Below are 72,089 nucleotides of genomic sequence, written 5' to 3' on the forward strand. Positions count from 1 at the left end.
GGAAATGATCAATTTGGTGGCTTTCAGTTGAAGCTTCCTCCATTTCTCCGGATCCTGAAGTCTTTCACAGATCTCTGCTAAAGAAGTTTGTCTGTTAGATTGCCACCTCCTTTGGTTTCTATCGATGATAGTTTAGAGTACGAGGTACAGAGTATCATAGATTCTCAGGCCTGTTCACTTGTCACCAGCAGATGGCAGACATCCTTACAATGACTGTAAATCTGCAGGTGTAAGGAGGCAGTGGGGATGAGCTATGACTATGAGCAATGAGGACATATAGGGCCGGTTTCAATTCATTTAGAAAAAGACTGAAAAGAGTTAATCAATGCAATCCGACTATGACAGAGGAAAGTTTGTGTTATTTCTTGTAATCTATGGCTCAGTTTGTTTGTTTTTCCCATAATTAATATAATATCAGACAAAGTTATGCAGATGTCAGTAGCGGCAGCCTGGGGTAATTATTGACTACTGAATCATGTAGCCTCGGTAATCACAACACGCAGTTTATTTTCTCTGTGATTTTTATTTTATGAATATCTTTTGTTGGAAAACATTAATTTATTTCTCGTATCGGGGAAACTAGTTACATACAGTAGCTGCTAATGCAGAATCCAGAAGTAAAGAGAAGAAATGTGCTTTATAGGTCCAGAATTTCACCGCAATCTCATGTAAATGTCGGTGTTTCGTAAAAAAAAAATCTGCATGGGTTAAATAGTTATATATTGAGTTATACGACACACGTTACGTGCATGTGACTATTTTCATGCATGTGTTGCTGTGATATTTTGCCCAGAATCTGCGAAGGAGGCTCCAACTCAGGTGTGAACAGAGTCTTATCCAAACAACAGCAGGCGCTGCACAGATCGTTCTAATTTTTTGCTACAATATATCAGTCTGAAATCCAGGCGGTTCAGTTAACCAAGCATTTCCTAGATTGAATATGTCGTTCACCAACAGCAAACAGAAATCTTAAAAACGTTGAGAAATTTGTAAAAAATAGAATAATGGGAAGGCGAATAAGACGTTTAAAATTGTCCTCAACATTTTGTCTTAGGTACTGATAAAGATCCCAATGCATGCACCAGGAGTATGTAGACTGACCCTAGTATCCTTCGGACATATCAAGCCTAGACATTCATGCCTTATCCAAGCATTCACTTGGGTTCAAACGAGACCATGGCCTCAGGTGGCCCCTTATCTCCTGGGAAATGGAAAGAATCATCCATTGAAATTCAACCTTTTGGTTCTGTTTTCCCACGACATATCATGCTGGGAGACCCCAATATGTCTTAGAAATTGGCGGGGATAGCCAAATTAAATGTAATATGAATGGGAGTCTCTGGGCCTCATTCACATTAGAAAGCCATGCGCCATAAGAGCATAGTATGCCACAGTCCGAAATTTGCCAGCCCTGTCCTGATTTTTTTAATACAGTTCCAGCACAATTGGGACTATCCTATGCCATGACCGTCATGGTTTGCGTAAACCCCACCCACATGTGGATTTGGCTCCTTTCCGAGAGGGTCAGGGAGTTTCTGTGAGGAATTTACACAGCCCTATATTACCAACACCAATATTGGCATTAGTGGACAAAGCCTGAATGGTGGCACACATTGTAACCTTTTGTTATATGGTGCCTATGTTCTTAATCTCAGCTAAAGGCACAGCTTTTAAAGATGACATTTCCTATTTTATGTTTAACAGGACACACAATGTAATAGTGGCTGCAGATAAGAGTAAGGCTGTGTGCACACATTCAGGGTTTTTCGCGTTTTTTTAGCGGTTTTCCCCTGCAAAAATGCTTAAAAAACGCATACAAGTTTTTTTTAGATCATCTCTCCGTTGTGGAGATATTTGCAATCAAAGTAATTGACAGCTGGTGAGTTAATTTTCATAAAATCCAAGTGGACATTATCAGATAGGTTTCACTGAGGGGGGGTGTACTTCTCAATAAATGATGCTGAGCAATCATGAGCAGACAATAGCACAGGAGAAAAAGAACACGCCCACTATAACTCAGTCTAATAGGTTTGTAATATGACACAGCTAACCTCAGCTGTAGTGCCCCTTCCCCCACATGGACTGCCAGTAGGTGAAAGCTCAAAGGTGTTAGTAATGACTCTTAGGTCTGCTGTGCTTACAGGACCTTGTAATGGCTCTGCAGTGAGATCAGGCTGTTCTTCATTATGTACCTCACATAAGAGTAGCCTGTTCTAAGCTATGGTGGAGGGTGTTCTTTCCCCAGAGTGTTGTTGCCTGCTTATGATTGGTCAACATCATAGAGGGTGAAAAAGAACATGCCAGCAGTGAAAACGCTCAGATAACACCCCCCTTGGAATTAGTGAAAATGACCTCCAGTAGATGCCAAATACTGTGATTGCTAAAATCACTGCATAAAAGACAGGAGAAAGTAATAAAAAGAGGTATTATTCTGCTCTGCAGTCACTAGATAGACTGTATAGTTCAACATTAAAAATTTGGTGACGGTTCTCTTTAAAGGGGATGTCCAGTCTAAAATGTAAATTCTGCAGTCATTCTGTTACTTTTGAATCCTTCCTGCTCACGTGCTGTGCTCTGTGAGGATTCACAGTTCTTTGCCCTGGCAATGGCGGGCAGGTATTTGATGTGCATACTCCTGGGCAGAACCCGTTTAGTGAGTGCATCCTCACTCAATACACTTGTATTGTTGAGGCTGGGCCCACTAGATGACCACACCCACTAGAGGAGGTGCTGCCTTATTCCACAGACTTGTATGGAGTGAAGCTGCGCCCACTAGATGGATTCTGCCCGGGAGTATGCATAATGCATACCTGACCGCCATTCCTGAGGCAGAGAACAGCGAATCCTTGCAGTGAACAGTGTGTGCTCTGGGAGGATTAGCAAGTCTGCAGTCACACAAAGTCACTGCAGACTTGTCATCGTAGACCAGACAACCACTTTAGGGGAGAATACCCATGTAATTCAGCATACGATTGAACTAATACTTTTTCTTACTTATTAAGTCTACATTCCCAAGATGAGTATTTGATGAGTTTTTGATGTTGCAGATTTTTTGCACTATATCTGCACCTATTAAGTAAATTATGTGACTTACGTTTTTTTCATTGCGTATTTGAGCACTTTTTTTTAACATGCGTCTTTAATGTGTTTCTGACGCTTCAGTTTTTGTCTCTTTTTTGTACATCACATTTTAAATAAATATGCTTTGTTTATTTATACTTCTTGATATTTTGCTTTCACATAACTTCATTGACAAAATAATATGCAGATTTCATGTGATGTTAGTGCCTTTCCACAGCGGTAAGGCTACCTTCAGACTAGCATTACCGGGTGCAGCGCACGGCTGCTGCTAAGCTCCGCCCCAGCCACGCCCCCTCTGTTCAGCTCCTCCTCTGATTGAATGACGCTGCATTCGATCAGCGTACCCTATATTTAGCGTTGGGTATGCTGGTTGTGCACTGGTACACTTTTGCCGGCGCTGCGCCGAGCGCACAAAAATGCAACACAGTGATTAATGCTGTGAAATACTTGGATGTTCTGAGAAATGGAAACATTAAAGATGTTCAGTTTCAAGTTCAAATGAACTGTGTCTCAATTCTTGCAAAATCGTCTGCAGACAACCTTCAGTGGCGCAGAAGAGAACCTGACGATGTTGGACCTGAAGGCACAGGTATGCTGACTAAGGGACACTATATTTATGTGAGGGAAGGCCAGGGTGTGATGGAACAGAAGTCCTCAGCCATGACTACCACCCTGGCAGAACCTTACACTGGTACTGTAAAAAGCAACTGAAAATTAGCATAAAAAAGCAGCAAAAAAAACACAGCAAAAATGCCCAGTGTGAACATACACTTAAAGGGAATGGATTGTCGTATATGTGAGCCATTAACTGCACAGTCCAGGACTAAAATGCATGTTATAGGCTCATGATCAATAAACTGCACTGAATAGATGTGTTAAATGTGTATTAAGTGGAAAAATGTGAAAAGTTTTGTATCTCATGCAACAGATTTTCTTTTGTGATCTTGCTTCACACATAAGACTAAGCAATTGAAGTAAATAATCTACAGTGACGTCTGTGGTTGTTTGTCTTCTTTAATGTCATCTTCCTGTCTTTCCTCTTTTCTTGCTTTCTTCGCTCTGTCAAGAAACAAAATATAAGCAAAGAAAAATTGAATTAATCTGTTGTCACACAAGCTTGTCTAAATTATTTTTTTGGGATTAGTAAAGTTATCAGAGAAAGTAATAAATGTCTGTCAGTAGAGTGTAGGTACAGATGAACGCTGCGCTTAATATTCAAGTTTATTTACTTTGGAATAATGATGTGGAAATCACATATAATGGATAGAGATAGGTCGACAGACAGATGATAGACACACAGAAAGATGATAGGTGTCCGTGTGTGGAGAATGCTCAGGATCGGAGCTCCCTTGGCGTGCTGTAGATGCTGGCCATATTATATTGCCTGCTTCTGTGTCTAACAGCAGTGATCAATGCTGAGTTTTGATCAATGCTGAGTTTTGATCACTGCTGTTAACTATTTACATGCTGCTGTCAATCACTGACCAGTGTTTAAATGATGAGTTTTGATCCCTGCTGTTAACTATTTACATGCTGCTGTCAATCACTGACCATTGTTTAAATGACATTATTGCTGGTACTCATAAACACTGGCTCCCATCAGCCCTTAGAAACGTGATTGCTAGGCACCGATTATTTATCATGGCTGCCAAGGATGGCGGCGGAGACACGGATTAATTTTTAAAGAGGACCTATCACATGGAATTTGGACTCTAAAGCCAAGACTGTAATGTCGCTTAAAATCTGATTAACATGATACCTTTTTTTACAAAAACACATTATGCTGTTCTGAACAGACTTGGTTTCTTAAAACCTATGGAAAAGAGCTACTGTATTTTGTACTAGTAGTAATCATTCCCAAGTTTTTGTCGTAATCATTCCCAAGCCTTACCAGCTTTAAAAAAAAATCCAAACAGATACTGTTAAAATGGGAGAGGGAATCATGAGCACAACCTAACAGATTATATTTTTCAGTATTTACCCTTTCTTCCTCTTCACAGCTGTGTATGGCACGTAGAATAGGAAGATTAGCAGGAGCACGCCACATACTGAAGATAGCACAATCACTGCTATAGATATGGCGTCATCTGCAAAAGGACAAAGCACAAAACCGTTACAGAACAACAGCTCTGTTGTATCAGGGGCCATGTGTCACGGACAGTCGTTATACTGAAAGTAAAGCAAAGAGATAGTGAGAGAAAGAAATAAGTTGTCAAATGCAAACTACACACACAACAATGTAATGGCTAAAAGTACAAGTTAATAAAAGTAAAAACCATGTAAGTGAAATAATGGGACTTATTCTAAATTCACAAATATTGACAAGTAGGCCAAATTATTGTACTTAAAGATTACCTGACAGCTGGTACATGCTGCATGATCCACCGGCAGCATGTTTCAGACCCTGGCTGTATGCCTTTAACCATGAGTCTTTGACAGGTCTCTCCTTGCTATGCGTATAGTATAGGGAGAGCCTTGTCACTCCAGAACAGGAGATGAGGAAAAGCCACCCAGAAACCACCTGTCCGACTAGCCCCAGAGGCTTTCAAAGTGTGTTCTCCTCTGAAATGCCACAGCGATCCCTGGCTGAAGTCATGCAACCACGGTCTGATACATCCTGTCCATGGATCAGGCAGTATGTATCAGCTGTCAAGTTCCCTTTATAACAGTGGTCCACTACTTGTACAACCCCTTTTTGAGTGAAGTAGTTTCTCTTTAAAATAAAAATAACATACAGTTGTGGCCAAAAGTATTGACACCCCTGCAATTCTGTCAGATAATACTCAGTTTCTTCCTGAAAATGATTGCAAACACAAATTCTTTGGTATTATTATCTTCATTTAATTTGTCTTAAATGAAAAAACACAAAAAGAATTGTCCTAAAGCCAAATTGGATATAATTCCACACCAAACATAAAAAAGAGGGTGGACAAAAGTATTGGCACTGTCACGCTCGCGCCTTGGCTGAATGGCGCGAGCCAGGGGGTTGTGGCCCCACTGTGCCACAAACCAGACTACCCTGGAAGGGGCGTAACTACGGCAGCTTCCTTGGTCTTCACTGGAGCCTCTGATGGTGAGGTCAGGCTTGTGCGGCAGGTAGCTGCCGGGTGCCACTCCAGGGTGGTGTCTGGCTGTGGCTGCTGATCCCACTCGGGAACAGGACACCTGGACAGGTGCGAGTGACAGGCAGACTGAGACACAGGGCAAGAAGGTACGACAGATACAGGGCAAGCAGGCACGGCTTGAGACACAGGACAGGCGGGCACGGCTTGAGACACAGGACAGGCGGGCACGGCTTGAGACACAGGACAGGCGGGCACGGCTTGAGACACAGGACAGGCGGGCACGGCTTGAGAAGGAACAGGTAGGGGCCTGTTCACACAGCAGGTGCAGGTATGGATGCAGGCAGGCAGGAGTGGAATATGAAGGAACAGGTTTGGACCTGTTCACACAGGAGGTGCAGGTATGGATGCAGGCAGGCAAGAGTGAAATAAGAAGGAACAGGTTTGGACCTGTTCACACAGGAGGTGCAGGTGAAGGCAGGAGTGGAGAGAGAAGCTGCAGAAAGAGGTTCTGCAGCGGCAGCAGGAGTAGAGCAAAGCTGAACCACAAGGTCTGTGGAGAGAAGCTGCATCAAGAGGTTCCGCAGCGGCAGCAGGAATGGAGCAAAGCAGAACCACAAGGTCTGTGGAGAGAAGCTGCAGCAAGGGGTTCTGCAGCGGCAGCAGGACTGGAGCAAAGCAGAACCACAAGGTCTGTGGAGAGAAGCTGCAGCAAGAGGTTCTGCAGTGGCAGCAGGAATGGAGCAAAGCTGAACCACAAGGTCTGTGGAGAGAAGCTGCAGCAAGAGGTTCTGCAGCGGCAGCAGGAGCTGTGCAGACAGAGCGGCTAGAGTGCAGATGCACAGATAAAGCTGCGAGAGTGCAGATACACAGACAGGGAGGACACAAGGAAAGACACAGCTAGGAAGGGAGCCACGGACAAGGAGAAAGGGAGACTGATAGACAAAGGTAAGACTGAGTTCAGACAGAGAGACAGGGACAAAGACACAAGGACCAGGATATTCAGCCTCCTGGGAGGCGGGCAGAGAACAGACAAGGCACTGGGAACAAGACTCAAGGACCAGGATATTCTGCCTCCTGGCAGGCAGACAGAGAAATGCTAGGCAAGGTACCGAGACACAGGAATACAGACTAAGAGTCTTCAGAGAAGGCAAGACATAGAACAGGGCCTGGCTGGCTCAGCAGCAAGGAGCTAACTGAGTTTAGACATTGCACAGGCAATGTTTCAGTGGGAGTGGCGAAACTAAATAGTCAAGGGCTCCAGGTGATTGGTCAGGGACAGATTACACAGGTGCACCCTGACTGCATAAGAACCAGAGAGTTCAGGCACTGCCCCCCTATACACACAGTCTGGAAACATGGAGAGCAGAGGCACAGAGCTGGCAACAGACAGAATTCACACCATGGCTTGAAGCAGAAAGTAAGTTGGTGTGCGGGGGATGGGAGGCCATGCAGTGATGCCAGCAGGGTTGTTACAGTACCCCCCCTTTACGGCCTTTATGGCCCCTCTTCCTCAAGCCTGCCAGAATGACCAGAAGAAGGAGTACGGGACCACACACAGTCCAGGTTGACACGACATCCTTCAGGTAGGGTGGAGTATGTGTGCCATCAGGAATCCCAGATTGCCCGGTTTCTTGGTGCCTAAGGCTAGTTTCACACTTGCTTTTTTTTGCAGCGCGTTTTTCCCGCAAAAAAACGCATTGAAAAAACGCATACATAAGCATACAACTGCTGCGTTTTTTTCAAGCATTTTTATGAGCATGCATGAAAAAAACGCAGCGTTTTTATGCGTTTGTATGCGTTTTTAGTGCGTTTTTACCGCGTTTGCGTTTTTTTCCAACATTTTTAGGTGGCCCCTCACACTACCCAAACCATGACTTTACTAACCCTAACCCTGACCCTAACCCTAACCCTGACCCTAACCCTTAACCAAATCATACTTAACCCTAACCCAAACCCTAAACCCTAACTAACCCTAACCCTAACCCTGACCCTAACCCTAACCCTAACCCTAACCCTGACCCTAACCCTAACCCTGACCCTAACCCTAACCCTAACCCTGACCCTAACCCTTAACAAAACCATACTTAACCCTAACCCTGACCCTAACCCTAACCCTGACCCTAACCCTTAACCAAACCATACTTAACCCTAATCCTGACCCTAACCCTGACCCTAACCCTAACCCTAACCCTGACCCTAACCCTTAACAAAACCATACTTAACCCTAATCCTGACCCTAACCCTGACCCTAATCCTTAACAAAACCATACTTAACCCTAACCCTGACCCTAACCCTAACCATGACCCTAACCCTAACCCTAACCCTGACCCTAACCCTAACCCTAACCCTGACCCTAACCCTTAACAAAACCATACTTAACCCTAATCCTGACCCTAACCCTGACCCTAATCCTTAACAAAATCATACTTAACCCTAACCCTGACCCTAACCCTAACCCTGACCCTAACCCTAACCCTAACCCTGACCCTAACCCTAACCCTAACCCTAACCCTGACCCTAACCCTTAACAAAACCATACTTAACCCTAATCCTGACCCTAACCCTGACCCTAACCCTTAACAAAACCATACTTAACCCTAACCCTGACCCTAACCCTAACCCTGACCCCAACCCTAACCCTAACCCTGACCCTAACTCTAACCCAAACCCCTAAATTCCATGGTTAAAAAAAAAAAACGCATATGCGAAAAAACCCATACATGAGCATGCCAGTGCGCACATATGCGCATCCATAGGCTATAATGGCCATTTTTAGCGCAAAACGTGCGCATATGTGCGCATGCGCTTTTTTGCAGGGCCAAAAAATGCAACATGCTGCGTCTGGAAAATACCAACGCACACCCCAAAAAAACGCAGCGCATGAAAATCGCATACATGCGCTAACCAGCGCGCAGGTATGCGCACCCATGTTAAATATAGGGGAAAAAACGCATGCGCAGGTATGCGTTTTTTTCCAGCGCTAAAAAATGCAAATGTGAAACCAGCCTTAGGGAGTCAGTTTCCAACACAGAGGGTACAAAGACTTCTTCCTCCTGATTGGCAGAGAGCAGGGACCTGGAAGCTTCAGACTTGACCCCTACATCAGCCGGCCAGCTAGAAACAGAAGACACCATCACCGAGTCCGACTTCCGCCCGATGTGCCAGAAAAATTGGACCTCCTCCTCCCGGTTGGTGAGAAATGGAGATAGGTAGGTCACTGCTCCAACATCTTCACCCACCTGCCAAATGGAAGCTGGAGGCATACATACAGGGAGCCACTTCAGCCTGTTACCCTGAAAAAACTGGACCACATCTTCCTGGTTAGAGGATGGGTGAAGCTCTGTCTTGGGACATTCACCCCTGGGCCACAGGGGAGCTGAAGGCATACACTCAGGATCCATCTTCAGCCCTTTATCCTGGGGAAGACAATCAAGAGGCAGGGGTGCTCTTGGGAGCAGGACACTGGTATAGTCGCTGGGGACGTGTGAGGAGACTGAGACCGCCTCCCCCTCTTCAGAGGCATCTTCACACCTTGACTCGGCGACTAGCAAACCAGACGAAGAAGACGACCTTGCTGACTGAATGCGACACAAGGGAACCAGACACCTCTTGTCACTTGGTTGTTTCAAGTGTGGTGCCTTGCTGGGTCTCCAAACATAAATGGGCATCAGGATCTCTGGTTCAGAATGACCCATGGGCATACCAGTCAACCAATGGAAGACGAACTTCTTCATATACAAAGCTCCGACCTGGAGCTGTAGTTGTCCTTGCAGGACTAGACTGTTCTCAAAGAGGGCTCGGCCACCTTTAGACGATGCCCACGCCGGGTTCTGGAGCTGAAGAATGGAGATCACACACCGACTCTGTATGGCCGGTAGCTCGAACACCCCAAAGCTCCCAGAAGGCAACGAAACAGTCATAGGCTTTAATGGAGAGGGAGGACTCTCACCAGGGACAGCCTCTCCTACTGGTCCAGGGTTCTGGAGTACAGACTTCACAGGGCAGAGGCCAGACTCTGGCTGCAACTTGACCCGCTTCTTCTTTTTAGACCTCTTGGATCGTGCACGGGAGATCGCATCGGCAGACTTGGGAACAGATGATGGCTGGACGGTCATAGGTGGTTGAGATGTTTCACCCACAGGTTCCTCTTGTCTGGTCTGTCTCTGGAAGCTTGGAGGGGAAGACTTTTCAGGAGCAGCAGGACGAGGCACATCAAAGACTTTACGGAAGGCCACCAGGAAGGCCCCTAGGTTCATGACGATAGGATCCCTTGCTTCCCAGAGGGGAGTAATCCATATCAGAGCATCTCCTGCTAGGTAGGACATGATGTATCCCACCTTGAACCGGTCAGAGGGGAACCAGGCTGCATTCTGCAGGATCTGGTGCAGGCACCTTTTCAGGAACCCTTGGCACTCAGTAGGATTCCCATAGAACCTGGGCGGGTCTGCTGGGTCATGCTCTTCATAGGCCAGGAGCTGATTGTAGAGGGCATTGGAGATGATGATTGGTTCAGAGGTCTCCACAATCGGAACCACGCAGGACGGAACAAATTCCTCTGGTTGCTCATACTGGCGGAACACAGGATCATGATGCTCTGCGAGCGGAAGGACATGGGACTCAGCGGGGACCATGGCCTGTGCAAACTGTCACGCTTGCGCCTTGGCTGAATGGCGCGAGCCAGGGGGTTGTGGCCCCACTGTGCCACAAACCAGACTACCCTGGAAGGGGCGTAACTACGGCAGCTACCTTGGTCTTCACTGGAGCCTCTGATGGTGAGGTCAGGCTTGTGCGGCAGGTAGCTGCTGGGTGCCACTCCAGGGTGGTGTCTGGCTGTGGCTGCTGATCCCACTTGGGAACAGGACACCTGGATAGGTGCGAGTGACAGGCAGACTGAGACACAGGGCAAGAAGGTATGACAGATACAGGGCAAGCAGGCACGGCTTAAGACACAGGACAGGCGGGCACGGCTTGAGACACAGGACAGGCGGGCACGGCTTGAGACACAGGACAGGCGGGCACGGCTTGAGACACAGGACAGGCGGGCACGGCTTGAGACACAGGACAGGCGGGCACGGCCTGTTCACACAGCAGGTGCAGGTATGGATGCAGGCAGGCAGGAGTGGAATATGAAGGAACAGGTCTGGACCTGTTCACACAGGAGGTGCAGGTATGGATGCAGGCAGGCAAGAGTGAAATAAGAAGGAACAGGTTTGGACCTGTTCACACAGGAGGTGCAGGTGAAGGCAGGAGTGGAGAGAAGCTGCAGAAAGAGGTTCTGCAGCGGCAGCAGGAGTGGAGCAAAGCTGAACCACAAGGTCTGTGGAGAGAAGCTGCATCAAGAGGTTCCGCAGCGGCAGCAGGAATGGAGCAAAGCAGAACCACAAGGTCTGTGGAGAGAAGCTGCAGCAAGGGGTTCAGCAGCAGCAGGAATGGAGCAAAGCAGAACCACAAGGTCTGTGGAGAGAAGCTGCAGCAAGAGGTTCTGCAGCGGCAGCAGGACTGGAGCAAAGCAGAACCACAAGGTCTGTGGAGAGCAGCTGCAACAAGGGGTTCTGCAGCAGCAGCAGGAGTGGAGCAAAGCTGAACCACAAAGTCTGTGGAGAGAAGCTGCATCAAGAGGTTCCGCAGCGGCAGCAGGAATGGAGCAAAGCAGAACCACAAGGTCTGTGGAGAGAAGCTGCAGCAAGGGGTTCAGCAGCAGCAGGAATGGAGCAAAGCAGAACCACAAGGTCTGTGGAGAGAAGCTGCAGCAAGAGGTTCTGCAGCGGCAGCAGGACTGGAGCAAAGCAGAACCACAAGGTCTGTGGAGAGCAGCTGCAGCAAGGGGTTCTGCAGCAGCAGCAGGAATGGAGCAAAGCTGAACCACAAGGTCTGTGGAGAGAAGCTGCAGCAAGAGGTTCTGCAGTGGCAGCAGGAATGGAGCAAAGCTGAACCACAAGGTCTGTGGAGAGAAGCTGCAGCAAGAGGTTCTGCAGTGGCAGCAGGAGCCGTGCAGACAGAGCGGCTAGAGTGCAGATGCACAGATAAAGCTGCGAGAGTGCAGATACACAGACAGGGAGGACACAAGGAAAGACACAGCTAGGAAGGGAGCCACGGACAAGGAGAAAGGGAGACTGATAGACAAAGGTAAGACTGAGTTCAGACAGAGAGACAGGGACAAAGACACAAGGACCAGGATATTCAGCCTCCTGGGAGGCGGGCAGAGAACAGACAAGGCACTGGGAACAAGACTCAAGGACCAGGATATTCTGCCTCCTGGCAAGCGGACAGAGAAATGCTAGGCAAGGTACCGAGGCACAGGAATACAGACTAAGAGTCTTCAGAGAAGGCAAGACATAGGACAGGGCCTGGCTGGCTCAGCAGCAAGGAGCTAACTGAGTTTAGACATTGCACAGGCAATGTTTCAGTGGGAGTGGCGAAACTAAATAGTCAAGGGCTCCAGGTGATTGGTCAGGGACAGATTACACAGGTGCACCCTGACTGCATAAGAACCAGAGAGTTCAGGCACCGCCCCCCTATACACACAGTCTGGAAACATGGAGAGCAGAGGCACAGAGCTGGCAACAGACAGAATTCACAGCATGGCTTGAAGCAGAAAGTAAGTTGGTGTGCGGGGGATGGGAGGCCATGCAGTGATGCCAGCAGGGTTGTTACAGGCACTGTTCGAAAAATCATGTGATGCTTCTCTACTTTGTGTAATTAACAGCACCTGTAACTTACCTGTGGCACCTAACAGGTGTTGGCAATAACTAAATCACACTTGCAGCCAGTTGACATGGATTAAAGTTGACTCAACCTCTGTCTTGTGTCCTTGTGTGTACCACATTGAGCATGGAGAAAAGAAAGACCAAAGAACTGTCTGAGGACTTGAGAAACCAAATTGTGAGGAAGCATGAGCAATCTCAAGGCTACAAGTCCATCTCCAAAGACCTGAATGTTCCTGTGTCTACCGTGCACAGTGTCATCAAGAAGTTTAAAGCCCATGGCACTGTGGCTAACCTCCCTAGATGTGGACGGAAAAGAAAAATTGACAAGAGATTTCAACACAAGATTGTGCGAATGTTGGATAAAGAACCTCGACTAACATCCAAACAAGTTCAAGCTGCCCTGCAGTCTGAGGGTACAACAGTGTCAACCCATACTATCCGTCAGCGTCTGAATGAAAAGGGACTGCATGGATGGAGACCCAGGAAGACCCCACTTCTTACCCCGAGACATAAAAAAGCCAGGCTGGAGTTTTTTGGGCAAAGCTTTTTGGGCAAAGGCATCAACATAGAGTTTACAGGAGAAAAAGAGAGGCATTCAAAGAAAAGAACACGGTCCCTACAGTCAAACATGGCAGAGGTTCCCTGATGTTTTGGGCTTGCTTTGCTGCCTCTGGCACTGGACTGCTTGACCGTGTGCATGGCATTATGAAGTCAGAAGACTACCAACAAATTTTGCAGCATAATGTAGGGCCAAGTGTGAGAAAGCTGGGTCTCCCACAGAGGTCATGGGTCTTCCAGCAGGACAATGACCCAAAAAGCACTAGAAAATGGTCTGAGAAAAAGCACTGGAGACTTCTAAGGTGGCCAGCAATGAGTCCAGACCTGAATCCCATAGAACACCTGTGGAGAGATCTAAAAATGGCAGTTTGGAGAAGGCACCCTTCAAATATCAGGGACCTGGAGCAGTTTGCCAAAGAAGAATGGTCTAAAATTCCAGAAGAGTATTGTAAGAAACTCATTGATGGTTACCGGAAGCGGTTGGTCGCAGTTATTTTGGCTAAAGGTTGTGCAACCAAGTATTAGGCTGAGGGTGCCAATACTTTTGTCTTGCCCATTTTTGGAGTTTTGTGTGAAATGATCAATGTTTTGCTTTTTGCTTCATTCTCTTTTGTGTTTTTTCATTTAAGACAAATTAAATGAAGATAATAATACCAAAGAATTTGTGTTTGCAATCATTTTCAGGAAGAAACTGAGTATTATCTGACAGAATTGCAGGGGTGTCAATACTTTTGGCCACAACTGTACTTATCTCCAGCACCAACTCTGCTCTAAAGATGTTGTCGCTGCGGATAGCTTTACATTGAGCCCTGTAATCAATCGGTGTGTCCTCTTAGGCTACTGTGGTTTCACTTCTTCCTCAGCCCTATAGCCACCGCCTATTGGTTACAAGGCTCATGTGGCTTAAAAGGGTTGTCCCATTAGCGAAGTACATTTTAGTTGACAAATCTTGGTATTAAAAAGTTCTGGAATTAGATGTGTTAAAAAAATGTTCCTGTGCTGAGAAAATCTTACAGCATTACAGCATGGGATCGCAAATCATTCTTTCTGTGAGGCAAAACATTTCACTGCCTGCTTTAAATAAATATTTTACCTTACAGAGAGAATAAGCTGCAAGCCCATGATGTCTTGTCTGTAAACTCTTTTCCTTCCTCCCCTGCCCAGGAGATGTAGTATGATCATCTAATGTTCCTGCATGGTCAGACACGACTATTACACAGTACACAGCAGGGGAACATGTATAAGATTATCTCAGCACAGGAACATTTTTTTTTTAAATACATCCAACTGTGGAACGTATTATTAATCAAAAATCTATTGATTAAATGTTGATCAAAATGAACTTTGTTCATGGGGTTAGTATCCTCAATAGTCAGAACCTCCCACTCCCGTCTCCAAGACTTTACACGTGCCGCGCCAATTCTTTGGAATGCACTTCCCAGGTCAATACGATTAGTCCCCAGTCCCCACAATTTTAAGCGTGTCCTGAAAACGCATTTATTCAGACTGGCCTATCGCCTCAACACATTAACCTAACCTATCCCTGTGTGGCAGAGCCAAAAATTTTACCATAACCAGGTTCCCAGCATCATGTTCCCACATGCTTTATGCATCCATTAGCCCTCTGTGTCTGTACTGTTACACACTTAACATTATGGCTGGTCCATACAATCAGGGCAACTGTTACCACCCACCTTTCGTGTCTACCTCTTTCCTCATAGACTGTAAGCTTGCGAGCAGGGCCCTCACTCCTCTTGGTATTTGTTATAATCTACTGTATGTGATTATTGTTATGCTGTAATGTCTATTGTCTGTACAAATCCCCTCTGAAATGTAAAGTGCTGCGGAATATGTCGGCGCTATAAAAATAAAATTTATTATTATTATTATATGGGGAAACTGCTTTAATAATGTTATGCAAGCCCTTGGAGACCAAGTGCAAGAATGGCGCAGGTACAGGAGGCATCAGTTATTTTTATTTTACTAAGAGTACTTTTGTTCCTGGGGCTCACGTTAGGTTGTTATGCCATGTGATCCCTGTGCCCAATCATCACTGACGTAATTGTCCCTGCCTTTGGACAAATCAAACATCAAGGGGAAGTCCGAGATCAGCCACAGCCCTAACTTCCTGTTGATGTTCAATACGTCTGAAGGTGGGGACAGTGACTTCGGTGATAGTTGGGTGCACGGCTCACATGCCATTGCAACCTTACCGAGCATCGGGAATAACAAACATAATAGTTCAAAATAAACCAATCCCTTTAGTCAAATGGGGGTAGCACTCCACAAAAGCTGAAACATACTAGCCTCAAAAATAACTTTTTTTTAGTATTCACTAAGAGAGTGCCTCTAGCCCAAAGGGGTCACAGCTCCAAATCACTGTATAGATGCTAAATGCTTAGGGTTGCAATAAATGCACATTCTTAAAAAAGATATCCCATGTATTGACGATGTCAGAAAGATTAGACAAAATAAATGCTTGGTATACATTTGAACTAATATACTGTTGGTATTTTTACATAAGGTTATACAAAATAAATTTTGCCTTTTTCATTATCGTACTGTATATACTGTATGTCTATCTCTCATGACAGAATCTATATCTAGACACTTCCTATCATATTCTGATATTATGATTAGTGCTTATTTTTGGCATTTAATTATTCATCTGGGATATCTTTTTCAAGAATGTGCATTTATTCGAACCGTAACCATTTAGCATCTATACAGTGATTTGGAGCTGTGTCCTCTTTGGGCTACAGGCACCTTTTTAGTGAATACTTTGTACTATATTTAAATAAATTAATAAAGTAAAGAATTTTATCAATATCATTTTGTGTAAAAAGCACTTCTTTGCCCTCCATATGTTATTTTAGAGGCTAGTATGTTTAGAACCCTGGGAATTCAGGTGCCGACACCGCTGGATCGGCATCGGTACTGCAGATGAGTATAGGTGCTTTTTATTTTAACCGGGTCGAACATGAGGAATAAAAAAGGGTTGTCCAAGTAATGAACAACCCCTTTAGGTCTTTCTGGTAAAGGCCTGACTGCAATATTTTCTACTGAAATGTGTATATACCCTCTACACTGACCCTCAAATAGAAGTATAAGGTGGAGTAATGTTAACTGAAGATGGGGCAGTGCACAGTATTCTGGATAATAACTGTATTATATGGCATTTAACTCAATTGTTTAGTAAAATGTGAGGATTAAGTAAGTCATGGTCTTGGTTACTTACTATTTTGATCATCATTGGTCTCATCTGGCCCTTCTGTGTTATCCATACTTGAAATCATATCTTGAGTTACTGAAATGGAGCCGTTGTGTGGCTCTGGAATGACCCCCAAGAGTTTGCACATAAGGGGGTATATGTGAATGCTGTCAAATGGCTCTGAAATGTAATTCTTCTTAAAATCCGGCCCAAAGGCGCGAAAAATCATCTTCATGTCCATTTCATTGTTGTCAAATCCATGATCTCCCTTATTAACATAAAATATATATCGCTGAAAAAAAACAAACGGTAAAAGTGTTATAAAAATGGGGTGGTAGAGAAAAGATCATTGGGAAGTAAATATAATACAAATAATTTCTATGGAAATTCAGTTTCACACTTAAGATATAATGTTTGTCAAATTGATATTGTCAAATGTATTAAAATAACCTCTTAACACCTTGGACGGTGGAAAGTGTCCTAGTTGCCCCTCCACTTATGCCCTGTCACATATTAATTCATAAGAAATACATATCCAGATGTTCCTTGGACTAAAACAGCTGATCATCAATGCAGTAAGTCAGAGGAGTCAAGGAAATCTGCAGATTATTGGGCCATCTAAAAAAGGTTTTTCTTTGTGAGATTGCCCATTTTGCTCAATTTTGTTTTGGAGTACTAGGACTAAGTTGAATTAATAAAATAATAACTATAGAAACATTATTGTCAAAGGTTTCATTAAGACTGTAAGCCCATGCTATCGTTCTGTGTGGCTTAAATATTAATATTTACCACATCTGATTGTTTAACTGCTTTTCACATAAAATTTACTAAAAATGTTTTCTTTTGTTTAAAGGATTTTCTTGTAATATACAACCTTAAAATATAGTAGTTGCTGTTTTAAGGTGACCATGCACAAGATAAAGGTTTGTCCAACAAATATTGACAGGATCTTCTAACACACTCATATTTTTGGATTTCATCATGCCCTTTATTTGTTTAGCAGGAGATAAGCCTAGTACAGAGGTGTCTTCATGTGGCTTATTTCCCACTATTTTGTAATTATGCTTTTCTCAATATTCTAATTCTCTTATTAGACTGTCTTTGGGAGTGTGGAAGGAGTACCCAGAGAAAACCAAGGTAAATTCATGTAGTTGTTGTCCTTGGTCAGATATGAACCCAGAACTCCAACGCTGCAAGTCAAGAATGCTAAATAAATTAGCATGCTTAAAGGAGTTTTCCGCTTTCATTAAAATGAACCCAAAAGAACAATGGCATTTAGAAAATTTTAGAATTTGCTTTATGTCTTGTCGCATCTTTACTAAAGGCACAGTTGTTTCTTGTAGCAAACATTGGGCCTATTTTCAGTAAGTGACACATGGCCTTCATCACTTACCAATGGTGGACATCAAGGTAACTCCAGCTCAAGTTTCTGTGTTGCTTAATATTACCTGTCACCTCACAGTCACTACCTGATGTTGGTCGTACAGATGCTGCAACATGTGCAGTCGTGAATTCCATCACATTGCAACTTAGAAAATCAACCGGTGGCTCAGCAAAAAATGCTCTGCTGCTGCATATCTGGTAGCTGATCTTCACCACATAATAATGGCTGAAGTACCCATACACTCTCCTGACAATGAGCGCAACCTTGTTCCAGTGGGTTCATTTTTTTTATATATGTTGTGCAATTAACCTGAGGTCATGCACCATGCAGTGTGCAAGTGTTAAGCCCCCCCGTTACACATAGCGATATCGCTAGCAATATCGCTGTAAAGTCACCGATTTTGTGACGTAGCAGCGATATTGCTAGCGATATCACTATGTCTGATACTTACCTCCGACCGGCTCCCCCGCTGATTATCGCTGGTCGTGCGAGAAGGTCCTGGATCATTTCTCGTCGGGCGCTTCCTGCTGGGCTTCCTGTGGCGCCGACGAGCGACGCGTGGACGCGGGCGGGAGGACATCAGGATCGCCGCGTCTGACAGGTAAGTAGCGACCCCCGACCCCTGCTATGTCGCTGGTGAGATCTGCCTGTGTGGCAGCTCACTAGCGACCACTAGCGATGCTCCAGCGATCCATATTGTTGTCGGGATCGCTGGTGCATCGCTAAGTGTAACGGTACCCTTACTTTGCCATATTGCATGGCAGTCATGATGTTTTTTTCATTATCGCTTACTAGTTGCTCGGTTATTGTTGATTAAGACTCATCCAGTGAAGGTGGTGGTTAGGAGATTGAGGAGGATGAAAAAAAAGTCTATGAGTGTTGCCTGGTGTGGAGCTATCACCAAAAAACAATGTGTCCACTTTATCACAGTACAAAGTATTGATTCAAAGGCTTTTGGATGCAGATTGGCTATCATATAATATGATCACGAGTAGAAGTAGGAGGATAGCTTGAGCCTTGTTCATCTTGCTGGCCAGTTCACTTTCCCCACATGACGTTTCATGTGTTGAACGAGAAATGCAGTTCCTAGTCCATTTGTAACAAGGAGTATCTGTCTTTTTCCTCAAACTTGGAACATGCGCACTGCAATTGGTTTTCAGAGAACGTGGAAAATAATTCCGACACCCGAGATGTCTGCATATAGGAATTGCTACCACCACCATAGCTGTCAGGCACTCTTTAGCTTCCTATACTAACATCAGACATGACTTCACCTGCTCCTGAGCTTACCACAGAAGAAGGAAATCTTTCCCCAAATGATCTTTTTAGCTGGACATTGGCTCTGCTCTTTAATGCCAATTCCACCTCCTTGTCACCTGAATTTGGTTCCCATTCAGCAGTATTATAAAAATCAGCAGTATTAGCAATAATTTGGCTGACAGTTTTCTCAGTGCATGAAGTGAGTTGAGTTCCCTGCCCCCCCATCTCATTTCCCCCTCTAAATTTGCCCTGGAGTCTAAATTGGCACTGACTGTATCAGTGGACTCAGAGTGCCAATACCACTGCCAGTGCCCCTATCACCATGGCTGGCAGAGACAGCAACACAGTGAGGTGTTTGAATCATTCACTCCATCTCATCCAGCTCCATGTCATCCAAGTATAAAGGCTGACTGTCATTCTCATCCAATAAATGAATACGAAGAAGTTGTTCTTCTGAAATATCTTCCTTAGCCCTGGGGTTCTGTGGGCTAGTGGACTAAGAGGCTGAATGAATAGAATTATCATTGACCAAATTGAAAGTCTTCTATGTAAAAATGTTTTTTTTTGTTGCCAGATGAGTTTGTGAGGACAGAATAGTGACATACACTGATTGTGCTGCTGTCAGAGGAAACATCGTTCAGGTGTGACAGAGATGAATGATGTGCCATGTATTCCATTAAATGCTCCACTTGTTCCTCACTAATATGCTTCCCTGATGCAAAGGAGGCTATTTGTGACCTGTGTTTGGTACTGTAAAGGAGAGCGATTCGTTGGATGCAGTGAAGATCCGGAGGCAGAGAAGGGGTTAACAAGATTTACTGAACAGGTAATTAAACAAGGAATACTCCACACAGGAAGGCTAGACTAGTAATGGCAACGATGGAAATTGCACACAAACATAATGCTCGAGAGAAAGATATACAAAAAACATGGTAACTTATCGCTTGTAGTTCTTGCAGGGAAAAAGCTGAAATATCACCCGATAGCGTCGCAAATCGTGGAAAACGTCTCTGGCTCTGTTACGAAGGAACGAGAAGCACTGTCTCCCGACGGTGCTGATGTATCCGGTCCCGCTTGGCTTGAGTGCGATGGAACATAGAAACAGTCCTTTGCGCAGATTCCTCAGGGATGGCGCTGAACAGTCAACCTCTTGTCGCTTTCCCGCCAAGTGTCCCCGTTCCTGCACTCAGTCCCTTTCATATTCCCCGCGCCCCCTGTTGTCCAGCATTAAGGTCCTCCCCTCCCAGAAGAACCCTCCCCCTGGCAACAGTGGTGACAGTCCCAATAGTTGTGGCCTCAAAGGGCACCGGAAACCGCTGACTCTGCCTCGGCTCATCTTCTTACACCCTCCTCTCTTTTCACTCGCCATTCCACGGGTGAGGCATCCTGAGAATTGTTAGAGCGCTGTTTGGCTGTTTCAGCAGTTTGCCGCCAAATAAACTGATCCTGGTTGTAATGATTGTGCATTTGGAGTGACATAGATTGGAAGGCATAGTGTAGTCTTCTAGTGGAGGCAAAATTGGACCTGCACCTGCCATGATGTTTTCATCTGGGGTCCCAGGGCCCTGACCAACAGACATATTTTCAGATAGCTGCTCGGGGCTTTCATCATCTTCCACGATCACGGGAGACACCTCTACGAGAACCTCAGGGGTTTCTTCCCTTTGCATGGGGCCCTCGGAGAGACATGGTCGAAGCAAACTCCTGTATACCACTTTAGTGGGAGTATTCTTTTCTCCTTCTGGATAAATCTTGTATATGGGTCCTTCTGTACCGACCTGACGCTTCACTCTGTATGGCCTACTTTCCCACCAATTTTCCAGCTTGTCACGTGGACGTTTTTCCCATACCAATACTCGATCACCAACCTGAAGATCTGTTCACAGCAGAGGAACCTTCCCAGAGTGCTCCAGCTCCAGGAGTCGTGTCAGTACAAGACGATGTAAGGTCTGTAGGTGGTGGTGATGTTTTCGGACCCAGGTGGACACCCCTGTCCATGGGTTGTCCTCCCCTGGATCTAGCTCCAGTTCCGTGACTTCTTTCCCCGTTTGGCAAGGAGTAAGTGGTGTAATCGGTGGTTTGATGGATTCGATTGTTGTAAATCCACCCGAGTTCAGAGACATACTCTGGCCACCAAGCCTTCCTATCATCTTCCAAGGTCCTTAACATCTGAAATATAGTATGGATAAACCGCTAACAGACCCCGTTTCCCTGAGGATGGTACGGTGTGGTGTGTGATTTGTCGAACTAAATAGATCCGCTGTAACTCATCCATTACTCTTCCCAAGAAACAAGCTCCTTGATCCGCTGCGGGCATCCATACACTTGAATGAATTGTTTACAGATGGCATATGCAGCAGACTCAGCTGTCTGGTCCCGGTGGGCGCCACCACTGCAAACTTCATGAAATGGGCTACAATCAGTAGAGAGTGGTCGTATTCTTGGTGGGCCGGCCCGATGGTCAAATAGTCGATGGTCAACAGTTCCAGGGGGGGCTGAGGTTACTATCGTCTGAGTAGGAGCTCTTTCTTCTGGGTATTTGGCCAACTCACAAGGCCGACAGAGTCTACAAGCCTCCTCAACCGCTGCTCTTAGCGGAGGGTGTGTTAGGCGTCGAGTTTCCCGCACTGCACAGGGGGAATCTCGAGCCATGTCCTCTGTGGCTGCAGAGATTCCTGCTCAGCAGAGATGTGGGTCCCGGCGTCTTGCCCAGGCTGATGCTAGGCATCTGGTTGCTCCTTCAGGCTCTGCTATAACACCATGCTTGAGGCAGCAGCAAGCAGACGCTCCTGGGACTAAGTCCTGTCTTTTGCCTATTGAGCATGCCCATGGGACGACCTCCCATTGGAGGTCGGAGGTCACATGCGCAGGTCCCGTTCCTGCTTGGATTGGTCCATTGGGAAGGTCCCGGAAGGACGTCGCTATAAAAAAGTCGCCTGGCCGCTCGGCCATGCGCTAGTATAGACTCTTGTTGGTATATGTGTGAGTGATGATGCATGTATGAAACAGGTGACTGACTTATTAAGACTCCCCTCCCTTGGATACGCATGTGTTAGGGAACTGTAGTAGAGTCAGCGCCTATCAATGGCATTTCCTTTGCGCCACAGTGCTTCCACTCACAGCATTTCACTTAGCGCCATATTGTGCCATCCAGCACAAGGCAGTTTTGTACAGCGTCAAGTAGCTGTAACCACCAGTAGCGGCGCTGTGTGCAAGCTGTGCACATTCCTTGCCCTAATCAAAGAGGTTATTGGCGTCCGCCAGAGCGGAGCAGCGTGCACCTTGTGTGCTTATACTTCTGTTGTTCTTCCCGGCACTGCAGTTGCGGTGTTGAGTACTAGTGCGTCTAGAGGGACTTTAATCCAGCGTCTCAGGGGCAGAGTCCTGTGACTATACACTAGTGCTCATATTGCCGAGCTCTGTGAGCATTAACAGGCTCCGGCATTTATGTTGCAGTGGCTCTGTGAAGCAACAGAGTTCAGTCCTGTACACACTGAGTCACCTGCTGGTGTTCAATTAGTGCTCCACCATTACCTAGCAGCAATTTACCATCTCTGCACGGTGGACCCTGGGCTGCGAACTCACCTTATAACATCTCTTTTATTTGCATTCCACAAGCCCCTAACAGGGTGGTAGACAAACAGCTGTAGCCACTGGAAAGTTTTTTTCAAGACCGAAGTGAGCCCCTTTTTCGTGAGCTTGAGTGGCCACGGTACACAGCACTGTCTCTGGAATCACCACCTGCCAGGAGGTTCCCAACTCCTTCTGTAGTTGAACTTTCCGATATAACGGCCCATTTCTCATCTGGAGGCATTCCCTCTGCCAGAGTATCTTCAATGCTTCTGGAGTCAGAGCGCTGTTCCTGACTAGGCAGCTTATTCAGTGTCACCCATTGTATGAACAGAGCAAGTTCACGATCTTCTTGTTGTAACCGGACCCACTCATCCCGGGATCTTCCCAACACCCCTTCATGATGGGGGGGTCTGTATTTGGACCAGCGTGGCTGCCACCATCCCAGCGGTCTTTTGGAACCGGGGAACCTCTTCTTCCTCCAGCATCTCATCTTTACTCTTTCCTGGTGGTGCATGTCTTGCTCTGGATAGTGCGTCAGCGTGGGTGCTCCCGCCCCCCTTTTGTAAACGAATCTGTAATGGAACTTCACCATCCGGGCCACCCAGCATTGTTCTAGGGCCCCTAACTTGGCATTCTCCAGATGTGCTAATGGGTTGTTATCAGTGCGCACCAGCACCCCCGAGCTGGACAGGTATTCTGCGAATCTCTCTGTCATGGCCCACACCAATGCCAGCAACTCCAGCTTGAAGGAACTGTAGTTATCCGAGTTGGGATCGAAATCATGGAGGGACCGGCTAGCATAGGCGATCACCCTCTCTCTCCCGTCCTGCACCTGTGACAATACAGCCCCAAGTCCATGCAAGCTGCCGTCAGTGTGGCGAATGTACGGTATCGAGAAGTCCGCATAAGCCAGTACTGGAGCTTCGGTCAGTGCCTTCTTTAAGTCACAAAACGCCTTCTCCTGCTTGTCCCCCCAGTGGATGGATTGACCCTTGGCATTGGGGGTATCCCTTTTAGGAGTTCGAGTAATGGTTGCACTACACGAGCAAAGGTCTTCACGAAGCAATGATAGTACTCCGTCAATCCCGGGAATGCCCAGACATCTTTTACGTTCTCCGGGGTCGGCCAATCTTGAATCACCGCAATTTTCTTCTGTGATGGCTTCAGTCCCTCGGCAGAAACGACATGACCTAGGTACTCAATCTGGGTCCAGAACAATTGACATTTCTGAGGTTTCACTTTTATCCCATACTTTTGTAAACGGCTCAACACTTGCTCTAGTCTCTGCAGATGATCTTCAAATGAGGCAGCGTATACTATGATATCATCCAGATAGATGAGCGTGACCTCAAAGTGCAAGTCACCTAAACACCTCTCCATCAGTAGAGTTGAGCGACTTTGATGAAACTGGTCTGACTACGGAAAAAAAAGTTGGAGTTTTGTCCGAAACCCGACCCCAATGCTAGTCAATGGGGAATAAAAGTCGGCATTGAGTGGTTGAATGTCATCCGCTCAATGCCAATTTTTATTTCCCATTGACTTGCATTGGGGTCTGGTTTCAGATGAAACTCCGACTTTTTTTTGCCCTAGTCGGACCAGTTTCATCTGAAACAAATTTTGTTTCATGAAACCCGATCCGACCAAAGTCGCTCAACTCTATTCATCAGTCGTTGGAATGTACCAGGGGCATTGGCCAGGCCAAACGACATCCTGTTGAACTCAAAGAGGCCCATGGGAAGTATAAAGGCTATCTTTGCCCGATCCTTTTCTGACATGGGCACAAGCCAGTAGCCACTGGCGAGATCCAGCATTGAGAAGAATTTGGCCTTTCCCAATGTGGACAAAGATTCCTCAATCCGGGGCAGAGGATATGAGTCCCGTATAGTGCAGGTGTTAAGCTTGTGGTAGTCCACACAGAACCTCAATGTCCCTTCCTTCTTCTGCAACAGCACAATGGGAGCTGCCCACGGACTGTGGCTTTCTCTAATGACACCCGCCTGTAGCATCTGACTGAGCATTTCTCTCACTTCCTGATATAACTGAGCGGGAATCTGCCGGTAATGCTCTCAAATGGGTAATTTATCCCTCGTTGGTATCTTGTGAGTGATCGCTGTGGTGCAGCCGAAGTCATCCTCGTGATTCGCCAAAATGGACTGATATCACCCCAGTAACACTTCTACTTGTTGAACCTAGGTGGGCGTGAGTCCAGACAGTTCAGCACGCATCTGTTCCAGTATGCGCCGACCCTCTTGGATGTATTGAGGTTCAGCTGTCAGAGAAGTAGTGACTTTTACTGACCACAGGTCTTCCGGATTCACCGCCAACTGTATGACCTGGGGCGTTATGACTTCTTTGAATGTGCCCACTACCCTTGCAACTTAACCCCTATGTGGGACGACAATCTCCTGGTCTGTCAAATTCACGCAGCGTACAAGCACCGTCCCTTCTCGTACCACGGCCAGCGTTCGGCCCACCAAGAGTCCTGCAGGCAGTTGTTCCACTATTGAAGGTTTCAATTCGACTTCCACCCCCTCCAGCGGGGCATGTGCTCAGACGGGCAGGGTTAGTACGGTCTATCCTGGTGGTAGGGTGAGTTGAGAGGAGGCCGACACAACTACTTTTCCTATCGTTTTCCCTTGACTAGAGATTTCCTGCACTTGAGCTGTATATATTAACTTGGAACACTCGCCACTGGGGGGTGTGCAGACTCCTCTGGTTTAGAGACAAGTGGGATGGCTCATCGCTCAGAATTTTTCCCAAATCTTTCAGGATATTCATCCCCAGCGTAACAATATGACCATTGCCAGCTTCTCCCCGGGTGAGCACGATACCCCTCAGTCCAAGATCCTTCCCACACAAGGATACCTGCATCCACACCACCTCTGCGACCGGGATGGTCAGGTGATTTGCCGCCGTCAGTTTTAATACTGGACCCCACTCAGGCCTGAGAGTCTCTGGGAAGTGTCAACGGAAGTATGCTCCAGGCATTGTGGTCACTTGAGACCCGGTATCCACCAGGCAACGCACGGCCCGGCCATCGAACTCAGCCCAGACCAACAGGCATGTAGACACCATATTCGTGGGACTTTCACTACTCCTTCCTTTCCATTCTGGCTCCAGGCGATGTCCCCCAGGCTCGTAGCCTTCTAGTTTAATGGGCGGCGCGGCCGGGGCCCAGCCCGTCGCGGACATTCCTTAGCCATATGTCCTATTTCTCCGCAGTTATAACAAGCGAAGGACCTCTGTCGACGGAACCTTCGGCCTTGTTACAGACATTTGCTTCACCTTGGCTCCCGACAGCACACTAGCCGGCCTCAACTTTCTCTTTCACCTGAGCCAGTTCCCCTTGAATAGCCAACAGATCTTTTCTCATCTCTTCTACCTTTGGGGTTCAGCAACTGACTGCACTGCTGCTTCACCACTCTGGACCTTCCCTACCGGGACCGTCACCCCCTGCTCCTGTTGTCGTGAGCGGGCTTCCTGTTATGATTGGGTCACCGAGGAAGAAAGCATGACCAAGCTAAGCCACAGAAAACCAGAGAGGTTGGTAACTAAGCGGATTGCAGACCCCGGATCCTATCCACACAACTAGTAGTAGCCGTGGAGCGTACCTAAGATGATCCTAGATGCCTCGACACAGCCAGAGAACTAAATAAGCCTAAAGCAAGAAAGGGGAAATCTAAACTGCCCCAGAGCAGACCCCAAAGGAATAGATAGCCCCCAAACATATATTGTCGGTGAGACAAGATGAAAACACAAACTCAGGTAGGAAAATAGACTGAGCAAATGATGGGGCCCACACTAACTAGACAGGACAGGAAAGGAAAGACTGTCTGCAATCACACAAAAAACCATGCAAAAAATGTCCAACATGTCTGATAGAAAAATACTGAAGTCACTAGACTTTGTACACTATATCACACTCTGGCATATTCTGAAAGCAGAGCAAAAAGAGGCCAATCTAACAAGGGACAAAAACAAACTGGCACAAGCAGTAACATAAGGATGGAAATTCAGCACAGTCCCAGCCGGAGCTGGCTGACCACACAAAACTGAAATAGACAAAACCAGATCAAGTGTGAACAATAGCAAAAGAACACTTAGCTGAGCATACAGGGACTGAGCTGGAAACTAAGACCTCAGGAGGCAGGAAAAAATCACCAGCAGGGATAGAGGGAATCGACTGTCTTAAATCCAGTCAGAAACTCCAGATCTCCAGTCATCCTCCTCATTATCAGGTGGCAGGCCTCTGTTAATTAGATCTGCTCCATTACCTCCAGTAACCACCAGAGGGAGCCTGGGAAGAGAACTCACGACCCCTCTGTCAATACAACCAGCTCCACTACCTTCACTAGTAACCAGAGGTAGGCCAGAAAGTGAATTTACAACAGTACCCCCCCTTGAGGAGGGGTCACCGAACCCTCATCCACGCCACCAGGCCGATCAGGATGGGCCCGGTGAAAAGCATGAACCAATCTATCAGCATGAATGTCAGAAGCAGAGACCCAAGAATTATCCTCCTGGCTATAACCCTTCCATTTGACCAAGTACTGGAGTCTCCGTCTAGCCAAACGAGAATCCAATATTTTCTCTACCTCATATTCCACATTGCCTTTAACCAATACAGGGTCAGGAGACGCTGCCATAGGAACTACTGGCTCCACAAACCTCTTCAACAGAGATTTATGAAACACGTTATGGATCTTAAACGTAACTGGAAGAGCCAATCAAAATGAAACAGGATTAAGAATCTCCAAAATCTTATAAGGTCCAATGAATCTTGGCTTGAACTTTGGAGACGCAACCTTCATAGGAATATTCTTTGACGACAACCAAACCATATCACCCACTTTAAACCGGGGACCAATGGTCCTATGCCGATTGGAAAACCGTTGGGCTTTTTCCTGAGAGAGGGACAACTTATCCACCACTTGGTCCCAAATCTGCTGCATTCTCTCTACCTCAGTGTCCACACTTGGGAAGGTCGAAGATTCCACTTGCCCTGAAGAAAATCGAGGATGAAACCCAAAGTTACAGAAAAAGGGCGACATCAAAGTGGCAGAACTAGCTCTATTGTTTAGCGTGAATTTGGCCAAGGGCAAAAATGAGACCCAGTCATCCTGATCAGCAGATATAAATCATCTCAAATAGGACTCCAAAGTCTAGTTTGTTCTCTCAGTCTGCCCATTGGTCTGTGGATGAAATGCAGAGGAGAAAGATAACTGAATTCCCAGTTTGGAACAAAAAGCTCTCCAAAATCTGGAAACAAACTGGACTCCTCTGTCCGACACAATGTTCTCAGGAATCCCATGCAACCGAACCACCTGATGTAAAAACAAGGGCACCAACTCTGAAGAAGATGGCAACTTTCGGAGTGGTACAAGATGAATCATCTTAGAAAATCTATCACAAATCACCTAGATAACAATCATTCTCTGAGAGACAGGAAGATCAGAAATAAAATCCATTGAGATATAAGTCCATGGCCTCTTGGGCACCAGCAGGGGCATCAACAACCCACTAGAACGATAACAGGGTTTAGACCGAGAACAAGTCCCACAGTACTGCACAAAATTCCTGACATCACGAGATAAGGCAGGCCACCAAAAAGACCGACTCACCAAATCTCTGGTACCAAAAATACCTGGATGACCAGCCAACGCGGAACAATGAATTTCAGACATTACTCTCTTCCTCCACTGGTCAGGAACATACAATTTTCCCATAGGACAAAGTTCAGGTTTGTCCTCCTGAAATTCCTCCAGGGCACATCTCAAATCGGGTGAGATGGCAGAAAGAACTACCCCCTCATTTAGAATGGTAGTAGGCTTGGTCACAATAAGAGAATCCGCAAAGAAACTCCTAGAAAAGGCATCTGTCTTAACATTCTTAGTGCCCGGAAGAAAAGAGACCACAAAATTAAAGCGTGTGAAAAACAAGGCCCACCTAGCCTGTCTAGGATTCAAATGTTTGGCTGATTCAAGATAAATCAAATTCTTGTGGTCGGTGAGGACCACAACTTGATGTTTAGCCCCCTCCAACCAATGTCTCCACTCTTCAAATGCCCATTTGATGGCCAACAACTCCCGATTGCCCACGTCATAGTTACGTTCAGATGGGGAGAATTTTCGAGAAAAGAAAGCACAGGGATTCATTTTAGAAGTCACCGGATCTTTTTGGGACAAAACGGCTCCTGCACCAATCTCAGAATCATCTACCTCCACCTGAAATGGGAGTGAGACATCAGGTTGCCGTAGAAACGGAGCAAAAGTGAATCTCCGCTTAAGCTCCTGAAATGCCGAGACTGCCTCTGGAGACCAATTCACCACATCAGCGCCCTTTTTGATCAGATCAGTCAGTGGTTTGACAATACCAGAAAAATTACTTATAAATTTATGATAGAAATTAGCAAAACCCAAAAACTTCTGGAGGGCCTTCAAAGAAGTGGGCTGAATCCAATCATAAATGGCCTGTACCTTGGCCGGGTCCATTTCAATAGCCGACGGAGACAAAATAAATCCTAAAAATGAAATCCTCTGTACACCAAAGAGGCACTTCGATCCCTTAACATACAGGGAATTTTCCCTCAAAATCTGGAACACAGTCCGGACATGTTCCATATGAGAATCCCAATCACTGGAAAAGATCAAAATATCATCCAGATAAATGATCAAAAACTTATCCACAAAGTCCCGGGAAATATCGTTCATAAAAGATTGGAAGACAGAAGGGGCATTAGTGAGCCCAAAAGGCATCACCAGGTACTCAAAATGTCCCTCTGGAGAATTAAACGCCATCTTCCATTCATCCCCATGCTTGATGCGAATAAGATTATACGCCCCCCTGAGGTCAGGCTTGGTAAACCAGCAGGCACTTTTAACTCTGGAAAATAAATCAGAAATCAGGGGTAACAAGTACTGATATTTAACAGTGATTTTGTTAAGGGAATGATAGTCAATACAAGGCCTTAATGAACCATCTTTCTTGGCCACAAAAAACCCCAGCACCTAAAGGTGAAGAGGATAATCTAATATGACCCTTCTCCAACGACTCCTTGATATAAGATCGCATAGCATCATGTTCGGGTACCGATAAGTTGAAAAGCCGACCCTTGGGAAATTTACACCTGGGCATTAACTCAATTGCACAGTCATAACTCCTATGAGGAGGCAAAGACGCAGACTTACTCTCACTAAATACATCAGAAAAATCAGCCAAATAATCAGGAATATCATGAGACTGGGGAGAGGTGGAGAAAACAGGAGTGTCACTAAGAACATACTGACAACCCAAACTCACCACAGACAAAGATTTCCAATCCAAAACAGGATTATGAGTTTGCAACCAGGGAAAACCCAGAACAATAGTATCATGCAACCTGGGTCCCGCATTATCACCTGGGTCCAAAACTGGGGTTTATTCTCCGCCAAAGGAGTAGCATCAATAACCCTCAAAGGGATAGGAGTCCGCAGAGGTATCATGAGAAAACCACAACGTTTAGCAAAGTCTAAATCCATCAAATTCAAAGCTGCTCCTGAATCTACAAAAGCCTTAGCGGAAAATGTAGACAAGGAGCAGATCAGAGTAATTGCCAAAAGAAACTTAGGTTGCACACTGCCCACAGCAAATGTGTGCGCAAAACATTTTTCTCCTTTAGGGCAGACAGAAATAGTATGAGAGGCATCTCCACAGAAAAAACACAGCTTATTACGCCTTCTAAACTCCTGACATTGCGCCCTAGACAAAATCCTATCACATTACATGGGTTCAGACGTTCGTTCAAAAGGCAGCAACGCCTCTCGTGTAGTTTTACGCTCACGTAAACGCCGATCAACTTGAATGGCTATTGACATAGAATCATCAAGACCAGAGGGAACAAAAAGTCCCACCATAACATTTTTTACGGTTTTAGCCAAACCCTTCCGATAGAGCGCTGCTAAGGCACCATCATTCCATGCAGTAAGGACCGCCCATTTTCGGAATTTTTGGCAGTATAACTCTGCAGAATCCTGACCCTGGTTCAATGCCAATAGGGTTATCTCAGCTTGATCAATAGCATTAGGTTCATCATACAACAACCCCAAAGCTTGAAAAAATGCGTCCACATTAGTCAGAATAGGATCTCCAGGTGTCGGAGAAAAAGCCCAATCCTGGGGATTGCCGCGCAGCAAGGAGATGGCAATTTTAACCTGCTGCACAGAGCTCCCCGATGAGTTAGGCTTCAAGGCAAGAAATAGTTTACAGTTATTCTTAAAATTCAAAAATTTAGCCGATCCCCAGAAAACACATCAGGAGTAGGGATTTTTGGTTCAACAGCAGATGATTGAGCGAGATAAGCGGAAATTCCCCGCACTTCAGCAGCGAGCTGCTCAACACGATCAGACAATTGCTTAATCTCCATTAAAGAGAAAAAAATCCTCCTACGGCCCCAGAAAAAAGAGGAAAAAATATATATATAAAAAAATTCTGACACTTCTTTTTTTTTCTTTACAATTCTCTCCTGCTTTTGAGTACCCTAGAATCTGCGGTTTAGGCTGGTGATTCTGTCATGATTGGGTCACCGAGGAGGAAAGCATGAACAAGATAAGCCACAGAAAACCAGAGAGGTTGGTAACTAAGCTGATTGCAGACCCTTGTTCCTATCCACACAACTAGAAGTAGCCGTGGAGCATACCTGTGATGATCCTAGATGCGTCGACACACCCGGAGAACTAAATAAGCCTAAAGCAAGAAAGGGGAAATCTAAACTGCCCCAGAGCAGTCCCCAAAGGAATAGATAGCCCCCAAACATATATTGTCGGTGAGATAAGATGAAAACACAAGCGCAGGTAGGAAAATAGACTGAGCAAACGATGGAACCCACACTAACTAGACAGGACAGGAAAGGAAAGACTCTGTCTACAATCGCGCAAAAAACCCTGCAAAAAATGCCCAACACGTCTGATAGAAAAATACTGAAGTCACTAGACTTCACCAATTATATCAGCACTCTGGCACATTCTGAAAGCAGAGCAAAAAGAGGCCAATCTAACAAGGGACAAAAACAAACTGGCACAAGCAGTAACATAAGGATGGAAATTCAGCACAGCCCCAGCCGAAGCTGGCTGACCACACAAAACTGAAATAGACAAAACGAGATCAAATGTTAACAACAGCAAAAGAACACTTAGCTGAGCATACAGGGACTGAGCTGGAAACTAAGACCTCAGGAGGCAGGAAAAAATCACCAGCAGGGATAGAGGGAGTCGGCTGTCTTAAATCCAGTCAGAAACTCCAGATCTCCAGTCATCCTCCTCATTATCAGGTGGCAGACCTCTGTTAATTAGATCAGCTCCAATACCTCCAGTAACCACCAGAGGGGGCCCAGGAAGAGAACTCACAACCCCTCTGTTAATACAACCAGCTCCACTACCTTCACTAATAACCAGAGGTAGGCTAGAAAGTGAATTCACAACAGCCTCCCTCCCTATGTCAGCAAAAGTGATACAAGAGTCTGCCCGCACCCGCTGTCTCAATGTCTGCTTGGTCAGGGTGTCCCGCAGGCCAGTTACCAACAAGTCACGCAACACAACATCTGTCAGCCCTATCTCCATCCCATCTTTTCTGACAATGGTGGAGTGTAATTCTTGCAGGGCATTCATATATTGCGTAACTGTCTCCACCTCTCTTTGCATACGGCTAAACAGGCGAGTTCTAAGCTACCCTACGTCACTGGGGTCCCCATGGGTCGCTGCCAGGATTTGGAGCACTTTAGCAAACGTATCACGGTCTCAGGAGTCTCGAGCCTGCCCATCCAAAGCCATAATGACCACCTCGGCCTCGAGCGCAGCATAGGGTGCTGTTATGAATGGGCACCGAGGAGGATAGCAGGCCCAAGCTAAGCCACAGAAAACCAGAGAGGTTGGTAACTAAGCGGATGCAGACCCCTGATCCTGTCCACACAACTGCAGTAGCCGTGGAGCGTGCCTACGATGATATTAATATTATTATTATTATCCTAGACGCCTCGGCACAGCCGGAGAGCTAACTAAGCCTAAAGCAAGAAAGGGGAAATCTAAACAGCCCCGGAGCAGACCCCAAAGGAATAGATAGCCGCCAAACATATATTGTCGGTGAGACAAGATGAAAACACAAATGCAGGCAGAAAAATAGACTGAGCAAATGATGGGGCCCAAACTGACTAGACAGGAAAGGAAAGACACTGTCTACAATCACGCAAAAAACCCTGCAAAAAATGCCCAACACGTCTGATACAAAAATACTGAAGTCACTAGACTTCGTCCATTATATCAGACCTCTGGCATATTCTGAAAGCAGAGCAACACAAGTCCAACACAAACAGAGAGCACAGAATGACAATTGTGCAGAAATATCCTGCAGTAAAACATATACCAGTAGTCAGCAAGTGCTGGTAAAAAGATGATAACAAATACAGGGTATTTAGTCGATACTTTTTTTGCAAAAAAATGTATACCAAGCTGCTCCACCGCATAGGCACGGATTTGCATGATTTGAGAGACCCCACCCCTCTCTTGTGTGACATGCACATAAAGAGCTGGCTTACACCACATGCCCATACCAGGATGTGCCTGTCTTCATCCTGTTCATTTAGACACTGTTCACATGTTCAGGTTTTAAATACATTAGATAGGGACTGCTTCAATAGGGGTGACCTTGACGCGGTGGAGCAGCTTGGTATACATTTTTTTGCAAAAAAAGTATCGACTAAATACCCTGCATTTGTTGTCATCTTTTTATCAGCACTTGCTGACTACTGGTATATGTTTTACTGCAGGATATTTCTGCACAATTGTCATTCTGTGCTCTCTGTTTGTGTTTGAGTCAGTGGGTGGTATGAACAGTGTCCTACCGACTTGTTCATATGTGTGCATGTCACATGTGTTTTTAAAAAAGTCCAACACGTATGATGCACAAAAAACACCGAAGTCGCACAACTTCGCCCCCACTATATCAGCACTCTGGTACATTCTGAAAGCAAAGCAAACAGAGACCAATATAACAGGGGACAAAACAAACTGGCACATGCAGTAACATATGGGCGGTGATTCAGCACAGCCCCAGCCGGAGCTGGCTGACCCGCACAAAGCAGAGATAAATAGAAACCAGATCAAATGCAAAAAGAATAACAAATGAACCACTTAGCTGAACAATGCAGGGAAAGAGCAGGAGACATCAGCCCTCAGAAGGCACAGGAAGAAAATCACCAGCAGGGATAGAGGGAGTCAGCTGTCTTAAATCCCAATCAGAAACCCCATATCTCCAATCGTCTTCCTCATTATCAGGTGGCAAGCCTCTGTCAATCAATTCAGCTCCACTACCTCCAGTAACCACCAGAGGGAAGCCAGAGAGAGAATTCACAACACCCTACTGTGTGCTGTGTAATGGCTGTGTCTGGGAGTCCAGAAAGAGAACTCGCAACCCCACTGTCAATCTGACCAGCTCTACTACCTTCAGTAATCAATTAAAAACACATGTGAAATTACCTTCAGTAATCACCAGAGGGAAGCCAGAGAGAGAACTCACAACAGGGTGCATTCTCATCAGACCCCTGATGCGTTCGGTCCAACTCCACAATATAGTATTGGACCCCATAAATTTCGGCAAGTTACTCAGCATGGCCCCCAGTGAGATACTGGTTTGGGACCCAGCTGCCTGTTCTACCGCCTCCGTGATATTAGACTGCATCCTGACGACTATAGCAAAATGTAAACGAGACACACTCATTGGATGCATTGAAGAGTCAGAGGCAGAAAAGGGGTTAACAAGATTTCTGAACAGGTAATTAAACAAGGAATACTCCACGCAGGGAGGCAAGACTAGTAACGGCAACGATGGAAATTGCACACAAACACAAAGCTCGAGAGAAAGATATACAAAAATAAGGTAACTTATCGCTTGCAGTTCTTGCAGGGAAAAGGCTGGAATATCTCCCGACAGCATCGTAAATTGTGGAAAATGTCTCTGGCTCTGTTACAGAGGAACGAGAAGCACAGTCTCCTGACGATGCTGATGTATCCGGTCCCGATTGGCTTGAGTGCGCTGGAACGTAGAAACAGTCCTTTGCCTAGATTCCTCAGGGATGGAGCTGAACACGAGCCGTGGGCACGCTTACAAACTGCGGCAGCAGGCGGGCCTCTGGAGTAGTCTATAAGAACGGAGCAAGCCAGCTTATCTGCAACTGCAGGCGAGAAAGAGCCATCCAGAAAGGCAGGGACAGAAGATAGCTCAGTTGTGACACACTCAATTTTAGAGTAAGTACGCTGGGGGATGAGTGGCGTGGAGTTAGCAGTCGGAGCAGCGGAGAGGGAGTCAACCTTCTCTTGTCGCTTTCTTGCCAAGTCTCCTCCGTTCCCGCGCTCAGTCCCCCTTTTATATTCCCCGCACTACCTGCTGTCCAGCTTGAAGGTCCTCTCCTCCCAGAAGAACCCTCCCCAGGCAACAGTGGTGACAGTCCCGATAGTTTCAGCCACAAAGGGCACCAGAAACCGCTGACTCTGTCTCGGCTTATCTACTTACAGTACTGCTACTGCCATCCTGACTGGTGACAGCAGTGTCAGTAGTACTACTGCTGATGCTAGTGGCTCCCATATTTTGTAGCTGTTATATTTTTGTTTTCTCTTACAGCATCACATCCATTACCAGTGACTCTTTTTCATTTACCATACATTTTTGACACAGAGTGTTTACAAAAAAATTGAACCAAACTTTTACAGCCCTAGAAAATATTTTGAACCAACAAAAAATGTTAACAAAAACAGCAAATAATTCCAGCGGATGCTTCCTACTTGGCCATAAAATCCATTTTATTTTTATCTTTAAAATAGTTCCATGTGGCAGAAACCCAAATATATACAATAACAAAAAATGTTAATACAACTATGGTGCTTTTGTGTTATTTGTGTGGCATGAATGTGTCTTCAATTTGCAAACTTAAAGGGAACCTGTCACCAAATTTTCCCCATTTAAAGTACAGAAAGCAGCTGTAAGCTCTCTTACAGCATTATAGTGTAGTATGCTTTATATATGTACCCATTCCTCTCTGCAAGGCACAAAAAAAAGAGCTTTATTATAAAAGACAGCACTGTCCAGTCTGACAGACATCTCTGGACTTGGTTTGGCGCCTCCTCTCTTCTTGTGATCGCCGCCCTCCTTCCCTGCTTCATGTGAATGATGCATCCTACACCATCCACACAGTGCCGTCCACTCTGCTCCTGCATAGTCATACTTCTCTCTTCTCTGAGCAAAGTTCTGTAGTGCACATGTGTGGGGAAAGGCGAAAGAGCTCCGTTGATCCGAAGGTAAAGCTGGCGCATGTACACTACTGTACTTTGCTCTGTTTGGATGATGTAGGATGCGTCATCCGCATGAAGCAGGGAAGGGGGATGGCGATCGTAAGAAGAGAGGATGCACCTGATCAAGACCAAGACACCCACAGGACCAGACCGCAGTGTATGTGAGCATGAATATTTCCTGGCAGATGAGATCCGTGTCACACAGCCACAGTGTGCCCCCAACACAAGTGAGCGGAGCTGAGCTCCATCTGCTACCTAAGCCACATAAATAACATTGTGAAACTCTTCCAATGGAATTTAAAGAGCATTATCCAACGGGTGCACTGGTCCATGTTCCCATTAGCACCTCATGACTCAATTGTGGGGTGCCAGTAGATTCCTAGGATGGTTTATACAGATTGTAGTATTAGCAACTGATTCATTGCAGGTTCAGTCTCCTAAGGAAACTAAAATATGAAGAAATAAACATTTGAAAAGTTATGAGAATATATAAAAATTGTAGCAACCTCTTTTTCTCCCATTAAAAATAAAATAAATACAATTTTTAAAATAATTTTTAATCTCTCCGCATTCGTAAAAGTCCAGTCTATCAAAATACAATATAAATTAACCCCGTTGGTTAAATTGAAACACCAGAATTGCAGTTTTTCAGTTACCACAATTCCACAAAGAATACAATAAAAAGATATCACACCCTGATCTCTACACCAAAATGGTATCAATAAAAGCATCAGCTCAGGGCACAAAATATAAGACCTCAAACAGCTCGATTAACTGAAAAATGAATGTGACTAGTCTCAGAAGCTGTCGACAGAAGTAGATTTTTTTTACCACTTAAAAAACATACAAGTTTTATATTACTACAATTACATGGACTTGGAAAATTATGTTGACAACTCAATTTTACCATACAATGTACACAGCCTGTAAAAACAAAATCCAAAAAGCAATTTCATTTTTTTTTTTCAATTTTACCAAAATTGAATTTCTTTTTTCTGTTTTTTTTTTCTGTACATTGAATGGTAATATCAGAGGTTCCATTCAAAACTGCAATTGACATTTGAGTAACGGTTGTATGAGGATGTGAAAGGATTGTTGATTTGCACAACTGTCTATTGTAAAAATATCCTGTATGCACTTTATAGCTAAATAAATCGATTTCATGAATAAAGCAATCCTTGGTGAATAGCGAGTGTATATGTGGCGCCCCTGAGGGTTCAGTCGCCACAGCAACACCTGCATCCCACACAACATAGTAGTGTAGCAAAGCACCTTTTGGTGGCTCCCTGCTTGGAACACGAAGCGTGCTGGGAGGCGGGTGGAGTTTAGTTTTGCACTAAAAAGAGCGGGAAGAGTGTAGGAATTAGTCAGCTAGTCACAGGAGTCTGACGAGGTCAGTCTGTGAAAGGAGATCCCCTGAGTGGGATGGATGAAGGAAGTGCTGCAGCCGACCTCAGTGATCTGGGTCCGCTGGCACAGGAAAGGAACATTAATAGGATGCCTGACTCTCCATAAGAAGGAAAGGATTAGTACGGAACATGAGGAGAAGAAGAGAACTAAGGATTAGGGTTAGAGGAGAACCCTTCCCAAGTTCTAAGCGCAAGGCCGGGGTCCGGTCCCCGAGGTTGTATGGATACTAATGGTCCTACAGCAGACACCGGAGGAATTAAAGTTGTCACCACTTTATTCCCACACCAGACTTGGGGGCACAACAGCATCGATAGTGAGCCAGGACTAGGTAGTAAGGAGTCCCCGAAGCAGGCTACAACTGTCTGCCGTACAAGTAGAGTTCATAGGAATTTCTGACAGGAGGAACTCCAGTGTAACTAGTATACTTCACTAAAGGCGCTAAGAGGGAGACGTTCAGAAAAGGCACATATGTTGGCGGAGTGTTGGAAAGGAGTACTTCATCTTGCCTGGAAGTTGGCTGAGCTCCTGACCCGGAGGACACGGCACGGATGCGGGTTCTGGTGCCACAACAGACTGTGAGTAAAGCTTTGGAACTACATGCCCCGGTGTCCTCCACTTATTCCTGCGTCAACCTGCCCAGCACTGCTACATCCCCTGTGCCCGACACTACACCATCTACGTGTCACTGCACCTACTCTGCCCTGGGACTACAGCCCTGCCTGTGGAGGGCTATAACATCATTGCTGCACCACACCATCTGTCCCAGAGGATCTGTCTGCATCATTGGCTTAACATCTTCATTGCCGAACACCACAGGTGGTGTCACGACTCTAATCATCATAAGCACACTGAACATTTCCCCCTTTTACAATGGGCGCCCAGGGCCACGGGCTGGGTCCCAGCTGCTGTGACAACTCCCATTGAAGCTCATCGGGCCCGGTACCGAGTACCCCACAGCCCTGGGAGGGCGAACCATATACTTCTATGTGATTGACTATTTTGGATCTTTCTTACTGACACAGAGCACTAACACTGAGATATATACAGAACCCTGTATATTTTTCCAATAGATGCTGACTGGCAATAAGAGTTACGACATATTTTACTTTGATTGCGGGATACAATTTCATGCCCACTGCTGTCTCTGCCATGTCAGAAAACAGAGCAGGGATCTAGTGTATCATTTATTTTAACCAATTTAAAAGCATCCCTTTATTTGGGATCAGCAACCGGTTTATTGTTTGAACAATTTAAAAGCAGTGGCTTTTAAGAAAGTGATCAAAAAATTAAACATTTTTCTGGCTCATAGACTTACCGTACCTTGACAAATGATATTCAGATCGCCCAGCAAACACTGGAGTGATCTGGCCGGTCACAGCCTACAGAATACGACCAGAGTGATGCCAATAACAGATGAAACGGTGGCTGGTAAGTAGAAGACTAAGTGCAGGGAATTTAAATTAGTAGCACCACTCCAGTGCTAAAATCAGAAAAAAAAGCTGGAGTGGTGCTTTGAAGTTATTATACATATTGAAAACTTTTGAAAAAGTTGTCCACAGAAAAACTAGACCTGACCTCGTTGAACATCGATAGGTCCTGTCCTAGCGCTGACCAAGTCCCTGCTAATTTATATTCCCCATCCTGTTTTCAACACAATGGAAATGGACATGGATATGAGGTGAGCCAAAAACTGGCCAAGGAATGCAACAGTTCTAGGCAATGATTGGCATTTCTGGCTGTTTCCATAGTGTTGAGGATAGGACTAAGAAGCAAAAGACTTACAGTGACCGGTTGAGCACCTGAACGGGACCTTGGAAAGGATTGTAAAGGTGAGTACTGATTCCTTCATAAATGTTTTTAACCAGCAAAAGGCATATAAAAAATCATTTACTTTCCCTGAGAAACCTCTTTATCATCTATCCAATGTCCTATCTACCGTGTTTCCCCGAATATAAGACAGTGTCTTACATTCTTTTGACCCCCAAAAGTCCCACTATGTCTTACTTTCGGGGTATGTCTTATATTAGAAAAAAATCCCACAGCCTGCCATTGTACAGTATCCCACAGCCTGCCATTGTACAGTATCCCACAGCCTGCCATTATTGTACAGTATCCCACAGCCTGCCATTGTACAGTATCCCACAGCCTGCCATTACGGTATGGTACAGTATCCCACAGCCATTGCTTACCGGATGGCGATTCCTCTGCGGTGCGGGACAGGGCAGGGCAGGCTTCTTCTTCCTCGTGCAGGGGGACACTGGCCAATGAGCGGTGACGTCAGGGCGGCGGCCGGCGGGCGGGCTCACAGAAGCCGCTGGGCCAATCAGAGAGGCCCTGACTTCTGCCCGGGGGACACAGGGGGACACAGGCACCGGTACCGGTATGTTAAACCTAATGCATTATACCGGTACCGCACAACGTCTTACTTTCGGGGCACCGCTGATCCGCTATGTCTTATAAACGGGGGATGTCTTACATTAGGCATCCCCCATTATTCCCCTAGTACGTCTTACATTCGGAGGTGTCTTATATTCGGGGAAAGACGGTAATAATGAGTTCTAAATAAATAATAATGTGTAGCCCTGGCTTTAACCCCGATGGACCGAGAAAAATTGTGACACTCTAGCTAGAAAGTTGATAAGCTGTAAAACAAGCAACCCAGTGCCTTCATCCAAACCAAATTTCTCCAAACCCAGAAAAAAATTGTTCCCTTCTGTGCAATTAAAAGCTTTATTTGTGTCTAGAGATGATATTGTATCATTTCCAGAATCAAAGTTGGTCTCCTAAGTATGTACAGAATGTTCGAACATGATTCTGCTTTCTTATAAACTTAAGTCTACTCTCACTTTTTGGGGGTTAATATAAGTTCATGTAGTTTTACAGTAATTTACCATTGAGCTATGACTATTTTTTCAGAATGGAATTGGGTTTGGACAGAACAGATTATAAAATGTTATTATATGATACACAAAATAATTGCAACATTTAGCAAATAGCGATGAATTGTAATGGAAGTCTTTAGTGAGTTAATTTGCTGTCTAGAGCATCAGTAGAGTTGTGCTGACTGCTGGAGTAGAACCGTACAGCTCATGTCTCATAGAATAAGTTTCTTTTCGTGAATTACTTGGCTTCTGCTGACAATAAGCACTCCTTGTCTGTTCTGTGGCATTTTGTTAATTCCCCCATCTGCTTACTGTAGACTGAGGTTTTTTTTTTGCTAGTTCATGAACTGTTAATGTATAATAGACTCGTTTGTACTTCCTTTAGACTAATTACAAAATTATGCAACTATTGGTAAAATACCATTTCATCATCCCTTTTGCAGCCAAAGTGATCTTGATATGTGGTGCCGTTAGAGTGACTACGATAATATGGGAAAAATTATCTGCATTGTTCCCAATAACGATTCCTCCTGTTTTTAACACTTTTTCAATGACCAATGCCGGATTATTTTTGTTACCGTTTTTATATTTATAAAATTTACCTATTTTATAAATTTAACTTTTTGCTTTCGGAAAAAAATTCTGCCTTAAAGTTTGAAAAAGATTGTTGGGAAAGTATATTTTTTACTTTATTTTTTATGTTTATTACTCCTATTTTGTTAACCCCACAAAGATAAAAAAAAACCATTGGGGACTTTAATATAATTTATAGATACAATTTTTAAACTGGGGCTTCAGTTATACAGGAAATCAACGGATGTCAGGGTACATGCACATGACTCTTTGCAGTGCTGTTTGTGAAAAAAAATCACACGGACAGCTATTCAATTGGGCGGTTTAGGTGAAAATTTCTTCACATAGACCCAATGTCCTCATAAATAAAATTGCAGCATACATTAGTCTCTTCCATGTTTCGGATATGATTCACCTATTCTTATCTATGGATGTGCAAAAAAGAAAAACAATTGGATCCCAGATGGATCATTCATATAGCATCCAATTTTTACATATAAATTGCCATTTATAACATAAGATTTAGTCTTGTAAATGTTATTAACTACTAATGAATAAAACCAGATGTCACATGGATGCCTTATGGTTGTAAAAAATGGACATATGAAGAGCATTAGGATGATATACACATAATAATACACATGAAAAATTTTCATTTTTTTCTGGCTGAAAATTAGACTTTTTTTTATACATTCATTTAAACTTAGCCTTACTGGACAATTGTGATTGTTTGGAAAGTGCTGTCCAATCACATGAGCACCATGACCATTAGGGACAGCAGAATCCAGCATCGTTCAGGCAGATGATCTAAATCTGCACTATATAAATTCAATGTGTGGGTTTTAAGAACTCTACGTGACTGGAGAGTTGTGAATCCTGACAGCGTGCACAGTGCCCGCCGTCAGGATTTTCCAGTGCTCATCATGTGACTGCAAGTATGCAATATGCATACTTACAGTCATATTCCGGCTAGGCGTGCTCGTACTCACTCAATACAAGTGTGAATACCAGTGAATGCAGTCTCTGACTGGAGCAACATTTCTGGTGAGGCGCACTCCATTTAAGATAGGTGGCAAATTCATTAAGTGCTGTGTACCTCGTAATTAATTCATGGCCTTCTAAGGCAATCGTGCGCTATGCCAATCTTGATGAATCAATCTCATACGTCAATGTTCAATTGTGCATGTGTTCTAATAGAGTAGTGGTGCGTTCTTTTAGAAAAGCTGAAATTCATCAGTCCCATCCTTTCCTTTTTCCTACAGCATCATGTCAAGTTGATTTTCCCTTATGTGTGTGCATTTTTCTTTACATCAATTACAAGACCAAACATTGCATCTCTCCTAATTTGTGGGTTATTTTATCTACTAATACAACCATGAAAACGCCATAGGCAAAACTAAATGTACAGCAAGGAGTTTAATGTACAATAATACTTACTCCATTTACACTGTAGCCTAGATCTCCATAAAGCAAAAGCGGCAAAATTCTTTCATGCTTGGAATAATGGAGACGTTCAGGAAATTCCTGCTTCTTATATACCTTCAAATGATTGTGTGCAGTTTTAAGTGCCTGATAAAGTTCTTCTTCCTTGCCTTCTTTTGGAACAATCATTCCGAAGCCACCATAGTCTAAAATGTCAAACTTAACCAAGTCTGGAAAGGAAATATAATTTGACAGCTTAATTTCTTCTACAACCGGTTCTTTCTTCACCGTGGTCATGCCATGATCGGATGTAATAATTACATTCAAATGATCTTTAAGATTGCTTTTTTCAATTGCTTCTAAAAGATATCCAATAGTTCTATCTATTTGTTTAATAATTGTTTTTCTCTCTTCAGTTTCTGGCCCATATAGGTGTCCACTTTTATCAGGTTCTCCATAGTAGAGGGTAACAAAGTCCAAACCATCTTCATTGAACCATTTCATGACAATATCGATGTTCTCTCTCCACTCGTTCTCGTCACTGTCAGGGTGGTCAGATGTTTCTGCCAGTGCTTTATTGACTGTTTTACCACTGTAGTTAGCATTTCCTCCAGGATAGTGAAAAGAACCAGCTTTGAAGCCCTGAAAAGACCAAAAAAATGAATAAAGCTATGAAACTCTTCTTTCAGCCTTTTTTTATGTCTTCTTATCCATTTTCAGTCTGTTTAAGAAAGTAACCAATTTTGTTTCACTACCATATATTTCAATTATTTTTAAGCCTAGCACATACTTGCTGGGACTTGGACTATAAAGAGAGCTCATGTAGATTAGGTTGTCCATCCATACTAAAAATTCTGAAAACATCTTATAGTGTTATAAAATAACAGTTCTTAGCCCTCTGACAATCCTTGTACTTCCCCACAGTGGGCTATGTGCAGCGTGGATGCAGCTAACCAGTAATTAGAGGCAAAGGTCACATTTTTGGATGGCTTGTGAACAGGTGTTGATAATTACAGAAACCTACCATCTAACCATGTGACCACCATAGCCAACCAGAGATTATAGGAGTACTGGGAATCATATTAATCGGTAATAATAATCCCCTCCAGTTGGGCAACATGTATCCCTCACTATTAAACCTCCCTAAGCCCTCCAGTGTAGGAGAAGAGTTTTCCTTCCTGTTGGGTGGAATGTTCACTGCCCGGCCATTTAATTTTTGCCTATTATATTTATGTTAGGTCACGCTGACAAGACAATTTCTGGACTCAGTCATCGAATCAATGGCAGAATGATTTTAGTGGCCAATGGGGACTAATGGTGCTCATTTTTAACTCCTATTTTTCACCTGTCTCTTTACAGATACTGCACGGCTTTCTCTCCTCTGCCAGACTTTATTTTTGATTGACTACTTTGCTTATTAATCCCTTTATTGCCTTATTGGATTTGATCTTGGACTGTTTAACAGCTCTTCTACTTCATATATCTGCCTTACCTCATCCTTTGACCCAAGCTTTTCCCTTGACCTGGTCTTTGACTTTGCATCTTTCTAGTACTGACCTGACTTGCGAACAATTCCACCCTTCACTTGCTCCACTAGCCAGCAGCTACTCAGTGGATACAACTTAGGTGCCTCTTCAGTAAATTTCAGTTCCTTTTATATGGACTTACAATGCAAACATAAGTGTCACTGGGACATGCTAGTCAAAGTGTCGGGCCATGAAACACTGTTTGAGTTGGTGATTTGTAAAAAGTCTTACATTTTTTACGTGATGACATTCTAATATGGTTTCAGAAATGATGTGGCCATTTAGACTTAAATGGAATCTGTCAGTAGGATCACCCCTCCTAAGCCATCTATATGAGCATTTAGGTCATAGGAAGCTGAATAAAATGATACCCTGATATCTATGATCCAATGTCTAATTCCAGAGAAATCCATGTTTTCTTATATGTAAATGAGCTGTTCGGATCTATGGGTCGGACACTGATCTGCATGAGAATCTGCCTCCAGGGATTATTTTACATGGAGGCATTACCAGTGTGATGGCAGCTCTCTGCTCTCCTGATCTCGATGCAGACAGGACTGCAATATTGTTGCAATACAGCAGAGCTCACAGAGCTGAAAAAAATGTATGTGCTAGAAGACAAAGTTTAGTTCCACTGTTCGTTGTTAGTTACGTGTCTCTGCAGGCAGAGTCTCATGCAGATCAGTGTCCGGCCTATAAATCTTTACAGCTTATTTACATAAAAGAAAAACATGGATTTCTCTGGATAAGACTTTCGATCGCAGATATTAAGGTGTCATTTTATTCAGCTTCATTTTTAATAACTGACCCTCTATATGTTAAATCAAATACAACTCATCAAAATATTCATTTTACTGCTCTTTGACCATTTTGCATATCATTATTCACCTACAGTCACATACTGTACATGCTGACACATACAATCAGCATAAATAAGGTAATAAACACTGCAGTTAGAAATGTAGGTCATTGGGTGATATATGACATGCTACTGATAAAGCTTGCTTTCTTTTACCACTATATTTTTTAAGACTATCAGTATCAATGTATGATTTCCTGCATACATTCAGACATATGTGTGCTGTCCGTGTGCACCACAGGCCACATATGGAGAACACACTGACTAATTATAGACAATGTACCAGTACACATGGTCGATTTTCCACACGGACCAATGGTCTACATGTAAGAAATTACAGCATGGACTATTCTGGTCCAATTTATGCTACCTGACTAGATCTTGAAAATAGCCGTGAGCTCCTGCACTCGTCTGCTCTGCAGACAAGCTCATGGAGCCAGTCATAGCTGTAAAAATTCCAACGCTGACACAACATGTGAATGCAGCCTTAGTGAACTAAAGGTAAGTCCCACTTAAAGGGAATCTGACACCTATTTTTGCCCTATGAGCTGCCGGAACCACCATCAGGGGCTTATCTACAGCATTCTGTAATGCTGTAGATAAGCCCCTGATGTAACCTGAAAGATAAGAAAAACGAGTTAGAATATACTCACCTTGGGGTCCGGTCCGGCGCCTCCCATCTTCTAGCGATGATGTCCTCCTTCTTACTTCTGCCGCGGCTCCTGCGCAGGCATACTATGTCTGCCCTATTGAGGGCAGAGCAGAGCACTGCAGTGCGCAGGCGCCAGGAAAGGTCAGAGAGGTCCGGCGCCTGCACACTGCAGTACTTTACTCTGCACTCAATAGGGCAAATAAAGTATGCCTGCGCAGGAGCTGCGGCAGAAGTAATAAGGAGGACGACATCACTAGAAGATGGGAGGCACACCGGACCGGACCCCAGGTGAGTATAATCTATCTCGTTTTTCTTATCTTTCAGGTTACATTGGGGGCTTATCTACAGCATTACAGAATGCTGTAGATAAGCCCCTGATGGCGGTGCCTGCAGCTTATAGGGCAAAAAATAGGTGACAGATTCCCTTTAAGCAATCAATTTAGAGAGCAGTGTTTGCAGTAGGTCATGCAACATTGTGGGATCTTAATCATTGGTAGTGGGTCCACGTTTTTTTGCAGTATATTTTGTTGTCAAACATATGATGATCAATACTAATAAATGTAGTATAAAAAAGCTACATGTGATTGAAGGAACACTGGGTGCTGTAGTACAAGCTCCAAGCAAACAGCTTTGTAATGCACATGACACCTTATATTATTTCTATGCATATTAATTCAGGTTAAAGTGAGTCTGCGACCCCCAAAATGTGATTTGGACAACTGATACAGTCCTATGGGGGACTTAGCCCATACTGATACTAATTCCTGTAACATACAGTCGGTTTTACTTCTGTGGTTGGACGTTTTGTCTCCCATATAATGGGCTTCTTGGTGCACCCTTTTGGTTCCCATTCATTAGTGACTGTGCAGCCCCCTCACTCAACATACCTAGAGCGAGCACTACCAGAATTGAATCCCTGGCTCTGCACCTCCAAACTGACACAAGAGTAAGTGAGTAGATATGCATTGTGTCATTGCAGGTGCACTCTCATCCCTCTCCCAACTCCTGCTTGCTGCAGACAGGATAGCACATTGGTGAGTGGCTGTGTGATCCTGTCTGCAGCAATTGGTTGCTGTAAACAGGAGCGAGAGATAAGAGTGTGGCAGTTCTTGCATTGTCAGTACGGCCCTGCAGGGCGAATGATGTCAATCAAGCTAAGGGGAGGCAGGCAGCATATTGATTAAGTGGGCAGAATGGTTCACTGAACCCTTCGCCATCCCAAGGGTGCACCGAGGAGTCCTCAGTTTAAATGTAAAATTAAACCTTTTTTCTGTTCAGCTTAAGAAGTAAAATCTACTTGTAGTATGATTATTAAGTCCCTCACATACTTGAATAATTGAAATGTGATTTATGGGTGACAGGCGCCCTTTAACAACTAGCATATACATTATTTATGGCGCTGTATGTCACCTGGTTCTGTGCCGTGATCCATAGTGGAAGCACTCCGTTGTCCCACCATTCCGACATATTTTGGGTTTTTTTGTAAGTAAACTTTTCAAGGGTCTCTGTATTAAATTTCATATTGTGGATAACACCATGATCTTCAATCCAGCGGCCTGAAAGAGTCATAAAATCCAGGTTAGATGATGATACAGGGGAAACTTTCGGAAACAGTAAAGAAAATAGGCAAAACAAGTAGGTGGTTGAGCAGTTTTACGTAGAACATAATTAAATAGTATTATATTTTTAAAGCTTGGAAATTGCATTGGGATATAATTTACTGTAATGGAAATGTGTAATTTGCTTTGGGGGAATTACCAATTATGAATTTCACAAATAACAAATTCAACAAAAGAAATTATCTGCAGTGTGATCAGCAGATTTAATGCGGAGAAAGCGGAATACATCTGCCTGAGGTTATTTGGTAGCAGCAGGAAACTGAATGAAAAGCTATGAGACAGAGATGAGGCTGGTGTTCAGTAGGAAATATGGTCTGCTTGGTTTTGTTTATAAAAGCATTTTTTCATGCAACTCATGTTAAAGGGGTGTTCCATGGAATATTTTTTTTAATTCTTCAAAATGTTTTGACATTATAAAATAAATCATGGCCTCCTTATCATTTTCCATAGGTTCTGTTTGGGTGCACCTTGGTGGTCTTTGTTTCCTTGTCCTGTACTAAATGCACAAGAAATGAGCAAAAATGCTCAGTCAGCCAAATCCATGGCTCAGATGAATCACTGCTACCAATGATAGGCTCAGCTGGTCTTTGCAGCCATTTCAAGTTTGCCAAGGATGGGACCAGGAACCAGAGACTAGAAAATCCCAGATGAGTTCCAGAATGGGAGCTGTGGTTAATCAAAGAGGATATGCATAATTTATTTTAATGTGTTAAAACAGTCTAAAAAAAGTTTCCTAAAACATATATTTAATAATTCTACTCACTTTGCATGTTTAGCCTGCAGATTCTGCTAAGATGGCACTTGAAGCACCTATGCCCTAATGTAGACCGCCAAAATATGCTCACTTCCCAACTATCCTGAAATGTCTAGAACAGTGTTTCTCAATTCCAGTCCTCAAGATCCACCAACCGGTAGAGTTTTCAGGATATCCTTAGTATTGCACAAATGATAATTCCACCACCTGCTAAAGCATTATTCCATCATCTATGCAATACCAAGGAAATCCTGAAAACATGATCAGTTGGTGGGTCTTCAGGATTGGAGTTGAGAAACATTGGTCTAGAAAGATCCTGAACAAAAAAAAGCAGACTTCCTAGACTTTCACGGAAATAGGCAAATTTCCCAAATTGCCAAGTAAGTCTTCCAGGTGCTACAATTGATGCTGTTTTGATGCATTGTCATTAGACAGATGCGCATCAATGAAGCATCATAGAGACTGGAGATTACCAGCGGAATATGCGGGAATAATAAAGGTGGGGTGGGAATGGGATTAATCTTCGGCAGCTCACTCCGGCCATCATGGTTTTTCATTTCCTTTGAAGTTGATGAGTATGATTCAGTGTCCATTGGGTACCCTGTTTGCACAAGATTTTTTTCCGACTTGTGACATAGGCAAGTGTATTTTAGGTTACCACACTGACTCACTACTCCTTCTGCACTTATCAGTTGTGTTATGAAAGTTAAGATGAAGGTGACATTTTCCATAGCAATCCTAGTCACTCATCTACCGTAATTGCCAAAATTACTAGAAAGAAAAAGCTTTTGGGCATATTCACACACTGAAATTTGTTGCTGCACAAACACCTGATTCAGATGACCTTTAAGTAGCAGAAATTCTACAAATAATTTCCTGCATATGAAAATACCTTTCTGGGAATAAGTTCCTGCAGCTTGTGCTAGAATAAAATAATAGTGTCTGTTGCTCACTCTCTCTGTTCCTGCGCTGCCTCTCTGCCATTGCTCCAGTCTTTGCTTACAGGCTGCAGCAGTGACATCACCACTACAGTGCACATCAGCGCTGCAGACAATCACTGGGCTCAGTGTCTCCTGCCGGAGAAAACTGAGTTATTTTTGGCAGTCAATTGGTATTGACAATTAATGAAGTGGACATGGATCATGCACTTATCTGCTCCATTCAAGATGGAGCTCTGTAGAGCCAGCTTAGTTCTTGATTCCAGATCCCAGATCTTGGGATTGCCAAGAAACCTATGAATAGGGAAAAATGTTCTATCTTTGGAGTAACACTTAATATTAATTTAAATGTAAATTCAAAATCCGGTTATGCTATTTACTGCATCTTAGACCGGGGTAAAAAAAAGGGTATTAAGAATCTTAGACCGGGGTAAAAAAAAGGGTATTAAGAATCATCCAATTTTCATCCAGAAAAAATACAAAATATTTTCATCATGGACACTTAATCCATGAAAAAAAAACTGTCATCGGAATAGACCTATTGAATAACAGTGTGCTGCCAGTGTGCTATGTGAATGTAACATGGACAGTACATACATTAGGCTAAGGGTGAATGTGGCTGAATAATGGTAAATTGAGCACAACTTTATACATTGTTACATCTTCCATTAGAGCTGTCTATGTTATATATTGCTCTCACTGGTGAAAGCAATCTCTGAACTCTTCTCGTTCAGTGCCTATGTTATCCCATTTCCGGTGAATCATGCAGGTGATCCGTAGTTACTAATGGTCTACAAGCAGTATCTGTGCCATTCAATAAAATTGTTTTATATTCATCTAGTAAAATGATGAAATCTGCAAGATCTGGATCTCCTCAGATGTTAACCTCTCATTATTAGCATTATTAACAGTTTTGATTGACATACGAAAAGGCCTATGGATTGCACAGTTTAATATATTCTGTAACCACCTGGTGAATATATTGTGAAGCTCAAGAAAATTAGAGAGCTGTTTTTTAAATGTTAAGACTTACCAGTGATGGTGGTGAAGTGAGAGGGGGATGTCATTGTTACAAATGGTGGGCTGATGTATTTCGCCTTTACTCCAATTTCTGTCAAGTAGTCCAAGAGTGGGGTATCAACGTCTTGATCATAATTCCATCGAAATCCATCAAATGAGATCACCAGCAGTTTGTTATTCTTTGCTTTTCCATTCCTTAGGATTGGCTTACAGAAAATGAGAGTGAAAAAAGCAAAAAATAATATTACGATCTTATGGGTTTGCATGGTGATATAGTGACGGTAAGCTAATGCTGGTATCTGCCGACTTTTACTGAGGAATCTGTGTGTACATTTCTTATCAATCACTTATCAGGACAAAGCTCACGTAACTCAGAATTATGGGAAAACCTGCCTAAGCATTTCTCCTTCAAGGTGTTATTCTCTTGTATTGCTTATCTACATGATAACTACATACACACTACACTGTAATGCACCAGTAAAAATCCATTTGTATCAACAATGGTTACAGCAAATTACATTCTCCAAAAGTAGTACTAATAACATGTTTGTCTGCCAGGTTCAAAAAATTATATCATTAATTAAAAGATTATCCAGAATTTAAGCAAAATGGAGTAAAAGCTGCAATAATAGTGATAATGATAAAAATCAAAATAGGCTCTACTTATCTATTCAGTTCTCGACCTACCTGTGATAGAAAGAAGTCATGAGACTGCTTCACCAAGTCACTGGCCTCAGTGGTCACACAGTTATAAAGAACACTTGACCGATGAGCTGGGCATGACATAATCATTACAGGACTAGTGGGGACCCTGCAGCAGTGGCCCTGGAGTTCCGATGATTGAATAATTAAGTGTTGCTCATTCTATTATTTTATCACATTTATAACTGATAGTGTTTTTTTTTTAAATTCTTTAATCCCTTGAGAAACTTTGTTCACACAATACTGACTGTTAAATAAATGGATTATCTCTTGCTTCAAGAACTTTGTGTTTTTTGTGCTATCATTTTTCCTTTCTTTCAAGAACCTTATCTTTTTTATTTTTCAATCCACATAGCCATATAGGGGCTTTTTTGTTTGATTTGAATTGTAGTTGTCATAAAGATAACTCGCATGCCTCCTCAATGTCGCTCTAGTCACGTGACTTCGCGTCAGGCCACCTTACTGAGTTTTGCCTCTTTCAGCACTCCTCAGTACTTCTGCATCGGAATATGTTACCACTTGACTTTAGGGAGCCATGGCTGGTCTATGCAGGAATTTAACCTTGTGGTTCCCCAGCCTATCCCATGCCAGCAGGCTCTTTATTAGGCAGCTCCTCCCATCACTCCTGGCCTGAACGTTGGTTCCTAATCAGTTTGTTTTGCTAGTGTCCTGTTTGTGTGTGTGGGTTTTGTTTCTCCCATTATTGACCTGGCTTGTACTCCCGTCCTGTCTAATTTCTCTGCTTCTGACTTCAGATATGTATCCTGAACCTGTGCTGCCTGCCCCCACCTCAGACCGTCTGACCACATCTTTGCCTTCACCCTCCTGTACCTCGTACCTATACCTCTGACCCTCCAGTCAGTTGCTGCAGTCTCGGTGACTGCCATGGAGTGTTACCTGGTGTCTACCAGCAGCCAAGACTATCCTCACCACCAGAAACTCCATTGAAGACCCAGCAGACATCTAGTCATGCTCCTCCAGGATAAGCCTAGCCCACCAGTGTTACAGTAGTTTTCAATTAAATAATTTATGTTATCATATAATGAGCGAAAATTAGATAAAAGTCAAAAATCAGATTTTTATCTCATTTAAAAGTCCTCCACCCCTACAGTATTATGGCCCTACAGCCCACCACATAGTATTTTGCCCAAGTACATTCATCCACATATTATGATGCCCCTACAGCCCCCCTCACACAGTATGATGCCCCCACAGTACATTCCTTCACATAGTATTTTGCACTAATAGTATATTCTTACATACAAAGTATGATGCCTAGAATGGTATTGACATTTTCTATGATGCCACCACAGTACATTGATAATAATAAATTTTATTTCTATAGCGCCAACATATTCCGCAGCACTTTACATTTCAGAGGGGATTTGTACAGACAATAGACATTACAGCATAACAATAATCACATAGATTATAACAAATACCAAGAGGAATGAGGGCCCTGCACGCAAGCTTACAGTCTATGAGGAAAGAGGTAGACACGAAAGGTGGGTACATTCTCTCACACACAGTATGATGCCCACCTGCAGCACATTTTCCTACACGCAGTATGATATCTCACAGCTCCCCCACTATGCAGTAGGATTCCCCTACACTAAATTACCCCACACACAGTATGATGCCCCCTGTCAGTAAGCACCCCCACAAAGTATAATGATCCACAGAATGCATCCCCCTAAATTATGATGTCAAGACAACCCCAAGACACACAATTACGCCCCTCATTATAAGTTCACCCACACACACTATGATGAGCCATCATCAGTACTTTCCCCCACACAGTATGATTTCTCAAAATACACTCTCCACCCTCAATATGATATTGCCACAGCACCCATACACACAGTATGATGCCCTGTATATAATACATTCTCCTATGCAAAGCACAATGACCCCTCATCTTCCTTGTACATAGTATAATGCCTCCACAGTCCTCCAGAGAATAGTCTGCCCATAGTGCCTCCACAGTGGCAGACATACCACCAATGCAGCTATTGCAGCTGCACCGGGCCCCGGAAGTGGAGGGGGGCCCATTCAGGGCGGATAATACTGATGGCAACCTGGCCTCTTTCTCCCTCCCTGAGGCTCCAGGGGGGCCATGGCCAGATTGCCCTCATATGCAGCATGGCAGTGTAGTGGAGCTGCAGGGAGCTGTCATCTGCTTCCTTTCCGGCACTTTCTGTCTGTCACAGGCATGTGGCTGACCTCACCATTCAGCGTGTGCTGCGGGGGAACGTGTGGAGAGGTGAGTGATAGCGTTTTTGTTTTTTGTAAATAATACATTGGGGGAGGTAGGGAGAACAGTGATTGCTGTGGAAGAGCGAACAATGATGGAGGTAGTGGAGAGGGCAGTTGTAATGATCACGTGTGACTGGACACAGCGCCTCCAGCAGGGCGAATTTATGACACACGTGATCCTGGATACAGCGCCTCCAGCAGGGCGAATTTAAACAATAATGGGACGTGCAGCCGGATATACCGCCTCCAGCTGGCGAATTTAAGAAATACACGTAAAACTGGATACCCCGCCTCCAGCTGGCGAATTTAAATAATAAGGGTAAACACAGGGAACAATTACAGTGGTGGGCCCCGCGATAGGGAATGGGGGACGTGGAGACCTCCTAAGCTCCCCTGAGCCAGTGTCCCTGCTCTCCTCACATTCCCTATACAGGCTCCTCACCTGTCGCCGCACGCGTGCCTTAATACCCTAGCAAGCCCTAAACCTAAACCCTAACTAGGGAATAGGTCGGTGCGGAGACTAATCCCACCACTGCACTAGAACACACATAAGGAAAGTCACAAACAGGAGAAAAAGAAAACTTAGCTCTCTCTGTGCTAAAGCTCCAGCACAGAGTCCAGCGACCGACTGCAGCCTTTCTCCTGAATAGCTGCCAAGAACTCCTTTCTGTGACTCCTTCCACACCAGGACTCAGATTGAGCCGAGCACTCTCTTCAGCTCCTTCTACCACCAAGGTTGGTTGCAAATGAACAACTAACACCAACAGTGATTGAAAACCCCTGGCTGTCCTTTATAGAGCCTAACACCTGTCATGTAATTAATGTGCACATTAACCTAAAACTAAAGCTAAGGTGCGATACCACTCACCACCACCGGGGACAGTCAAGACACCAGAACCTGACAAAGTAAAAAAAGTTCACTTTGTCAATTTAATACCGCCAGATCCAACACTGGATCATGACAGCAGTGATGGAGATGGTGGAGAGGGCAATTATAAAGGAGGTGGAGAGGGCAATTATGGAACTGGTGGAAAGGGCAATGATGGAGGTGGTGCATAGGGTAATGATGCAGGTGATGGAGAAGGCAATGATGGAGGAGGTGGGGGAGAACAATGATTGGGGTGGTGGAGAAGGCAATGATGGAGGTGGTGGTTAGGGCAATGATGGCGGTGATGGTAGTTTTTGCAAGCATATGATTCTTTGAGTTTATTAGCAGTTCACATTGAGTTAATTCATCAGTTGCATACTGATTTGTCTTCAGTTCCTAGCGCAGGATATATGGTTGGGAATTTTTAGTATGTGGTCATTATGAGTAAGACTCTCGAGTCGAAACGCTTAAAAGCCTGTCTTCACCATGGTTTTTTAACCTGTATCCTGCTTTTGGATTTTTAAGGAAGATTTCTCAATAAAGTTTCTATTTTTAAGTAAGAAGATGTGCTGGAATATTTTAATTTTTGTACTTATGTCAGCTTGTGACATTTCTTGGCACCTTCATCAAAGAACTGCCTCCTACGTGACAAGTAAAAAAGGTGAGTTGAATATATTTGTTTTTGGACTTTACAAGCATTTTTCGTGCTCCCTTTTTTAAGAGAACTGTGTTTTCTATTATAATATGGATACTAATGTTGGGGCAGAGTCAATTTCTACTACTATTAATGAGGAACCAGATGATTTTTTCATTGTGAACAATGCTACCAGACTAAGCAAAATGACTGCACTTTTCAATAAGGAAATTCTTATCCCAGATGATACCTCTAACCTTAAGAACAATATGAGGGAGTTGGAAAATATATGGTCATACGCCTTAAACTTTGGTGGGATAGCCATACTCTCCAACAATATCTAGAAAGGAACATGATTCCAAGGGGTCTGCGTCTTAGGAAAAGACCTACACAGAACCTGGATGATTCTTTTCTTGAACAATGGGATTCTATCTTGAGTCAATGCTCAAGTAGACTTATGGAATTGATTGTAAAATGTGAAAACAAGAAAATGCAGTCACTTGAAAAGTCTATTAAAGAACTGGAGATATCAATACAAGATCATAAAGATACGGAGAATTATCGCATTTTAAAAAAGAACATCAATGAGAATTTGGGTAAACTTGAGGATTCAATTACCCAGTTGAAACAGAAAAAATTTAAAAGGGATATTCGTGATTACGAAAATAATAAAATTTATAACTGGCATGAGAATAAAAGAGAAAAAAGAATTAAATCACCGAAACCGATTCTTAAATCGACTCATACAACTGTGCCAGCTGAACGGCGTGTGAGTTTCAGTACTATAGAACCAATCTCTTCTGAAGGATTTACTGACACCTCAGAGTCAGAAAGGGAGGTAGAGGTGGTTTCTACTAATAATGAATCTTCAAAAAACGGACTGCCACAAAGAGGCCAAAAGAACTAGATGGGCAGGACGCAAATATAGGAAATCGTACTCACGGATATCCGACTCGGAACAACAAATAAACAACTGTTCACAAGAACATACTGTTTTGAATCTCTCGGCTACCATTCTGCTGGAGTCCGATTTAAGACTTTTAAAAAGGACAGAATTTTGTGCCTAAAAAGGACTTTGACCTTTTGCATACCATGATGGATATTAACAAATTTGTCTGTAAGATCACTGTTAAAAAACATTATTATAATGAAGAAAGTCTTAATAAGTCTCCCAGCTGTGATAGGACTAAGTTTTTCTATAATGATTTGCTTACTTTTCTTGAACAGATTAGTGTCATGAATCTGGAGTCATGTACAGAAAATGACTTTAAGGTGGACGAAAAAAATTTTTCTACTAGAGTTCCTAACCCTCAGTTCTATCCTACACAATCACGGACCCCCAGTATGGATGATTTCCAGTATTTGGTTGAGTCTGAACTTCATATGTTGAGAGAACAAAAACAATCCAGTTGTAATCTCTCTAAAGCTGAACAAGACTCTTTGAAAAAACTACAGGTTAATCCTAACATCATTATTAAAAATTCTGACAAAGGGGGTTCTGTGGTTGTGTTTGATAGGGGTTTATATGAACGAGAGATTTACATGATGCTGGAAGATACTAACTCTATATGCATTTAAATCATGATCCTATAGAACGAATAAGGGGCTTTTTAAAGTCCTTATTATCAGAAGGTGTTTTTTGGGGGGATTATCAATCAAAAACAGTGTGATTTTTTTCAGCCTGATTACATACACACACCATTGTTTCATGCGTTTCCTAAAACACATAAGTCCATTTTTCCACCCCCACTACGCCCAATAGTGTCGGGTATTAACTCGTTGACTGAGCATCTTGGCGAATGGTTACATGATAGGTTAAAACCAATTTTGTACCGATCACCTAGTTATATCAGGGACTCCAAGCATGTTTTGAATCTTGTGAATAATCTTGAATGGTCTGAGAATTATCAATGGCTGACATGTGACATTGCATCCCTATATTCCTCAATTCCCCACAGTTTGGCTCTTATGGCTTTAAGAGACCAACTTGATAAATATTCTTGCTATACCCAAGATCACCAGGATTTTATCATCAGTGTTACAAATTTTCTTTTGAAAAATAATTATTTTGTGTTTCTTAAGAAATTTTATTTACAGATTCAAGGTTGTGCAATGGGGGCCAAATTTAGCCCCTCCCTGGCTATTATTTTTATGAATTGGATTGAACAACAGTATATATATAGTGATTTAAATCTTTTTTTGGTTAGCATCTATATTTATACACGTTATATTGATGATGTCCTGGTGATCTGGAGGGGTGACAAAGTTGAAATTAGTGCATTTATTGCATATCTCAATAACAATCCCTACAATATGACTTTCAGCTTTGAACAGAATCCACACACTATTTCCTTTTTGGATCTTCAACTCACGGGTAATTCCCATGAGAAAAATATCAGCTATGGTCTATATAGGAAACCAGTGTGTGGAAATTCCCTCTTGCATGCAGCAAGCAATCATCCGAAGCATATTATTAATAAAATCCCTACTGGAGAATATATTAGAGCTAAACGCTGCTGTACAACAGAGGCTTTATATTCTGCTGAATGCCAAATTATTGATAAACGTTTTTTATGCAGAGGATATAAAAAACCAATATTGGAGAATGGCAAGAGAAAAACTAATATGAGGAGTAGGGAGGATTATTTAAGGGATAGTGTACACACACACACACACACACACACAGAATTTGGATATCTCTTTGGTTCCTGAAATAGTTTTTTTCTACTACATACAGTAATCAATTTAACAAGATAGTGGCAATTGTAAAGAAGTACATTCCCATTTTAAATACTGACCCCACTACACAGAAAATTCTTTCAAAGGGTGTTAAATTTGTATCAAAACGCGGGGTTAGTATTGGCAACTATCTTTCACCCAGTGATCACTCGTCTAATAGGAATTTTCATAGGGAAGCCCAATCCACATGGCTTGCCACACTGGGCTAATATCGGTGTGGCCATAAAACATGTGGCGCCTGCAAATATATGGTTAATTCCCAAAATGTTTCTTCTTTTCAGACAAATAAGACCTATGATATAAACTTTCTCATGAATTGCAGTAGTACTTATCTGGTGTACCTCATTTGCTGCGAACAATGCCGTCTGCAGTACGTGGGATACACCACACGTTCACTCCGTAAACGTTTATCGGAGCATATTTATGATGCCCAAAATCGTACTACACGTACTCCCTCGGGTGCATCTCGACATTTTTTGCAAATGCATGGGGGTGATGTATCTAACTTAAAAGTTATGGCTATTGACAAACCAAATTTAAAATTCAGAGGAGGTAATATAATATATGTATTACGAAAATGTGAGGCGAAATGGATTCTGTGTTTGCAGACAAGAGCGCCTGGCGGCTTAAATTTGAAAAATGATCTAAGTTTTTTATATTGAAGGGAAAAGGGGAATTGAATTGAAAACACATGAGACCCATGCGTTTTTTTTGTCTCATGCGTTTTCAATTCTGTTTATAATATATACTGGGTTGGCTGCCTTTATATGTAGAAAGTTTGATGGTAGTTTTTGCAAGCATATGATTCTTTGAGTTTATTAGCGGTTCACATTGAGTTAATTCATCAGGTGCATACTGATTTGTCTTCAGTTCCTAGCGCAGGATATATGGTTGGGAATTTTTAGTATGTGGTCATTATGAGTAAGACTCTGTCGAGTCGAAATGCGTAAATGCCTGTCTTCACCATGGTTTTTTAACCTGTATCCTGCTTTTGGATTTTTAGGGAAGATTTCTCAATAAAGTTTCTATTTTTAAGTAAGAAGATGTGCTGGAATATTTGGATTTTTTCCCCACTCACACAGTATGATGCCCCCACAGTACATTCCTTCACATAGTATTTTGCAATAATAGTATATTCTTACATACAAAGTATGATGCCTAGAAAGGTATTGACATTTTCTATGATGCCACCACAGTACATTCTCTCATACACAGTATGATGCCCACCTGCAGTACATTTTCCTACACGCAGTATGATATCTCACAGCTCCCCCACAATTCTTAGGAGTAAATTCTTGGACTTTAGGTGCGCTGCCAGACAAATTCCATAGCCACACAAGGTTAATAAATTAACCCTTTTTTACCTACGCGTTTCGAAGCATAACACTTCTTCTTCAGGGGATGACATCATGTCATCCCCTGAAGAAGAAGTGTTATGCTTCGAAACGCGTAGGGAATAAAGGGTTAATTTTTTAACCTTGTGTGGCTATGGAATTTGTCTGGCAGCGCACCTAAAGTCCAAGAATTTACTCCTAAGAATCTTTGTTGCGGTCAACGATGTGGACCGTTGGACGTGCAGCAGGCTGACTTACTGATTATACAGGCTTTACTCTCTCTTGAAAAGGGTGAGTATAAATACCTTTTAATTCATACGATTTACCCAGATAAGATCCTATTGCGCTCTTGTCTCAACCCTTTAGTGTATACAGCTCCCCCACTATGCAGTAGGATTCCTCTACACTAAATTACCCCACACACAGTATGATGCCCCCTGTCAGTAAGCACCCCCACAAAGTATAATGATCCACAGAATGCATCCCCCTAAATTATGATGTCAAGACAACCCCAAGATGTACTATTATGTCCCTCACTATAAGTTCAGCCACACACACTATGATGAGCCATCGTCAGTACATTCCCCCACACAGTATGATTTCTCAAAATACACTCTCCACCCACAGCACCCATACACACAGTATGATGCCCTGTATATAATACATTCTCCTATGCAAAGCACAATGACCCCTCATCTTCCTTGTACATAGTATAATGCCTCCACAGTCCTCCAGACAATAGTCTGCCCATAGTGCCACCTCCACAGGGGCAGACATACCACCAATGCAGCTATTGCAGCTGCACCGGGCCCCGGAGGTGGAGGGGGGCCTGTTATGATTGAGTCACCGTAGGAGGCAAAAACAGAAATGCTAGCTAAGTCCAGAAAACCAGAGAGGTTGGCAGCTCTCGGATTGCAGACCCCCGATCCCATCCACAACAACCAACAGTAGCCGTGGGGGGTTCCTACGATGCCCTAGACCCCTCGATCACAGCCGGAGAATTAAATAGGCCTAAAGAAAGAAAGGGGAAATTCAAACTGCCCCAGAGCAGACCCCAAAGCAATAGGCAGCCCCCAACATATAATGACGGTGAAGCAAGATGAAAACACTAACACAGACAGAAAGATAGACTGAGCAAAGACGGGCCCAAGCTAACTAGATAGGAAAGGACAGGAAGGCTGCTGTCTGCCATCCGTGAAAAACCCTATGAAAATAAGAGCGAACAGTACTCAGGAATATTCTGAAGACAGAGCAACCGGCAAAAGGAGATTCAGCTCACCCCAGCAGGGAATGGCAGAATCCAGAAAAGCAAGGAAATCAAAAACAAAAGACAAAGACTAACAGGCAAAGCAGAAAACTTAGCTTTAGAGGAGCAGGAATCAGACTGGTGTCCTAGAAGTTCACAGAGAATTCACCCGCAGGGCAGAAGGGCGTCGGCAGCCTTATATCCAGTCCGTGACTCCACTCAGCCAGTCATCCTCATTAGGCTCAGGTGCCTGATAATCAGGCTTATTACCTTCCTTTACCAGAATAGGGAGTTCACCAGACCTCAGTGACGAAGGGGAAAATGAACTCACAACAGTACCTCCCCCTTGAGGAGGGGTCACCGAACCCTCAACCACGCCACCAGGGTGATCAGGGTGAGCCCGATGAAAGGCACGCACCAATCTTTTGGCATGAATATCAGAGGCAGAGACCCAGGAATTATCCTCCTGACCATAACCCTTCCACTTAACCAAATACTGGAGTCTCCGTCTAGCCAGACGGGAATCCAGTATTTTCTCTACCTCATATTCCATGTTACCTTCAACCAATACAGGGTCTGGAGGTGCCACCCCAGGAACAACTGGTTCAACAAACATCTTCAACAAGGACTTATGGAACACATTATGGATTTTAAATGTGACAGGAAGAGCCAAATGAAAAGAGACCGGATTAATAATCTCCAAAATCTTGTAAGGTCCAATAAATCTAGGCTTAAACTTAGGAGAAGCCACCTTCATAGCAATATTTTTTGATGATAACCACACCACACCTAACCATAACATAACCACACCTTAAACTGGGGACCAATGGTCCTATGTCAATTGGAAAACCGCTGGGCCTTTTCCTGGGAGAGAGATAACTTATCCACCACTTGGTCCCAGATCTGGTGCATTCTCTCCACCACAGTGTCAACACCTGGGCAGGCAGAAGGCTCCACCTGCCCTGAAGAAAATCGAGGATGAAACCCAAAGTTACAAAAAAAAGGTGACATCAAAGTGGCAGAACTAGCTCTATTATTTAAAGCAAATTCGGCCAAGGGCAAAAATGAAACCCAATCATCCTGATCAGCGGAAATAAAACATCTCAAATACGACTCCAAGGTCTGGTTTGTTCTCTCTGTCTGCCCATTGGTCTGAGGGTGAAAAGCAGAGGAGAAGGACAATTGAATTCCCAGCTTGGAACAGAAAGTCCTCCAAAATCTAGACACAAACTGAACTCCTCTGTCAGATACAATGTTCTCAGGAATCCCGTGTAAGCGAACCACCTGTTGCAAAAACAGGGGCACCAACTCAGAGGAAGATGGCAACTTAGGGAGTGGTACAAGATGAACCATCTTAGAGAACCTGTCACAAATTACCCAAATAACAGTCATTCTTTGAGAGACCGGCATATCAGAGATGAAATCCATTGAAATATGGATCCATGGCCTCCTGGGGACCGGCAAAGGCATCAACAACCCACTAGAGCGAGAACAAGATTTAGATCGGGAGCAAGTCCCACAGGACTGCACAAAATTCCTGACATCATGAGACAAGGAGGGCCACCAAAAAGAGCGACTCACCAGATCTCTAGTACCAAAAATACCTGGATGACCAGCCAATGCAGAGCAATGAACTTCAGACATCACTCTCTTCTTCCACTGGTCAGGAACATACAACTTTCCACTGGGACAACGCTCAGGTTTGTCCTCCTGGAACTCTTGCAGAGCAAGTCTCAAATCGGGCGAGATGGCAGAAAGAACTACCCCTTCGCCTAAGATGGTAGCAGGCTTGGTCACCACAGGAGAATCAGCAAAGAAACTCCTAGAGAGGGCGTCTGCCTTGACATTCTTAGTTCCAGGAAGAAAAGAGACCACAAAATCAAAACGTGTAAAAAACAAGGCCCACCTAGCCTGTCTAGGGTTCAAGCGTTTAGCCGACTCTAGGTAAATCAAATTCTTGTGGTCAGTGAGGACCACAACGTGATGTTTAGCTCCCTCCAACCAATGTCTCCACTCCTCAAATGCCCATTTCATGGCCAACAGTTCCCGATTCCCCACATCATAGTTACGTTCAGATGGAGAGAACTTTCGGGAAAAGAAAGCACAGGGAATCATTTTAGATGTTACAGGATCCTTTTGGAACAAAACAGCTCCTGCACCAATATCAGAAGCATCCACCTCTACCTGGAACGGGAGTGAGACATCAGGTTGCCGCAAAACCGGGGCGGAGGTAAATCTTCGCTTCAGCTCCTGAAAGGAAGCAACAGCCTCCGGAGACCAATTCAACACATCAGCACCCTTCTTAGTCAGATCAGTCAATGGCTTGGCAATACTAGAAAATTTTGCTATAAATTTCCGATAAAAATTAGCAAAACCCAAAAACTACTGGAGGGCCTTCAAAGAAGTGGGCTGAACCCAATCATAAATGGCCTGTACCTTGGCCGGGTCCATTTCAATAGTTGACGGAGACAAAATAAATCCCAAAAATGAAATCCTCTGTACTCCAAAAAGGTATTTCGATCCTTTGACATACAGGGAATTCTCCCTCAAGATCCGGAACACAGTCCGAATATGTTCCACATGAGAATCCCAATCCTTGGAGAAGATCAAAATATCATCCAGATAGATAATCAAAAATTTATCGACAAAGTCTCGGAAAATATCGTTCATGAAGCACTGGAAGACATAAGGGGCATTAGTGAGCCCAAAAGGCATCACCAGGTACTCAAAATGTCCCTCCGGAGTATTAAACGCCGTCTTCCATTCATCCCCCTGCTTAATGCGGATAAGATTATACGCCCCCCTGAGGTCAAGCTTGGTAAACCAGCAAGCACCTCTAACTCTAGAGAATAGATCCGAAATCAGAGGTAACGGATACTGATATTTAATAGTAATTTTATTGAGGGCACAATAATCAATACAAGGCCTTAAAGAACCATCCTTTTTGGCCACAAAAAAAAACCGGCACCTAAGGGTGAAGAGGATGGTCTAATATGACCCTTCTCCAACGCCTCCTTAATATAGGACCGCATAGCCTCGTGCTCGGGTACAGATAAATTGAAAAGCCGACCCTTGGGAAATTTACACCCCGGGCTTAGTTCAATTGCACAGTCATAACTCCTATGAGGAGGCAAGGACGCAGACTCATTCTCACTAAATACATCATAAAAGTCCGCCAAATAGTCAGGAACATCATGCGACTGAGGAGAGGTGGAAAAAACCGGAGCCTCACTAAAGGCACACCGACAACCCCAACTCACCACAGACACAGATTTCCAATCCAAAACTGGATTATGAATTTGCAACCAGGGAAACCCCAGAACAACGGCATCATGCAGACCATGCAACACCAAAAATCTGCAATTTTCTTGATGGTCTGGGGCGACCCGCATGACCACCTGGGTCCAAAACTGAGGTTTATTTTTAGCCAAAGGAGTAGCATCAATCGCCCTCAAAGGGATAGGCGTCTGCAGAGGTGTCATCGGAAATCCACAACGTTTAGCAAAATCCAAGTCCATTAGGTTTAGCGCTGCTCCCGAATCCACAAAAGCCTTGGCGGAAAATGTGGACAGGGAGCAGATCAGAGTAATTGCCAGAAGAAACTTAGGTTGAACACCACCAACAGAAAACGTGTGTGCAAAGCGTTTCTCTCATTTAGGACAAACAGAAATAATATGCGAGGCATCTCCACAGAAAAAACACAGCTTATTACGCCTTCTGAACTCCTGACGTTGCGCCTTAGACAAAACTCTATCACATTGCATAGGTTCAGACGTCTGTTCAACCGGTGGCAACACCTCTCGTGCAATCCTGCGTTCACGTAAACGCCGATCAACCTGAATGGCTAATGACATAGAATCGTCCAGACCAGAGGGAACAGGAAATCCCACCATAGTATCTTTTACGGCTTCTGACAAACCCTTCCGAAAGAGAGCAGCCAAGGCATTATCATTCCAGGTAGTAAGGACCGCCCACTTTCGGAACTTTTGACAGTACAACTTTGCAGAATCTCGACCCTGGTTCAATGCCAACAGGGTCTTTTCAGCCTGATCAATAGCATTAGGTTCGTCATACAACAACCCCAAAGCTTGAAAGAATGCGTTCACATTAGTCAGAATAGGATCATCTGGTTTCAAAGAAAACGCCCAATCCTGGGGATCGCCACGCAGCAAAGAGATGACAATTTTAACCTGCTGCGCGGAGCTCCCTGACGAGTTAGGCTTCAAGGCAAAAAGTAATTTACAATTATTTTTGAAACTCAAAAATTTAGATCGATCCCCAAAAAATACATCCGGTGTAGGGATTTTTGGTTCAACAGCATGCGAACGAGCAAGGTAGGTGTAAATTCCCCGCACTTCCGCAGCGAGCTGCTCCACACGATCAGACAATTGCTTTATCTCCATTGAGAGAAAAAAAAATTCCCCCTACGGCCTCAGAGATATAGAGGAAAGAATATACACACACTTTTTTTTTTTTTTAATAATACAATAGTTTAGTGGCGCTGGTATACTAGACAAGATTCAGCTTCAAATAAGACAATAACCACAAAATTGCCAAGGGTGAATAGTATATTGATAGTAATACTGTATATATTTGCACTAAAAATAACTTCCCCAATGGGAGAACTATGATACAAGTGGACCTATTACAGTATTGGACCATATGAAGGCACGCAAGTGTGTGGGAGTTAAGCCTCTAAGTTAAGAAAGATGCTGGCTGATTCAGAAGGATACTGAAAAAAGTCTATACACATCCGGGGTGATCAGTATAAGTGTCCCAATGCCTAGGATAGCAGTCAGTCATATGGGGTACAAATGATTCCCCTCAGTTAGGTAATATAGGTTGCTTATAATTGGTATAAAACTTTGGACATTAAAAACTACTGTGAACCTTCCCAACAAATTACATGTTGACTCCAGTATTTCCCGTGGTGAATGCCAAGTTGAATAGTTAGCTGGGGCATGGTAACAAGCTTTCGTACCGGCTCTTGTCCAAACAGGGGGACAAATGATGAGCAGGTGGGACCCGGAGCGCTGTCCCGGCCAGAGACGAGCGCTCAGTGTGGCTCTTCCGACCAGCCTCAGGGACATGACTACCGCAACAGTATCCTACATACTTGCGGTGTCCAGCTGGTACATACAGGACCTGTGTGACGTGGATGGTCACGTGACTTGTGGACGGTAAGACGCGCTAGGAGGACCAATTCTATCCTACGTATTTTGGAAACTCCGGTTTCCTTCCTCAGGGATGGTCCTGCTCGTGGAAAGAGGGCTTCAAATACCTTTGCTGATAGCTATCAAGTGTAGGTTAATAGAATCAAAATAATTTTACCTCACTGTTTAACCCTTTGTGTTTCAGAGCGTCCAACAGGAATATCCATCTGTTATCAACCCGTGAAATTTGTTTTATAAAGTCCCCTTTCCCCAAATGTTGATGGACAATCTCTATGAAAATTACAACCATATCTTGCACCGAACCTTCATGGCATTCCAGAAAGTGTTTGGACAGGGAGTGACCCACAAATTTCTTCTTAATATTCCTGAGGTGTTCATTGCTTCTGACATTCATGGGGCGTGTAGTACGCCCTACATACACTTTGTCACAGGGATATTTGATGGTATATATGACCCCTGAGGTGGTGCAAATAATGTAGTCATGGATTTTAAATTCCGTGCCTCCACCAATAATTGTAGTTTGCTTTTTGGTGTGTAGCCAAAAACCTACCAACATTTTCTGGAAAAATGAGGAGGGTTTGTTTAAAGGATTTCCTAGGACCGATGGAGCAACGATATTACCCAAGTTGCCGGCTTTTTTATACACAAACTTAGGATATGTGGGCAGTTGTTCCCCCAAGATTTTATTGTAATATTAGGAAAAAAGTCATTAAATTTTTTTGTCTTTTTGTTTCCAATAAGGATCGAGGTTTCTCTTCTACCGCCTTCCTAGCTTCTACAAGAAGTTGTCTGTCATAGTCTTTGTTTAGAAATTGGTTGGTCAATATCTCTGCCTCTTGGTTGAAGTCTTGAGGTTTTGAGCAGTTAAGGTGGGCCCGCAAAAACTGGCTTTTAACGAACTTTGTAAATGACAACTGTCCACAGGAATGTGAGTGTTAGAATCAGTGGGTTTGTTGAAGGTACTAATGCGTATAATTTGATCCTCAATGAATATATTTAAATCAAGAAAATTGATTTTTTTTGTATACTAGTTGTTGATGTAAATTTTAAAAATAACTCATTTTTATTTATCTCATTTAAAAACTCCAATAACAGTTCGGAACCACCTGAACATTTAAATAATCCTTCATTTTTAAAGCGGCGCCAGAGGACCAGGTTCGCGCACAGCACGCCCTCGGGTTAGATGTTATACTCTTCCCATCTATCTACATACAGATTACTGGGCACAAACTTGGTCCCCATTTATTTTTTTGCAGCATTTTTGACATGCTTTTGTTGCTTATTTTCCCCTACTCATTAGTATGGGTGAGATACACTGCAAGAATTGACATTATGCAGATTTTAAGGAAAAAATAAGCAACGTGTGCATGAGACTTCAGGGATCTCATTCACTTTGCTTGTACTGTAAAAACCTTGCATGTTTTACGTGTGCACATAGCTTTACAGTTAATTGAGGAGAGGCACAGACTGAATAATTTATATTTATTGGGTGATGGAGATTACAGTTAATAGAGAGAACCATGCTGCTTATCACTTTATATTTTTAATGGTGGGGTACATATCTGTATTCAGGGGGGAGACACAAGTATGTATACAATGTATGTGACCTTGTTATTTTTAGGGCTGCGTCGATCATTGTGACAAGATGACTCATGGCTTGGAAATGTTGACAATGAAGTTCTGACCAGATGGAGAAAAAACAGCAGAAAACGGATATTATTTTGTATCTGCACTGTGTGACATTGAGTGATAAATGTTATCTGTAAAATCTTTTAAGGCCCCGTCACACTTAACGATGCACCATCGATCCCAACAACGGGAGGGCTGTCGCTGATGCGTGTCACACACAGCGAGATCGCTGATGCATCACAAAATCAGCGATCTCGCTAGCGATCTCGCTGTGTGTGATGGGGTCTTTAGGCTGCATTCTCACATATGTGTGAAATGTCTGTGTGCTTCCAGATTTTCTCCAGATTTTTTTTATCAGACGGCACATGGACTCAGAGTTCTATAGGTCCACTCACACATCCGTGAAAATCATGGATCTGAGAATGTCCTCTTCTGATCCGATTTTGAGGATAAGAATAGGACATGCTCAATGCGTCTGTAAAATCAAGCAGCACACCGACTTCACACGGGTACAGGAATGTAACCTTATTATGTATAGCACAGTCCCTTGGTATATAGTGTACGCACTTAATATGTATAGCACAGTCCCTTCGAATACTGTATAATGTACTCACTTATTATGTATAGAGTCATCCTTAGTTACATAATGTTAGGGTTTGCGGATCGCACTAAATATAAATTATGAGAAAGTGCGATCGCAACCCAGGGTCCACCGTGCGGTGATGGAGAAACCGCAGCTAATGAACAATAGTAGAGCGATGCTGTGTGCAAGCACCGTAAACACACAGAGTTAAAAGTCACTCCATGTCAACAGAGTGCAAAGTACCTGCTCGCTTGCTCCACAGAGTGGTACAATAACAGAGAGTTCTCAGAGCTATACCCTGTTAGACATCACAGGAGTACAGAAAAAAATAGCACTAGTTGGGGGTCCCTATAGCGTTCCCCCAGGAAATGCTAGGCTGGTGGTTGTGCTCGCTCTGACACTCGGCTGTGCTAACGGCACACTCGACTTAGGATGCCCAGAGTCAGATGCTGAGCCAAGCAGGAATTCCCATCCTACACTGCCTGCCTAGACACATAATCACCGTGCTAGAGGCGGCCCCCGTGTACACAGAGTGGTAACGTATCCACAGACACGGAGCAGAATGGGAGACCGCAGAGGCAGACAAGGCTTGGAATGTACCCCTTGTAGTGAGAGAATCCCGACGCCTAACATTACCCCCCCAGCCTCCCTGGTGGCGATCGTCACGCTCAAAAGCCGCAATGAGCTGGGGGGCATGAATGTGCTCAATCGGCTCCCAGGTCCTATCCTCTGGCCCATGACCCTTCCAGTCCACCAAAAAGAATTTTTTTGCCATGCATCACCTTGAACCCAACAATGGCATTGACCTCGAAATTGTCCGAGGGCGTATCCGAGCTCCTGGCAGGAATCCCGGACGACTGGGTCATATATACGGGCAGAGAGACATGGAAGGTGTCAGCGATGTTCAGATGTGGAGGAAGGCTGAGACGATATACCACAGGATTAACCTGTTCCAGAACCTTGAAAGGACCCAGAGAGCGGGGAGTAAATTTAGTGAACTCTACACGCAGCCTGATGTTACGATCAGAGAGCCACACTAAATCACCAAGGACAAAAACCGGAGTGGGAAGGCCATGCGTGCCGGCGGAGACCCTCATCTTCTCCTTAGAAGCCCTAATGGCATCCTGCGTGCGATTCCAGATGTCACGTGCCTCCACCGCCCAATCCACCACCCTAGGATCGGAGGACGAGATTGTCATGGGCACAGGTACACGTGGATGATGACCATAATTAAGATAGGAAAGGCGTCTGCCCAATGGAATCAGAGATGGAGTTATTTACTGCAAACTCTGCCGAGGGCAGCAAGGATGACCACTCATCATGCCTGGCAGAAACAAAATGCTGTAGGTACTTGATGAGAGTCTGGTTGGCCCTCTCCACAAGACCATTCATCTCAGTATTATATGCCAAAGAAAGATTGAGCTGAATACTAAGCACTGCAGCTGACAAAGCTCACTCCAAAACCGGGATGCGAATTGGGGACCCTGATTGCTGACAGTATTGTTGGGCATCCCATGAAGGTGGAAGATGTGTTTTACAAACAGTACCGCCAAGGCTTGTGCCGAAGGTACGCGTGGAAGAGGGACCAAATGTACCATTTTGGAAAAATGGTCAGTGACCACCCAAATAAACCGTTTGTTATAATATTTGGGCAAGTCCACAATAAAATCCATCCAGATCATCTCCCAGGGCCTATCACCTTGGAGGAGTGAGCCCAAGATAGGACCTCAGACACAGGTTAGGTGGAACATAGGATTTGCCGAGAGGCACCTGCTCCAGAGACACTAGAACCACCATTCGTAGACTCTCCGAAGGGATAATAAGCCGTGGCTTGTCCCCCTCCTTGGATGAGACAATGGAACGGGAAAGGGCATCGGCACGTAAATTGTTCATGAAGTTAAACTGGGAGAAGAACAAGGACTGGCAAGAATTCAGCTGCTGGACTGTCTGCAAATAAAGCAGATTCTTGTGGTCGGTATACACTTGAAAGGGATACCGGGCGCCCTCTAGGAGAGGTCTCCACTCAGACAAGGCTAACTTCATGGCCAATAGCTCCCTTTCCCTGATGGAATAGTTCCTCTCCACCAGTGTGAAGGTCTTAGAGAAGAAGAAGCATGGGTGTATCTGACTGTGAGCATCCTTCTGATTTATGACTGCTCCCGCACCGACGGAAGAGGCATCCACCTCCAGTATGAAGGGATTATCCACATCAGTAGCACAGGAGCCCTAGTGAAATGGGACATCACTGAGGTAAAAGCCTTGCAGACATCCTCAGACCTCTGCTTGGGATTAGCTCCTTTCTTGGTGAGGGCTACCAGAGGAGCTACAAGGGTAGAGAAGTGAGGGATGAACTGGCGATATCTAATATATAAAGCTCAATGTGTGTGTGTATGTATGTCCGGGATTGGCATCCGCACTGTCACAGCTACAGCCACAAAATTTGGCACAGTCACACGTCTGGACCCCGAGAGCATCATAGGTTATGTTGTGATACGAAATTTTAACCCCGCGCGTTCCAATTCACCAAACAATTTTGCCCCTATCTACATAATGGGGAAAAAGTATATGAATGTATTGGCATCTGCACCGTCGTAGCTACAGCCACAAAATTTTGCACAGTCACACGTCTGGACCCCGAGAGCGTCATAGGCTATGTTGTGAGGTGGAATTTTAACCCTGCGCGTTCCAATTCACCAAACAATTTTGCCCCTATCTACATAATGGGGAAAAAGTGAAAGGAAAAGTGTTAGAGGCAAATTGACAGCTGCCAGATGTGAACAAGGGGGACTTAAAGAATGAGAGCGATGGCGCCAAAGAGTATATACCAAACAGTTGCTAAGGTGGGGCCCTGACATGGGATACTCACCACATATAAGGATATGAACACACACGCAAAATGTGCCACACACTACCACGTGCTTCAACACATATACCACCCTCAGCACACATTTCACCACACATACACGAACCTCACCACATAAAAGTCAAAACGCAAAAGTCGCCACTCAAAACTCACCACGCTGTGCCAGAGCTGTTTAAAAGATGAAAAATGAGCTGTGATTGGTTGCTATCAGCAAGCAACAGTTTTCTTTGTAGACAGTTGTGGTAACTGAGGCCTATTATTCTAATCATTTCTATGGTGTTATCGTCCTTCTGTAAAACTGGAAATAACACAATTTATTACCATGCCAACACAGACCACCCTCTGACACAGACTTCAGGGGGAACCCAGTATCACACAGGATAGGATTAGATACACAGCTCAGTAGTCAGTATCACATAGGAGAGGATTAGACACATGGCTCAGCAGTCAGTATCACACAGGAGAGGATTAAACACACGGCTCAGAAGTCAGTATCACACAGGATAGGGTTAGATACACAGCTGAGAAGACTATCACACAGGATAGGATTAGATACACAGCTGAACAGTCAGTATCATACAGGATAGGATTAGATACACAGCTCAGCAGTCAGTATCACACAGGATAGGATTAGATACGCAGTTCAGCACACAGTATCACACAGAATAGTATTAGATACACGGCTCAGCAGACAGTATCACACAGAATAGGATTAGATACACGGCTCAGCAGTCAGTATCACACAGGATAGGATTAGATGCATGGTTTTTATGTGCAATATAATCATTTTATAGTTTGTTATAACTAACCACAGTTGGTTACTATGCCCAGGCAACGCCTGGCTCTTCAGCTAGATAGTTGATAAACCCCATAATGTGCTGCACTGCTTTAAGGGAATGTGGCTCTTGCCAGTTCATCACAGACTCCAGTTTGGTAAGATTCATAGCCAACCCCTTGGCCGAGATAATATACCACAGGAAAGGCAAAGACTCCTGCTCAAAGACACACTTCTCTAACTTTGCGAAAAAGGGAATTGGCGTGCAGAAGTTCGAAGACCTTACTGACATCTCTTCGGTGAGTATCAATATCTGGAGAGTAAATAAGTTTATCATCCAGATATACTACTTCCAAGGTGGATAATAGCTAAAAAAAAAGGTGTTGTTAACAAAGTCTTGGAAGACAGTGGGAGCGTTACAGAGACCGAACTGCATTACCAGATACTCATAATGACCGGCCCGAGTGTTAAATGCGGTCTTCCATTCATCCCCTTCTCGAATATGTATTAAGTTGTAAGCAACACTTAGATCTAACTTGGAAAAGACCCTAACCCCTCGCAGTCTGTCGAAAATCTCCGAGATGAGTGGCAAAGGGTATCTATTTTTGAGGGCAATAGCATTTAACCCCCTATAGTCAATGCATGGACACAGTTCACCGTTCTTCTGAACAAAGAAGAACCCGGACCCAGCAGGAGACACTGACTTCCTCATTAAACCTCCATCCAAATTCTCCTTGATATATTGGGACATAGCCTCAGTTTCCGGCAGAGAGAAAGGGTAGACCCACCCCTGGGGAGGCTCAGAACCTGGCAAGAGATTTATAGGACAGTCATAAGGGCGATGAGGCGGTAGAGTCTCCGCGGCTTTTTTAGAGAACACGTCTGTGTATTGCCAACAATGTTTAGGAAGAGTGGTTAAATCTATGGTGACCTCAGATGAACCAACTTGTACCTGGAAACCCAGACACTGTCCCTCACACGACCTACTCCATCCTGCTATGCTACTGGTAGACCAGTCAATGTGAGGTGAATGGTGACATAACCAAGGTATTCCTAATAATACCTCGTCAATACCCTCAGGAATGACCAATAAAGAAATTATCTCCTGATGTTTTGGAGATATTGCAAGGGAAAGAGGAATGGTCTGATGTGTGATCTGAGAGGATAGTAACCAAAGCCAGCAGTAACCAAGCAAACCGCATGGGTCTGAGCAAGACACTGAGACTGATGTCTTTGCTGAGCAGACCCCACTGCGGTCAGAGCAGAATGGGAGATCACAGAGACAGACAAGGCTTGGAATCTACCCCGTGCAGTGGGAGAATCCCGGCACTTAACACATAGTTTCCTGTTTTATGTATAACATTGTCCCTTATTACGAACCATCCTCCCTAGTTATATATGGTGCCGTTCCTTATTATATAGCTTCCTCTGCTGTCATATACAGTACTGCAGTGCTGTCTCTTACATAGTGTATTCTT

The 72,089-nt window shown here is 44.0% G+C and overlaps 1 protein-coding gene across 1 annotated transcript; it reads right to left on the minus strand.

Annotated features, from left to right (window-relative positions):
• Positions 1–503: 503 nt before the first annotated feature.
• Positions 504–50,136, minus strand: LOC141047625 (ectonucleotide pyrophosphatase/phosphodiesterase family member 7-like). The gene is made up of 6 exons (XM_073542792.1): positions 49,822–50,136; positions 46,888–47,033; positions 42,456–43,082; positions 16,651–16,915; positions 5,063–5,168; positions 504–4,140 (listed from the first exon to the last, which is right to left on the minus strand). The coding sequence occupies exons 1-6, from the start codon at positions 50,072–50,074 to the stop codon at positions 4,065–4,067; spliced, it is 1,473 nt and encodes a 490-aa protein (XP_073398893.1). The 5' UTR covers positions 50,075–50,136; the 3' UTR covers positions 504–4,064.
• Positions 50,137–72,089: the final 21,953 nt, after the last annotated feature.

This window comes from Dendrobates tinctorius, unplaced genomic scaffold (assembly GCF_039654945.1).
Source record: "Dendrobates tinctorius isolate UK_male_01 unplaced genomic scaffold, ASM3965494v1 ptg000129l, whole genome shotgun sequence".
NCBI classification, from domain to species: domain Eukaryota; kingdom Metazoa; phylum Chordata; class Amphibia; order Anura; family Dendrobatidae; genus Dendrobates; species Dendrobates tinctorius.

Excerpts from the sequence above, each read along its gene's own strand:
- LOC141047625 (XM_073542792.1), bottom strand. The coding sequence starts at position 50,074 with ATGCAAACCCATAAGATCGTAATATTATTTTTTGCTTTTTTCACTCTC. Across the intron at positions 47,034-49,821 it reads TCACTTCACCACCATCACTG|GCCGCTGGATTGAAGATCAT; the intron begins GTAAGTCTTAAC and ends TGACTCTTTCAG. Across the intron at positions 16,916-42,455 it reads TAGGCTACAGTGTAAATGGA|CGATATATATTTTATGTTAA; the intron begins GTAAGTATTATT and ends GTTTTTTTTCAG.